We start from the raw sequence: 72,089 nt of genomic DNA on the forward strand, positions 1-72,089 counted from the left end.
CTATGGAAAACAGCCTTACCAAACTTTGTTTGAACCAAGTTTTCCAAATCTATTTGATCAGAACACCATGCCATCTCAAAGGACACAGTTTGAAAATGCTGATCTAGCCATTCATAGAATAGCTACATGTTACCTTCTTCATCAGAAATGTCATATAAACTATTGCTTTTATTAGAGTATAATGTTTCAAAAGATACATACACTATCAGTGAGAATCATCCCAAAAAACACAGCTAGTAATAATTAGATCTACCTTTTTTTTTTTATGAGTACTTCCTCATATACCTATAAAACTCTCCTGTAAAAGAAAGGGTTAACTATGACTTTCTTTATATAAAGATCATGAGAGAATTCAACATTTATCAAATGGGGGGAAAACCCACATGTTCCAAATTTCATTTTTATCTCTGATACTGAGATGATAACCAAACCCATTGCCGTCGAGTACGTTCTGACTCATGGGGACCCTATAGGACAGAGTAGAACTGCCCCGTAGGGTTTTCAAGGAGCATATGGCAGATTCAAACCGCCGACCTCTTTGTTAGCAGCCATAGTACTTAACCCCTACACCACCAGGGTTTCCACTGAGATGATAATAGAGGCATATTCTCAGTGATTTGCTGCAGAACCTGAGCAACTCATGGATGGTCTTTCCATCTCCCAGGAAAATGGGAGCCCTGACTTGGATAGTCTCTGAATACTCAGGCAACAAAATCCTCCCACATTGATGCTTTAACATACATCATCCTGTCACACAACCAACTTTCATAATCAAAAATATGATGTTGATTTTTTATTGTTTCCTTTAATTCTAATCATTTTCTCAATGTTAACAAAAGTCTATGGTAGATTTAAAAAAAAGGTTTTTTTTTTTTTTTTTAGAAGTGTGTCATAAGAGCTTTTGAGCCTCTAAATTGATTGCCTAGTTCTTATCTAATAGGCATGTGTCAATGGTCAATCCATTGTGGGCAGCTGTTTTTACTCATGTAGGAAAACTTTTTTATTTCTGGGCCAAATCACTGAGCATTTTTAGTTAGTTCCATTTTACTTTTCAGTTCTGGAAAAACTGTATTTATTCCATTACATCTTTATGAGTAGATTATATAATTTATTCCTAAATTAAATTATAAGTGGAACAGCTAATCAAGTTTGTGATACTAACCTGTTTTTCAGAAGACTCAGATAATATTAAATGACAAAAGATATGAAGTCTATGGAAATTCCAAAAACTGAGAATGTAGTGAAGACTTCAGAGACCAAGACAAAGTCTGAAGAAACACAGCACACAGAGTCAGCAGAGCAGAACTACAACTGGATGAGAGGAACAGATCTCCTTTGCACACTTGGACCAATGGCCAGTATGACAAACTCTTGCTTAGGCAAATTGAAGTAACAAGGATTCTTGAATGTTTACAGACTAGGAGTCTTAAAGGTGAAAAAGTTGGGTTAATGCATTTGAAGCCCATAAAAGTACATTACAGGCTTTTGCATTCCTATGAAGGCAAGATAGGTAAGCTCCCATATGGCCCCTTTTTTTGAAAGTTGGCACACTTGAGAGAAGGAATAAAATCTCGATTCTGGCCCATAAATCTAAAGAGACTTCTCAAGGTTTGAAAATCTTACTCTTTATGAATTACAACCCTGCCCTGCTTTGGCACTGGAAGGCATTCATGACTGTTATCAAGGTAAGAGAGAAATTGATGAATTGAGAGACCATGTTTCTGTAACCTGTGTCATTCAGGTTTGTTCAAGAGAACTGGGATTTATTATGTGCTCCTTAATTTTATGACTATGAGGCCACGGTTGTACGTTTTGTGTTAATAGGTCCCCTGATTCAATGATGAGATAATAGAGATGAGGAAATCTGTACAGCCTGGGTAACCCACCCCATAACTGAAATAATCTGAGTCCTACCAGAGCTCCCTTTAAAAAGTAGCGTTGTTTAAAAGTTTCAATTCTTCCATGCTTGCCATATTTGGAAATAATGTGGTTGTTCAGTCTCCAAAAAAAAAAAAAACATATATATATATATGTATATATCAGGGCATTGGCAATGTTATGGATTGAATTGTGTCCCCCAAAAATATAAGTTGGAATTCTAACCCCTATACCTGTGGGTACAACTCATTTTGGAAATAGGGTTTATTTGTTATGTTAATAACATAGTGTAGTACATGTCCTAAACCCAACCACTTCTAAGTTATAAAAATAGCAGATTAGACACAGATGCAAGCACGAACTGAGGAAGACTGATGCCATGTGAGAATCTCCAAAGAACCAAGGAATGCCCAAGACTACTGACAAGGAAGGAAATGACATAGCAGAGTCCCCGATTTGGATTCTTAACCTCCAGAATTGTGAGAGAATAAATTTCTATTCTTTAAAGCCACCCACTTGTGGTATTTGTGTTACAGCAACACTAGGCAACTAAGACAGGCAATTATGAAGAAAGATAAATATTTTAGGAATAAATCATAGTCTTTTGAAAAGAATTTGCCCTACAAGAAGTTTAAAAGGAAGCTATACCCACTTCGTGGAAGGAATCATCTGAGAGGTAAAAACCCAAATGAGAAAATCCATTAATGATTGGTCACAAGCCAAGAAAGGCAGTAAAGGGCTGCAGAAGAGGGCCGCAGAGCAAGTAGGAACCAGATGACTATAAGGGAGGGCATTTAGATAGGCTTCAGTAGCATTTTTTTTTTCAGTAGCATGGCTCCAGGACAAAGGTTTAATGGTCATGAAAACCTCTTGGTAAGTTTATCTTAGAGATTTGAGAGTTACAAATCATAAAGAAACAAATGTGATGAAACTACTAAAGCTAAAATGAGTTATCAAGCTCTGAAAGTCATGCAGTGGACTCCATAGCCTTATAAAATTGTGGCCCAAGGCCAATCTTCCAGCAATACCCAGAGAATCAGGTGTGTATTTTTAAATAGCCTGAATCTAAAAGAAGGAGTTAGAGACTATACAGAAAAAAAGGAGTCAGACAGGTCAAATGACATAGTTTATTATAGCGGTTCGCAATCTCAGCTGCAATTTGAATCTCCCATGGAATTTTCTGGAAACATTGGTGGCATAGTGGTTAAGTGCTATGGCTGCTAACCAAAAGGTCAGCAGTTAGAATCCACCAGACTCTCCTTGGAAACTCTATGGGGCGGTTCTACTCTGTCCTATAGGGTCGCTGAGTTGGAATCAACTCGACGGCAACGGGTTTGGTTTTGGTTTGGTATGGAGTTTTCCATGCATACTCAAGCCCCCACCCCCAGAGATTTGGATTTGGGAATCCTGTTTTTTAAATGCTTCCAAGTGATTCAAGTGCAGCCAGGGTTGAGAATTTCTGGGTTATAGCAAGAGGATTCTTTACATTGAAATACCATCATTTACATAAATTACAAACACATGGCAAAGTGTTTGTCCTAAATATTCAGAGTCAGAATCTAGTGCTAACATAACTCTCATCTTTTTTTTTTTTTTTTTGCCACCTTTCCCCCTCCAATAACCACACTTCCTACTATTCTCCAAATACACACAGTTTTGTCACAGGCCCACTCCTTCTTTCATAACAATTGCTCTTCCTCTGATACATTTTCCCTTTCCTGCTTCCACCTCTCTTGCCGGTGAATTGTACCTTCTTGAAAGATCCAGCCCAAATGTTACCGTTTCAGCAATGGTTTCTCAGGAGCTGTCTTTCACTCTCCATGATTCCATAGCAATTTAATCCAGATGCCTATCACAGACTATCGCATTATAGCTTATTTTATGGTTTACTGTACCCCCGTAACTATCTGCAATGCCTACAATTTCTGCCCATGGTGTAGTTCTTAAGCAGCCATGTTTTGAACACCTTAGGCTGCTTCCTCCAGCAATGATTGATTGGATCAGGGCAAGCACCTGACCCAAGAACAATCATTTCATAGGATAACCAAGTATCCATGAGTCAAGATTCAATGCAGATCCACCAATTCCAAAATTTGTGTTCTTTGTGCTGTGCTCCACTGCTAGTTTCTTCCTTTGTAATAATAACAGCTATAATGAAGATGGGATGAATCATTAAAAAATAACACAAGTTTATGTTTGTGTGTGCTGCATACGTATAGTAAAGCACATAGACAGCACAGTTACAGAGGCTTCCTAGACATAACCAAACCCTCCGCAGGATTGGTTCACTGTGTTTGAAGGCTTAGGACCATAGTCTCAGGGGCAATTGGCATAATATAGTTCAAAAAGATATTGTTCTACATCCTAGTTTGTTGAGTAGCACCTGGGATCTTAAAACCTTGAGAGGAGCCACCTAAGATATAACTATTGTTCTCTACACATCTGGAGCAAAAGAGAAAGAAAGAAACCAGAGACTCAAAGAAGAAACTACAGGACTAATAGCCCACCTGAACCATGGCCTCATGTATCCCGAGAACAGAAGAGCTGGATGGTGCCTGGCTACCACTAGCGACCGTGGTGACCAGAAACACAATAGATGTCCAGGGTACAATGAGAGAAGAATGAAGGACAAACCTCAAATTCCAAAAAAGGAAAAAAAGCTAGACTCACTTCTTACTCATTGAGACTAGACAATGCCCTGAGACTATTGCCCTGAGATAACCTTTAAACATGGAACTGAAGCCACTTCCAAAGGTCACCATTCAGCCAAATGATAGACTGGCTCATAAATTAAACAATATTACCTGTGAGTACTGTGCTCCTTTAAATAATCATCTAAATGAGACCAAACAGTCAATATTTATCCTAAAGCAAAAAAGAGAAGGTCGGGGAAGCTAGATTAATGGAAACAGAACAACCAGAATGGAAATGAGAATGCTGACACGTAGTGAAAAAATGTAACCAATGTCACTGAAAAATATGTATAAAAATTGTTAAATGGGAACTTAATTTGCTTTGTAAAATTTCACCAAAAAGACAATAAAATAAAAAATAGCACACATTTATTTTAGAAAATAAAAATTGGCAAAAAGAAAAAAATTGGGTTATCTATAATCCCATAACCCAAAGGCCATTAAATAGTTAAATTTTGGGATATGATACACAGAGTTTAGTTAGTTAGTTATGTAGTGGGGAAAGAAGATTTTACATACATATTAACCAAACCCATTACTGTCTACTCAAATTCTGACTCATAGTGATGTTACAGGACAGACTAGAACTGCTCCATAGGGTTTCCAAGGCTCTAAATCTTTACCAAAGCAGACTGCCACATTTTTCACCCAAAGAGCAGCTGGCAATTCAAACCACCAACCTTTTGGTTAGCAGGCAAGCATTTAACCACTGCATCACCAGGGATCCTTATACATACATACATACACATACATAGATATAGATATATGCACTATATATATTTAACACTTTTCAGAGAATAAAATATCCTTTTGCAAAAACTAATTCAAAATATTATATAATATTTTATATCATGAAGTGTCACTTTGAGAACTAAGGTGGCCTGATCCAAGCCATGGTATTTTTAATCACCTCACTTGCATGCAAAAGCTGCACAACGAGTAAGGAAGACCAAAGAAGAGTTGATGCCTTTCAATTATGGTGTTAGTAAAGAATATTGAACATACCATGGACTGCCAGAAGAATGAACAAATGTGTCTTGGAAGAAGTACAACCAGAGTGCTCCTCAAAAGCAAGGAAGGTGAAACTTGGTCTCATGTACATTGGACCAGTCCCTGGAGAAGGACATCATGCTTGGTAAGGTAGACTGTCAGTGAAAATGAGAAAGACGCTCAACAAGAAGGATTGACACAGTGGCTGCAACAATGGTCTCGACCATAGCAATGGTTATGAAGATGGGGCAGAGCCAGGCAGTGTTTCCTTCTATTGTATATAGGGTCGGAATCAACTTGAAGTCACCTAACGACAACAACAACATCATGAAGTGATCATGATTTATTGCTGAGCACTTAGACTGCATCTCATTTTTATAAGTAATACTGAAATAAATATTGTGGTTAAATCATTGTATTTACTCTTAGATCTTTTAAAAGATGTATTAATAGAGACACAGTTATGAATAAAGGATATACATACATTAAGATTTTTCTAGATTATTTAATTACTTACCACAAGGTTTGTGTGCTGATTTCCCTACCTTCTCTCTCGCACTTAGTATGCCAACTTTAAAAAAAAAAAAAATCTTCATAGGTGAAAATGACATCTTATTTAGTTTTAATTTCTTTGATTATTAATGACATTGAGCATTTGTTCTTCTTTTTCAGCTGTTTGTATTTCTTCACTATGAATTTCTTATTCCCTTAGTTCTTTTTCTTTTTGAATTGTTTTTTCTTATTGACTTATAAGAGTTCTTTGCAAAAAAAAATATAGTATTAACCCTTTCCTGCAAAATACATGAAAACTTTTTTAATATATATGTAACTTACTTTTTTATTTTATTTAGCATGTTTTTGGATCCATAGAAAAACTTGTTCCTTATGGAATTAAGCCTATCAATGTCTTCTGTGTTGTTTTTTGCTTTAAGGATCATACTTCAGGTTTTCCCTGCTGCAACATAATATAAATATTCACCCCATGTTCTCATATAATTTCAAGTTCTTGTTGTTAGCCTTTACAATTTTTTATCAACTGAATTGATTTTTATATATGCTGAAGAAGGAATTCAGCTCCATTTTTTCCCAGATGGCTCACAGTTTTCATAATATACTACCAGTAATTTCAAATTCCAACTTTATTATATATTAAAATTATATGAAAGTCTTATGTATATTAGGATCTGTTTCTGGGTTTTCAATCATGTTTCATTGATCTCCGTATATATTCCTGTACTGATCCACTATATGTTAATCCCTGTAGTCTTGCCAGATTATTAGGTGTCATTTGGAGAACTCCCCCTCATTAATACTTTTTAAAAAATTAACTACTAATACTTTCTTACTCCTGTGTACAAATTAAAATGTCCTAAAAATTCCTTTGAGGTTTTAATTAAAATTTAATTAAATTTAGAAATTAACTTGGGGTACAGCAGCATCCCATTTTTATTTTCATCACTGAGAACAGTACCCGAAATGTAGAAAATACTAAATGAGAAATATTTGCTTGATTTAAGCAGATCACACTCTTTTTGGTTTCAATTCATACAGTCCAGTGTGTTCTATATAGATACAAAGTGTATATCCATATTTACATACATTTCTTTTTATATCTATATCAATAGAAATACTGAGCTAAAATGACACGATTCTTTTGGGTCACTGGTATAAGAATTAAATAAAGATGTACACATTAAATGTTTTGATATGGATCATCAAGGAATAAGCCAGATTCTTTTGTTGTCAGTAGACTCTTCTTGTAGTTAAATTTTTTTTTAACTAGATCTCACTAGCTAATATTCGGACGAACCAAATTGTTAGTACCCAAACCCACTGCTGTCGAGTCGATTTCCAACTCACAGCGACCCTATAGGACAGAGTAGAACTGCCGCATAGAGTTTCCAAGGAGCGTCCTGTGTATTTGAAATGCCGACCCCTTTGTTATCAGCTGTAGCACTTAACCACCATGCCATCACGATTTCCTATTGTTGGTGAGGTAGGCAGAATTCTGAGAAAACTCCCAGGTTACCACCCACTTGTGTACTCACACCTTCTCCCAGTTTTTCACTCAAACTCTAAGCTATGTGCTTTTCTGAAAGACTTTTGAAATTGTAATTAAGTTCTCAAATCAGCTGATTCTAAGAAAGAGAGATTTTTCTGGGTTGTCCTGACCTAATCAGGTGAACTTGCAAAAGGGACAGGATTTTCCTGAAAAAAAAGGTTCAATGTGTTACAGGGATTTGACACCAGGGAGATTCTCCATTACTGGCTTGAAGATGGAGGGGGCAACATGGCAAGGAATGTAGGGGCTTCTAGAAGCTAAGAGCAGCTTCCAGCTTGCAGCAAGAAAATTAAATCTTCAGTCCTACAACCACAAGGAATTGAATTCTGCTACAACCCTTGAGCTTGGAAGAACACAGTCCACAAATACCTTGATTTATAGTCTTATGAGACCCTGAGCAGCCCCAGCCTTGTTATGCCATCCTTCTAACCTATGGATTTGTGAGCTAAAAAATGAGTGTCATTTTAAGCAAATATTTGTATGTTAATTTTTTATGCAGCAAGAAAAACTAATATACTTGGGATGCAACCTAGCCAGTACTTCATTTTTATCCCAAATCTGAAGGAATTAATGTATTGGTCAGATTTGGGTACCTCAAGAACCACTATCAAAGGCAATATAGAAAATCTGCAATAAAGGAATTTCACTAGGCTAGAAAAGGGACACGGCAATTACCATTACAATAATAGCACGTCAGTGGTATCCCTCGTATTCTATTGTCTTTAATAATGAAAGGTAACGTTTGAGTATTTTCATCCTTCACTTTAAAAAAGTTTCAGCAGCTAGCTAAGGACCAAAACTATTGGTAGATAAACATTTTTAAGTTATCTCTTATATACATACTGTTTTTTTTTATTATTATTATTCTGCCATGGTCTACCTCATTCTCTAATGCGATTTATAGAACAAACACTGGGGAACTACAAGTCACACTTTACATAAAAAGAGGTTTTAGAATAGTAATATCTCAGTGACCTTGTAGGCCCTTCCAAACATGTGATTGACAAATGTCACTATACAGGAAAGCTCTCAAGTGTACATTGCCCATTAGAAATGAAGAATGGCACGTGGAAACAGAGGACTTTCATTTCTATTCAGAGAATAAAAGTGTTTGTAAGGTTTTCACCTTGGTCAAATGATTTCAGTCTTCTTCTATGGGAAAATGCAAAAACAGATCTACTAAATCATAAGCTATCACAGAGAATGAGTGAGCAAAGCCGACCTGTTCTGTTGAATAGAGTAGTATCTCTTACACATAAACGCATGGAGTGCACACACACACGTGGCAGCTCAATAAAACCCAGGTGAAAAAGGAAATGACCACGGAAAACTTGGGCATATAAGGACATTATTTCCTTTACACAAAGCATGCTTCATTCTTTTGGGACTCCTCCAAAAAATTAAGCCATCTGTTTAATTGGCTTAGTTGTGTTTCAAACAAGGTTATTTTTTGTAGTGGCAAGTTCATGCTTTCTCCCTTGGTAGAGTAGTTCCGAAAATAAAAGAACTTTCTTTAGCCAACATCCCCTCTATCAGTAAAGAACAGTGTGGCTTCCAGTCAATGACCTTAACCTCTCTTCCTCATTTGTCGGCCTTTCATGGGGATTAGTGGCACTCCCAGTTGAGTCTCTATAATAGCTTATCACCTCTGACAATGGAAAATCAGGGCTCAGAAGCCTCTTTTGAAAGGATGAACACAAATATCATCTTTAGGTACAAGTTTAGGATACTAGTACAGCCTGATATGTGTAAGGTGTCTCTTAACCCTGTGTACCCCTTTTTGCAAGCTCCTGGGATAAAAAATGACTTTACTCTGTCTTTCAACCAAATTGAAACTACAGGAGCTAGCCTGATAACCACCACCAGAACAGCCTCAAGGAAATATCCTATTGCATGCAAACTAACCTTGTAGATATTTCAGCAATGTAGGTGAGAAAAGGAAGAAACAATCCCACCTCTACACACTAAATTATCTTTCTTTTGTCAAGGAATGGGATGGAGTGCTGCCCAAATCTCCTTCAAATGTCACTCAGTCTGCACTGAATCATGGCATTGCTGCAAACTCTTAGCTGAACCCCAGAACCCACCCAAAACATAACTTCTAAAAAAAAACATCGTGCAATAATAATGCCTTTGACTACATGTTTGAATAAATGAAAAAAGGGACTAAAACGGGACAAGGGCAGAAATTAATATTTATTTTTATCTCCTCAATACATTTTTCAATCTAAATTGAGCCTAAGCCATATAGCCACATTGACATGGGTTTTTAGTCCAAATGAAAATTTAAAAAACATTCTCCATATGAAAACTAGTTAATTTAAAAAAAGTAGAAAGAAGGTCTGGTTTTTGTCCTCTCCAAAATTCTTAATGGAAGAATGATTGGAGGGATGTGTAGCCAAGATAATGGGAGCGATAACAAAGGTATTATGGTGTTATTGGTTTGAAAATCTACCCCTGAGCATTGCAAACCTGAAGAGGCTGTGAGAGGCTCAAGGAGACACTCACAGGTATCCAGGAAGTTTTTTGGGATTCAAGTCTATTTCCTTTTTTTTTTTTTTTTAACATAATGGTAATGATGCCTGCTCTGTGCTCCTGGATATTTCCCTGAAAATCTGGGGAATGCTATGGTTCAGGCTGGAAATTGACTTTCAGTAACATTGCTTCCTGATGAAACTTAAAAGAATGCATCCATATCCCCTGAACAATCTAAGGCAATCTGAAGCAATGGACTGTATTCTGGAAAAAAGAGAGTCAGAAGTAAACTGGCAAGAGGAAAGTGATCCCTAAAGAACTTGGATATTTGCACTAAAAATGGAAAAATAATCATCTTTTTCTTACTAGACAGAGGTCAACCTCTTTAAACAGTAACCTTACTTAAGAGAACCCATACAAGAAAAAGGATCAAATATTTTTTTGTTCTGCTTATCTGTGCCAGGCCCTTGGTGTATATGGTCTCATGTAATTCTCACAATATCCCTGACAGGTCAATAGTATCATCCCCATTTTACAGAAAAGGAAACTGAGGCTCAGGGAAGTTAAATAACTTGTCCAAAGTCATGTGGATTGTAAATGGCAGGTGCAAAAGTTTAGCCTTTAATATTCTGCTCTTGATTTTTCAACATAAGAACTTGCAGAGGAGAAGTTTCCTGAAGTCTGGCCTAATATATGCACAAGAAGAACAGGCTATGCATCAGCCTTTCACAGGGCATCAGATCAGAGAATTAGAGGCATCCATCTTCTCTTAGGTCAGAATAGGAAGAGGTACCCAAAAGTGGAATGAAATATGCCAAGAAATGGTACTGATGAGTAAGGAATCAAAGAGACCAACTGAAAAAGATAAAGAACCTAGCATAAATATGGCATATATCTTAAATTCTTCTCCTCTTTTTCATATGCCCTACCATGTTACCTAGAAGTAGGATGAGCATATAATTTATCAAACTGAGGTACTTTTAGAAAGTGAAAGGCAGTCCCACTAAAAATTATCCTGTGGCAACACATATAAGCCAGGACCTTTAAACACTGTGACAGCAAAGGATGATAAGGGGTTTTATTTTATGGCAAGTAGTTGCTTTTGTAGTAGGGTTGATCATAAGCAAAACACAAATTTCTTTACGTTTATCTCTGTTGTTGTTAGTTGCCATCAAGCAAATTCTGTCTGACTCATGGTGACCCCATGTATGCAGAGTAGAACTGCTCCATAGTATTTTCAAGGCTGTGACCTTTTAGAAGCAAATCACCAGGCCTGTCTTCCAAGATAACTCTGAGTAGGTTCAAACCACCACTCTTTCAGCCAGTAGTCGAGCTCTTTAGCCATTTATGCCACCCAGGAATCTTGAAGCATATCTTTAGTACTACCAAACCTCCCTATAATTTCTGGTTTGTCCCCCTAACCCTGGCTTTCTATGCCTACTAAGATAAATCCTTTAGAGGAAAAAAATCTTATCAGGCATTAATGGCTGAAAATACTACCCTTCCAGGAGTGTTTGTGTTTTCACGCAAAACTATGTTAAAGCTAAAGGAATGAATCTCTAACTGTATAGTATGAGGCATCAACAACACAGGTATTTGGAAAGGCCAAAAGGGTCCTTCAGCACTTGTAAAAACATACCATCCGCCTGTAAGAAATGCCCTACTTATCAACTTTTCTCCAGCTATAAACACAACTAAGACTAAATCCAAAAGGAATAAATCTTTATGAAAAACCAAGGTAATTTGGAAACAGACATTAACTAACTCAACTGAAGTCGTAAAATATACACAAAGAAACATTGCAAGTCCCGGCTCTCAGTATTTTTTCTATTGACAACTTGAAAAGCTATCATCAGGAAAATGGTCACAGTGCATAATTATCTTTCTTACAAGCAGAAAACCTGAATGCTTTATTAAAATGAATCACTCAGTCTGGAAGAGGATTATTTCAAAGGAAGAATCTGAGACCAGGCTAAGCTTAGGCACATGTGAACAAGTGTTTACCTGGGAACCATATTTGGCATAGAGTAGACATAGATACATGTTTAATAAATTTACAAATTAACAAAGGATTCAGTGAGTAAGTGTACACAAGTGAACCTACTAACTAGAGGCTGTCAGGTCCCTATCCAGGTCATCTGACTCCAAGTTGCGTACTCTTTCTACTAAGACCCAAACTCGTGCTCTGGGAAGAGTAGTATTATAGAGAGAATAACAACTGTTGAAACAAAATGAAATCTGCTATCAATAAAATTCTTCGGTTCAACTAGAAAAAGGAAAGAAATGTATTTACAAAAAGAGACGGGAGGAAGAAGAAATTCAGATTTAGTTGTGGATGCATCCCTAAAATAGAAAGTAAAAATTAGAAAGATGAATAAAAAGATGAAATGATTGAAAAATGGGGTGAGAATGTAAAGATCAAGTAGAAAATAGAGGACAAAAAGAATGCCTTTTTTTTTTTTACTTCTATTTGGTAACTCTAAAAAATGCTTCTCTCAAAAATAATTTAATGTACTATGTAAGGAAGAAAGAGTTACAAACAGTAGGGATTGAAAAAAGAAAGAAAGAGAAACATCAATGCTAAGGAATAAAAATATATACAGAGTTATAGCACATAGAAATAAGAAAGGAAGAGGTAGAGCTTCAAAATATGTGAGGGCTGATAAAGTAGCACAGAATCAGCAAAGGAAATGTGACTTGAAGTAACAGATAAGCAACAGAATCTATGGAAGAGAAAATCCAAGAATGACATTTTAAAATTAAGCACAATTAGATGAAAGGAAAGCAAACATCAGCAGTGATGAAAGCAAGCACACAAGAACATGCACAAAAAGATAATGATAATAAAAGAACAAAGGGCAGAAGGGAGGAAAAAACAGGAAGAAGAAACAAAGACAACAGAGCAAATTTTTTAATTCAGAAAATTCTACCCTCAAACTCTCCATTTCCATACGCACACTCGGTAAAGAACCAGACACACAACTCTTTTCCCAGACACTGAGAATGTCTTTGCCCCCAGACGTAACCCCTAAGCCCCCCTTACAAAAATTCTCCTCAGTGTGCGACCATCTCCTGGGAAAAGCAACTGTTCAGGCAGCAGTGCCTGGGTTGGTCCTTCATTAGAATAGTTCCCACAGGCATGTGCCCTCGCTGGTAATACACAGGAATCCCATATGGCCCAATCTGGATCTCGCCGAGGTGAAATCTGCATAAAGTAGGACGAAGCCAGGGCCAGCACAAAAGCGGAGACATGCTTGTAGCAACTTTGGCTTCACGCCCTCTGACCCAGCTCTGCGCCTGTTCCCACACTTCGTACAAACCCAGGCAAGTGTATCCGAGGGACTGTAGGTAGCAGCACTCTGTCACAGATGAGGATGGAGCTGAAAGGAAGCCTAGAATTAGTCCCTCGACAGTGTACAGATCAGTTTTAAGGCAGTGCCCTGTCATCCAAAAAGAATACCTATGTGTGGCCGCAATTAACCCCGCTAGCATGTGTCCAGCACTGTTCTATTGCCAAGCAAATGACCCTGTACGGCAATGACCAGAGCATTACATCCCTCTGGTATCTGAGGATAACAGATTAACTCAGTCTGTGGCTAGTGACTAGAACTAATGGACCTAACTAGTAAAGAAAAGTCTTGTGTGTGTCTGTGTGTGCGTGTGTGTGTATGTTGGGAGGAGTGGTCTTTGTTGTTTGCCATTAATATTGTTTGTTTTGCCATTGTTGCTGTTGTCATCTTTTTAATTAAACCTCTCCCTGAAATACAGCTATCCTTATACCTGCAATTTCTGGGAAAATAGATTGCCAAGGGTTAAAAATTAGTTAAGTACACATTATGGTATTGTAAATTATTAGGTAAATATTCCTAAACATAAACATGTTAACTAACAAACGTCTCTTAATAGAACCCATATAAACATGCACATACACACACATCACTTCCCAGTTGCTCAGTTTAAGAAAGTGACGACAAAGCTATCCTCCCAACTCGGAAGTTAGATATCCAAATTGTTCCAGTGTTTGTGTGTTGCTTGGTGCTCTTTGAAAGAAGAGAACTATAAACAAAAAGTGTGAATTAACCAATTCTTGACACGAGCCATTTACTCCATAGTTGGCACGTTTATAACTACAATTCAAAAATACATGAAAAATTATATCCAAAGTTCATATTTAAACTCAGGGGTGGGTATTTTATTTTTTGAAACAAAAATGCCTCTTTAATTTTTCTGCATACGTTTTAAGGAGTTCAGTGTGAAGGGTTTAGCTCACACGAGTCCACAGGAATTACAATTTCAAACTTCTTTATTCAACTTTTTTTTTCTGTTTTGAAAAAATGTATAATTATTTCAGAACCTTCATTTTGATGAGACAAATTTTTAAACCTTCCCCAGCCAGGTTTTTTGATAGCCAGTGCATACTTGAAAAGGAATAAGGGCTCTGTGGAAGTGCACTGAATTATTCAGGGATAAGGAAAAACAGCAATCTCTTCTTGCCAGACACGCTGGGCTCCTAAGAAATGGCATGGAGAAGACCCCCAGCCCACATGCCCTCTCTATGCTCTGTATTCTCTTCTAACAGAGCATCATCTTTTTGAACACTTTTCGGTTTTGATTTGCTGTTTATTTTCACACTTGACACATAATCCAGGCAAACTGCCACACTTGAATTTTAAGACATCCCACTCACAAGTGACAAAAAAAAAGTTGCTATATAGGGCACAGAGACAACAGAATGTATTTGTTATGAAGCTCCAAGCATGGTTATCATAAATGTCCAATGTACATACCCCATGGTGGTAGCTTAGCAGGGCTGCCAAGCAATGGTGTCCTGTACCCTGTCCCACTCCTCCCCACCCTGTAGTCAGAGCTGCTTCTGTGTGAGCAGGAGCTGTATAATGCCATTCCAGTTTCACCAGAATATGCCTGACTGATTCCAACTCAGTGTCCACAGTAGAAAAAGAAAGGATGGGAGAAATGGATGAAAGAAAAATAACACTAATGTTTTTTAACATACTTAATATCTAATTTGAAATTGGAGTCCCTGAGTAGTGTAAATGGTTAAGGCACTATCCCACTAACCAAAAAACTGGAGGTTCAAGTCCGCTCAAAGGTTCCTCAAAACAAAGGCCTGGAAATGTACTTCCAAAAAATCAGCTATTGAAAACCCTATGGAGCACACTTCTATCTGGCACACATTGGGTCACCGTGAATTTGAACTGACTCAACGGCAACAACAAATTAGAAATCACAGAAGGGATTTTTTGTTTTGTTTGTTGGTTGGTTGTTTCCTGAGTTAAACCATTATCATATTATAAGCAAGACTATTGATGAAATATTATACTATTTTATGCATGATGTGTTAGCTTCTCATGTTTTTTAAAAATACTACATTGTCTTCTAGTCAGAGGAAAATAATATGACATATATATACCTATCACGGTCTTTATCAAGAGTTCCAGAAGGCGAGTTTACTGAAAATGGCTTCTAACCTAATATTACCTTCTTTTATCAAGTAACTTAAAATTAAAATATAACTACCTAATCTGTTGCTGTCCAGTCGATTCTAACTCATGGCAACTCTGTAAGACAGAGTAGAACTGCCCCATGGAATTTCCACCGAGTGCCTGGCGGATTCAAACTGCCGACCTTTTGGTTAGCAGCCATAGCACTTAACTGCTATGCCACCAGGGTTAGCAAAACATAACAAGCGAATTTGAATAGACAAAACTCTATATCTAGGACAATACATTTTTACTAAGTTAAATGTTCAGATCAAAAGTTTTAGGAACATTTACCTTTACAACTCCACTGAAAGATAGTGTGATTATGTTTCTAGGCCATTTATTGGCATAAAATAATTTGAGGGATACTGGGATTGTCTCCCATCAAAATAAATCTCCTTCACTACGGATGTCTGGAATTCCATTATTAATATTCTATTTCTTTGTGTTAAATGATACCGCTCCAAATGTCTGCTTTTAAGATATGGATACCCAACACAGAAGACGTTAGTCTCTAATACATTAATGTTAACAAGGGGCCTGACAGAACTGCTTGCCTGGAGTGAGAGAGATCAGTAGAGGAAGGAAGCAGGACCCAAACCTGAAAAGCATCAAGATTTACTAAGGGCAAACGATGTCCACCTCACCCCTGTACTTGAGACAAGCACTGTTCTCAGTATAAAACTGCATTATGGCCAGGACCACGCTCTATCCTGGGCTGATGGCAAGGGTGCTCAGTCATGGGAGAGGGTGGCACGTTCCCATACCTGCAACATCTTGTGGTAAGTCTATGAAGGCTATCGTTTGGTTTGTCTAGATAAAAAAAAAAAAGAGCCCTGGTAGTGCAATGGTTGAAAGCTTGGCTGCTAACCAAAAAGTTGGTGATTTTAACCCACCCAATGGCCCCGTGAGAGAATAATGTGGCAAACTGTTTCCGTAAAGATTACAGCCTAGGAAACACTATGGGGCAGTTCTACTCTCATATGGGGTCACTATGAGTCAGGATCTACTTGACGGCACCTAACAACTAGATATAAAAATGGTCACTCGGACCATTTTTTTGGTCAGAGGGATTTTTTTTTTTTTAACACCTTAGGCCTTATACAATACATAACTCATGACATTCAAATTTGATTTTAAAGCCACTTTATTTTTTTTATAAACAGATGTCCATTTCTCCACAGTTATTCTCAGATGAAAATAAGGGCCAGTGGTTTCCTCTGTGACACTGACGTTCCCAATCCCTGACACCCCTACAATGCACCAAAGCCATGAGCATTTCTGTCTTTTGTCCTTATAATCCTTCTTTGCTTCTTGACATGTTCTCATTGCATCAATGTCCTTTTAACAGGAAGCATTTCAGAATAAGGGAAAGAAGTTAGCTTACTTTGGAGCAACCCTTAAAGTCACACCCTTCTAAAATCCAACACCTGAAACAATTAACAGAATGACTCTCATGTTGGAATGGGACATCCTTTATGTGCCCCTGCCCTGAGGGTTCTTGCACATTCAGAAGGCAGCCATCTCTCCATCCTCCCATCCCATCACCTCAGCCCTCCAACGCACAGGTCCCTCCACTGCGGCTTTGACAAGAACACATTCCCCACGGGTGGTCTGGCTTTTACAAGTGTTTGGGCACAAATACATTAATATGGCCTTCTTTTAAGCAGCTGATTCTTCCATGCTTCCATGGAAAAAAATCATCACACCAGCCCTCTGCTTTCTAAAACACTGTTCTTAAAATCTAGCAAATTCAAATACTGCACAATCTCAGGTTATTCTTGACTCCCGGATTCCAATCGCCCTTCTGCCATCCAGTCGAAAGCTTATGCATTGTATTCATGTTTTCAGCTCTGCTGTGCTCAGAGCATCTCCATGCTTTGCTGCACTGCGATGATATTTAGTGTTCTGTCAGTTCCCCAGTGGCAAGGAGTGCAACCAAATGGTTTGCTACTTAATCGGCGCAAACTGCTAGCACTTAGCAACCAGACGTATGAAGGGCTGTTCCTGGCCACAATATCAAAATGCTTTCTAAATATGTAAAATTGCCCAGCCTATTGACAAGCAAAATGTGCTTTTAAATTTTTCTTCTAATTAAAAAAATACTAATAATAAAACAGTATTTCAGGAACCAGCTTTAGATGGGGATCTGCAAATGAGGTTAATTCGATGCAGATGAAACATCAGCACATTTTCACATACCAGGTTGGTGAGTCTCAGAAGGTATTAAAATGTTTTCTTCATGATTGGAGGGAAACGTTATTTGCAACAGCTGTAACCTGAAGGTGAAAATCCCTAATTCACTTGTAGATTATTAAAAAGCAGCAGGAAGTACTCAAAATGAAAGACCCTTAGTTCTTCAGATTGAGGTGACTAGTTAAGGAGTGAAACAGCGGGACTTTTTGAGGGTTCTTTTTGAGGTCTGAGTTCTAAGAAAGTTGCAAAGGCTTCTTAAAGTTCCGATGATTAAGGAAAGAAGCTACCGAATTAAATGGATTGCTTTTAAAGGGAGGGAAAGAAGAGAGAGTGAACGATGAATTATTCACAAGGCCCCATTAATGAAAGTGTGTGTGTGTGTGTGTTTAACTAAGTAGCTGACTGTCACAAAACACCAATAGGTGGGTCAACTCCAAAGGAAGCCAAAAGTGAAGGGTAAGTGGACATAAAAGCCCATTTTCGATACCTATCCACAAACTCTTGAACTTCCTGCTACCAGGGTAAGCCCGCCTCCTGTTTCATGATGTTACACGTGTTTCACACTCTGTCTCCTTGTTCCTTCTTTGTTCTGTCCAGTCTCTGTTTCACTCTTTCTTCTCTTCCCTGTAACCCTGGTCATTCTTCTGCAGACTCTTACTCTGCGCCATGACCTTGCTCATGTTCTTTCAGGTCAGAGCTCCTTGAACTTCTCCCTGACCCTGACTCCTGATCCACTGCTCACCAGAGAGCTTCCTGGCAGGCTTCTCTGAGAATTGGGGGCAGTGTCAGAATGGCTAAACAGCCTGATCAGTGCACATAAGCCCCTTACTGACAGTGTCTTCCCAGAGGTGGAAAGCGTGAGTCAATTTTGAACTTGAAAATTTTGCATGGTTTCTAAATGTCCTGAATGTATTCTCCTGTTTCATGTGATTATCACTTTGCAGCATGCTGCTGGCTACCTAAATCCCATGCAAATCGCTTGGAAGATGTAGGCTCAGTGAAAAACACTCTCCCTCATGTACAATTAGAACCAAGCATTATTCCCTACAAACCTAGCTCTAAGAAATGAAAAAGGGAGGTTATTATTATTTTTAATATTAATAGCAACTATTAACTGTTAATTTAGCCTAAATCATCTGCAAGGGAAATCTGTGCTGCTTGCTTGTTAGTTGAACGGAGTGCATGATAATATTCTGTTGTACGCTATGTGGCATACTCAGTTGCTAGGTTACCCACAGCATCAGAAATTCAGGGAACAATGTACTTATATCTTTTTCAATTTTGAAAAATAAAATAGGTATTGACATAAAATACAGTGTGGCACTGAAGTAATTTTGTACTGGAGAGATCAGAGGAAGGGGGCCTTTCATCTCGGTGACAGCAGTTTACTCCTCGTTGTGACTTACTGAGGGCAGAGGCAGGACAGCACAACAGGATGTCAGTCTCTGGCAGAATGCTTGTGGTCCCTGTACCCCAGCAACTGTTTTTTGAGTCAGGCTCCCCAAAGCCATCCAGCAGCTGCTGTTCTGAGCTGTGTCAACTGGTCCTACAGAAACCCATGACAGGTCCAGTGATGTATGGGCTTGCAAGGGAACAGCCAAGCCTTTCATGTTAAGAACAAATATGACAGATCTGGCTAAGGTCTTCAGCCGACTGGGGCCATGCCGGGAGCTTTTATTTTTTTATGATTATTATTATTATCACCTTCCTACTCAGAGATAATGTCATAATTTACAGTCAGGCATTGTGTGACCCAAATGATTGATGCCACTTGGACATGAATTGGTGGGGTTAATAATGGTCCTTCAGTGGGGCCCAGCATGGGAGGAAGCTCTCTCAGAAAGGCCTTCGCTTTGATATTCTGCTCAAGACAGAAAGGTGGGCTTCTGGGAGTCAACACTCCATCATGCTCCACTTCTGAAAGGATCCCCTGGGCTCTGGTGAAAACCAGGGATGAGGAGACCACAAAAGCTCCTTTCTCTTCTTTCCAGAAAGTACTTTTGATTTTGTTTAACCTTCAACAGTGAATGTCACTGCAGAAGCTCCATTAAGATGTGCAGCTTTAATTCTCTGACGAAACAAGAGGTAGCCTTGAAGGGTACATATCCAGACTCCAGACAAGGAATCAGCATCATTCCCTATAACATTATTGAGTAAGAACCCAAACTCGGGGGCGGGGGGGGCGGGAATTCAGTGTTCTTTAATCTATTCAAACATGGCATTATATGGAATGCCTACAATCAGACATTGTGCTAAGCACTGAGAGGTCAACAAAGATTATGGTAATGATCTTATTTTTAAGGTGTTTAAAACTGAGAATGCTTCAAGAAATTTAAAGAAACAAAAAGCAGGATAGGAGAGATTAACATTCATTTTTATATGAATGTGGTAAGTACTTCAATGCAATTTTGCAAAACTTGGGGAAAATAAAGCAAAGTGATGTTAAGCATCTTGCCCAAGGCCACGCAATGAGTAGAGAACCAGGATTCTAACCCAAATCTCTCTCACCCAGGATCTTTGCTCTTTCCTCTGCTCTACATCCTGATGTAGAGATAACAATATATGAGGTGAACAATTTTTCTAAACTAATACAAGGTACTACGAAAATTAAGGAAAAGAAAGATGTCTTCTGGATGTGGCCCGCAGACAAGTCTTTGAGAAAGGAACAGTGAAAATGTGGACCTTGAAGGATGAGTAAATTTCAATCGATGGAGAAGGAACATATCCAGTGCCATAAAAATCATGTTGTAAGCTGTTTTTCTGTTTGGAGAATCACTACACCTTTGTTTCCAGCACGGTCAAAAAGGAGAGATACTCTTTAAAATGATTAAACTCGGACAGCTTGCACTGTTATGTAGACACATTCATTTTTCTCCAACACTGCCATTCACCTGTCCCTCTGAAACACGTTGTTAAGCCATCATCATATAAGCATCATTCATCTCGAATTTCCTTTTTAACTTTATACCCACATCCAGTAATACTTTTCCTCCAAAGGCCCTAAAGCACTTTAAAAACAGACGATATTATTACTATTTTCTGGCAATGACACTGAATTGTATTCATGGTGTCTAACACTCTCTATGCCTGGAATTATCAACATGTACTGATAATAAAGATTATTTTTTAAGAACAGAAAATAACACAAGTGAGTCTTCCCAGGTAATGAAATGAGACAGAATTGATTTATAAATACACAGTAGGTGTCCAATAAATAATTAATAAAATCAACTCTAACAACACATCGACATTCTCAAAAGCTAGTGAATTGAGGGTTCTACCACTTTTGATTCTGAATCTATTACTCTTGTCAGCCTTCAACACCCCTCCATAGCCAATATAGCTAAATTCTTCAATCTGTCATCTGGAATCACTCCACAATATGAGCCTAAACTGGAACTACATTTCCCAAAATCTCTTCCATGTGCGAGTCTGGGTTAATTGGCCACAAGAGAAAGTTCCGTGGGATTTGGAAGCCAGAAGTGAAGCAGGAGCCATTACATTCTAAAGGTGGTTTGGTGTAGAGAGCCAGGTGCCACTGTACCTCACACACAATAATGCTGCTCTGCTGGCTCACCGTATTGTCCTTCTAAAAGGCACTCATGTCATCAAGGTTGGAGGTGGTGAGAAATGGATGTGGGTTCCAATTTGTCTTCATGGGTTCCCTTTTGGCTTCACTCTCTCCCTGTTTATATCAAGTTTCTCCTCCAAGCTGCTGGTCCTGCTGACCTTCAGGCCCACCTCCAGGAGCAGAGGCAATAGCTTTCTACAGACTCCTTCCCCAGCTCCTACAATTATGTGTGGTCTAGTTCCTGTAATAAATCCCTTATTGCCTACCACTCATACTATGCCTCCTTCCCAGATCAAATCCTGATGAATACACTAACCTATATAAACTAACCATCTTTATAGTCCGCACCTCCTTTTGCACAGCATGCCTCGAAGCAAGTTTATTGTCATTCCATTTCATTTTATTCTTTCCCCTTAGGAGACCATTCATTGCTTCCCTACTTTTGAGTTAATAATAATAGCCAACACTCACAAGGAACTTGGTGTGTACTAGAAATTGTTCTAAGTGTCTTACGTATTGACTTATTTAATTCTCACAGTGATTCTATGAGATAGATAGTATCGTTAAGTTGAGATGAGGAAGATGAGGCACAGAGAAGTTAATTAACTTGCAAAGGTCCCACAGCTAGCAAGTAGCAGCACCGGGATTTAAACACAGTCTGGAATACCTGTCTTCCATCTCCAGCCTATGTTGCCTCTTACATTCTATATAGAGTATATGTAAGGCATGCTATGTTAGCAAAAGAATCTCAAATCTCAGATGTTTAACCCAATAAACTTAATTTCTCACTCATGCAAAGTCAGATGTAGGTCAAGCACCCTCCTCACAATCTGGAATATGGCCCCTATTGTTACTGCTATAGAGACAGAAAGGGCCACAGGATTTTGCAAGATGATTTAAGGGGCAGGCGCATAAATACTTTACATCATTTTAACCCACATCCCACTGGCCACAACCCAAATTACATGGGATCAGTCTAACTGTGAGTCTGCAAAATACAGCACATGGATATTTGGCAATCACTGGCAGTCTCTGCCTCACTCATCCTTTAGAATTTATCTCCCTCTATGAAAACTGCCTTCTAGGCAGAATTAATCTCTCCTCCTCAATTTGCAAAACACTAGGTTTGCACACCTCTTTTGTAGCTTTTATCATCTTTTTGAGGTCCCTGCTCCACACTCTGCTACTAACCTAAAACTTTGCAGTTCAAACCCATAGAACAATGCCAAAGAAGAAAGTTCTGATGATCTGTTTCTGTAACAATTGTTATTAGTTGCCACTGAGTCAGTTATGACTCACAGTGACCTGACGTACAACAGAACAAACACTGCCCAGTCCTGCACCATCCTCACAGTCATTGATATATTTGAGCCCATTGTGGCAGCCACTGTGGCAATTCATCTCCTTTGAGGACCTTCCTGTTTTTCACTGACCCTTTACTTTATCAAGCATGATGTCCTTCTCCAGGGACTGGTCCCTCCTAATAACATGTCCTAAGTAAGTGATAGGAAGTCTCGCCATCCTCGCTTCTAAGGAACATTCTGGCTGTACTTCTTCCAGTACAGCTTTGTTCCTTCTTCTGGCAGTCCATGGTATATTCAACATTCTTCATCAACACCATAATTTAAAAGAACCAATTCTTCTTTGGTCTTCCTTATTCATTGTCCAGCTTTCACATGCATATGTGGCGATTGAAAATGCAATGGCTTAGATCAGGTGCACTTTAGTTCTCAAAATAACGTTTTTGCTTTTGAACAGTTTAAAAGAAGTCCTTTGCAGCAGGTTTTCCCAGAGCAATAAGTCGCTTGATTTCTTAACTGTTGCTTCCATGGAGGTTGATTGTGGATCTCAGTAAAATGAAATACTTAACAACTTCAATCTTTTCTTCATTTATCATGATGTTTCTTATTGGCCCAGTGTAAGAATTTTTGTTTCCCTTTGGTTGAGTTGTAATCCACACTGAAGACTGTAGTCTTTGATCTTTATCAGTAAGTTCTTCAAGTCCTCTTCACTTTCAGCAAACAGGGTTGTGTCGTCTGCATATTAGGGGTTGCTAATTAGTCTTCCTCCAATCTTGTTGCCTCATTTTTCTTCATATAGTCCAGTTTCTCAGATTATTTGCTTAGCATACAGACTGAATAAATATGGTGACAGGATACAACCCAGACGCACACATGTTCTGATTTTAAACCACACAGTACCGCCTTGTTCTGTTTGAAGGACTGCCTCTTGATCTATGTACAGGTTCCTCATGAGCACAATTAAATATTCTGGAACACTCTTCACAATGGTATGATCCACACAGTGGTTTTATTGACTTTGCATAGTCAATAAAAACACAGGTAAAAATCTTTCTGGTATTCTCTGCTCTCAGCCAAGTTTCATCTGACATCAGCAATAATACTCCTTTTTCCACATCCTCTTCTGAATCTGCCTTGAATTAAATGTATTGCTGCAAACTTTTTTTAATTATCTTCAGAAAACTTTATTTGTGTGTGATATTAATGATATTGATTGATAATTTTCACATTTTGTTGAGTCATCTTTCTTTGGAATGGGCACAAATATGGTTCACTTCCAGTTGGTTGGCAAAACAGCTGTCTTCCAAATTTTCTCAGCACAAATGGGCGAGCTCTTCCAGCATTGCATCCATTTGTTGAAACATCTCAATTGGTATTCCCTCCCTGGAGCCATGTTTTTCACCAATATCTTCACTGCAGTTTGTATTTCTTCCTTCAAGACCATCGATCCTTGATCATATGCCACCTCCTTAAATGGTTGAACATTGACCAATTCTTTTTGGTACAATGACTCTGTCTATTCTTTCCATCTTCTTTTGATGCTTCCTGAGTCCTTTAATATATTCCCCACAGAATCCTTCAGTATTGCAACTTGAGGCTTGAGTTTTTTCTTCAGTTCTTTCAGCTTGAGAAAAGCTGAGTGTATTCTTCCCTTTTGGTTTTCTAACTCCACATCTTTGCACATGTCATTATAATACTCTACTTTGTCTTCTCAAGCTACCCCTTTGAAATCTTCTGGTCAGCTGTTTTACTTATTTCTTCCATTTGCTTTAGCTACTCTATGTTCAAGAGCAAGTTTCAGAGTCTCTTCTAACATCCACTTTGGTCTTTTCTTTCTTGTCTTTTTAATGACCTTTCACTTTCTTCATGTATGGTGCCCTTGATGTCAGCTCACAGCTTGTCTGGTCTTTTGTGTTTATTACATCATCTCTAGATAGATTTGATGCATTGAACGCTAGTGACAAAAGGCCAGAGGAGTTGTGGAATGACATCAAGGACATCATCCATGAGGAAAGCAAGAGGTCACTGAAAAGACAGGAAAGAAAGAAAAGACCAAGATGGATGTCAGAGGAGACTCTGAAGCTTGCTCTTGAGTGTCGAGCAGCTAAAGCAAAAGGAAGAATTGATGAAGTCAAAGAACTGAGCAGAAGATTTCAAAGGGCATCTGGAGAAGACAAAGTAAATATTATAATGACATGTGCAAAGACCTGGAGATGGAAAACCAAAAGGGAAGAACACACTCAGTGTTTCTCAAGATGAAAGAACTGAAGAAAAAATTCAAGCCTCGAGTTGCAATAGTGAAAGATTCCATGGGGAAAATATTAAACGACACAGGAAGCATCAAAAGAAGATGGAAGGAATACACAGAGTCATTATACCAAAAAGAACTAGTTAATATTCAACCATTTCAAGAGGTGGCCTATGATCAGGAACTGATGGTACTGAAGGAAGAAGTCCAAGCTTCTCTGAAGGCATTGGTGAAAACAAGGCTCCAGGAATTGATGGAATATCAATTGAGATGTTTCAACAAACACATGCAACGCTGGAGGTGCTCACTCGTCTATGCCAAGAAATATGGAAGACAGCTTCCTGGCCAACTGACTGGAAGAGATCCATATTTATGTCTATTCCCAAGAAAGGTGATCCAACTGAATGTGGAAATTATAGAGCAATATCATTAATATCACACGCAAGGAAAATTTTGCTGAAGATCATTCAAAAACAGCTGCAGCAGTATATTGACAGGGAACTGCCAGAAACTCAGGACAGTTTCAGAAGGAGATGTGGAACCAGAGATGTCATTGCTGATGTCAGATGGATCCTGGCTGAAAGCAGAGAGTACCAGAAGGATGTTTACCTGTGTTTTATTGACTATGCAAAGGCATTCGACTGTGTGGATCATAAGAAACTATGGATAACACTGCAAAGAATGGGAATTCCAGAACACTTAATTGTGCTCGTCAGCAACCTTTACATAGATCAAGAGGCAGTTGTTTGGACAGAACAAGGGGATACTGATTGGTTTAAGGTCAGGAAAGGTGTGTGTCAGGGTTGTATTCTTTCACCATACCTATTCAATCTGTATGCTGGGCAAATAATCAGAGACGTTGGACTATATGAAGAAGAGCGGGGCATCAGGATTGGAGGAAGACTCATTAACAACCTGCGTTATGCAGATGACACAACCTTGCTTGCTGAAATTGAAGAGGACTTGAAGCATTTACTAATGAAGATCAAAGACCACAGCCTTCAGTATGGGCTGCACCTCAACATAAAGAAAACAAAAATCCTCACAACTGGACCGATGAGCAACATCATGATAAACGGAGAAAAGATTGAAGTTGTCAAGGATTTCATTTTACTTGGATCCACAATCAACAGCCACGGAAGCAGCAGTCAAGAAGTCAAAAGACGCATTGCATTGGGCAAATCTGCTGCAAAGGACCTCTTCAAAGTGTTAAAGAGCAAAGATGTCACCCTGAAGACTAAGGGGTGCCTGACCCAAGCCAAGGTATTTTCAGTCGCATCATATGCGTGTGAAAACTGGACTATGAATAAGGAAGACTGAAGAAGAGTTGACACCTTTGAATTGTGGTGTTGGCGAAGAATATTGAATACACCATGGACTGCCAAAAGAACAAACAAATCTGTCTTGGAAGAAGTGCAGCCAGAATGCTCCTTAGAGACAAGGGTGGCAAGACTGCATCTTACATACTTTGGACATGTTGTCAGAAGGGATCAGTCCCTGGAGAAGGACATCATCCTTGGCAGAGTACAGGATCAGCAGAAAAGAGGAAGACCCTCTACCGTGGCTGCAACAATGAGCTCAAGGAGAACCATAATTGTAAGGATGGGTCAGGACCAGGCAGTGTTTCATTCTATTGTGCATAGGATCCCTATGAGTCGGAACTGGCTCAAAGGCACCTAACAACAACAACACTATTCTTGAGATAGTCTCTAAGTTCAGGTGGGATATACTTAAGGTTGTATATTGGCTGTCTTGGATTTTTTTCAGTTTTCTTCAGCTTCAACTTGAACTTGCATGTGAACAATTGACGGTCTGCTCCACAGCCTTGTTCTTACTCATTGAGCTTCTCCATTGTCTGTTTCCACAGATATAGTCAATTTGATTCCTGCGTATGCCATCCAGCAAGGGTCACGTAGGTCTTAGGCTGGGTTCTCTAGAGAAGAAAAACCAGTGAAATAGGCACATATATATGAGAAAGAAATTTATCCCAAGGAAGTGTACTTAGGTCAGGTATGAGGCTGGAGACTTCTGACCCATGTAGCTGCAGGGACTGATTAACCCAAAATCGTCACATAACACAGCAAGCTGTTGGCTCAAAGGCTGTGGAAGCCAATGAATCTCAATATCGGCAGGTAAGATGATGATGTGCCAGGTGCAGGATCCAGAGCAAGCAAGCTTTGCCAGAACATCTATATTGGATGGAGGCCATACCCACAAGGAAACTCTTTTTTCAACTGATTGAACTATATGAAGAAGAATCCGGCATCAAGATTAGAGGAAGTCTCGTTAACAACCTTCAATATGCAGAGGACACAACCTTGCTAGCTGAAAGAGAAGAGGGCTTAAAGCACTTACTGATGAAGATTAAAGACCACAGCCTTCAGTATGGATTATACCTCAACCTAAAGAAAACAAAAATCCTCACAACTGGACCAATGAGCAACATCATGATAAACGGAGAAAAGACTGAAGTTGTCAAGGATATCATTTTACTTAGATCCACAATCAACAGCTATGGAAGCAGCAGTCAAGACATCAAATGATGTATTGCTTTGGGCAAATCTGCTGCAAAAGACCCCCTCAGAGTGTTAAAAAGAAAGATGTCACTTTGAGGACTAAGGTGCACCTGGCCCGAGCCATGGTATTTTCAATCACGAAATATGAATGCAAAAGCTGGACAATGAATAAGGCAGACTGAAAGAGAGTTGATCCCTTTGAATTATGGCGTTGGCAAAGAATATTGAAAGAATATTCATCATACCAAGGACTGCCAGAAAAACAAAGAAACCTGCCTTGAAAAAAGTATAGCCAGAATGCTCCTTGGAAGGGAGGATGGCCAGACTTCATCTTATGTACTTTGGATGGACTTATGTACTTATGTACTTTATTAGGGTGGACCAGTCCCTGGAGAAGGACATCATGCTTGATAAAGTAGAGGGTCAGTGAAAAAGAGGAAGGTTCTCAATGAGATGGATTGATAGATACAATGGCTGCAACAATGGGCTGAAAGGTAGCAATGTTTGTGAGAATGACGCATTTTGGGCAGCTTATCGTTCTGTTGTACGTAGAGTTGCTATGAGTGGGCACCAACTCAATGGCACCTAGCAATAACAGCAAAGATCAAATAACAAATGGAGGATGGATAACTATATCATTACATAACTGCCAAATTACATCATTGCGTAACTGCCAAGCTGCATCATAACTTTCAAATCACTGAGAATCATGGCCCAGCCAAGTTGACACACAACCTTCACCATCACAATCACCCCTTGTCAACTTGACACCTGTACACAGCTCCTTAAACCGTATATAATCTCTATATAACGACAAATATAAAGTCATACTTGAGACTAACATGATACAACTAACACACATACAACCTAAAACACACTAACACAGTTTACATACTATAATTTATAAGTAAAGAAAACAAAAGTATTTGATGCACACATACAAGGAAGAAATACTCATAACAATTACAATTTTCATTTCTGCAGTGGGTCACATGGTCATAGCTGATATTTAAAACTACCTTCTTCCACCACTCCTTTCATATTCTCTTTAATCTCAGAAAGTACCTCAACTGGTCACAGTCTTTGTCTGGTGGGGTGGTCCAAGCCTTCATTCCTGAAGGGTCTAGGCCATTAGTAGTCATGTTAGAATTGGGTTACTGTAGTTTTCCGTTGGCTTTAATCACAATGCATGGGAGTACTAAGAGACGCTCTAAGGGATCTTGATCTCCTGTATTCCAGACACTCTTCTTAACCTTCATTACATAATATCAATCTGACTTCCCCTTGGTACTCAGGATCAGTCACACTAGCCAAAATGGTAAGTTCCTTTTTTGCGTGTTGATTCAGAGGCATCAGGAGCCCAAAGTAGCCCCATGGCACTCTTAAGTTCCAGTTTAATGGAATCAGTGTTGCGTCTCCTGGTGGGATTATTCTTCGCTTTGGGACTAAGACCTCTAGACCTACAGAGCATAGGGTTGTGGGGACAGGAAGCAAAAATTTTGCCAGTGGGTAATAGTGAGTGGTGCCACTCCCATTTCCACCCCCTTAGTTCCAGGAGCCATGAACCCCGGCTATGGTAGAAACAGCACCATATATTGGATGTTGGTTTAGAGCATATACTGCCTCCTGAAGAACACTGCACCAACCCTGAAAAGTATTGCCACCTAACTGGCACTGTAATTGTGTCTTTAGAAGGCCAGTCTAACATTCTTTCAAGGTTGCTGGCTGATCTCCTCGAGGAACGGCGCCATGTTGGGGACTTAGTGTTGGTCTCTGCTGCTGGCAGATTGGGCAATCAGCAACAGCTCTAGATAAGTCTGCCTTGGTGACTAGAAGTACATGTTGCTGAACCTATGCATAAATTCCATCCCTGCTACCAAGGCCACATTGTACACGAGCCCATGGGGCAATGATGGGAGTGGCAGGGGAAAGAGGATGACTAATTTCCACAGAGCACATCATCCTTTCCACTTGATTGTTAAAATCCTCCTCTGCTGAGGTCATACATGGGTGATCATTCACATGAAACACAAGTATCTTTACTCCTTTGGTCCATTCAGAGAGCTCTATCCACACACCTCTTCCCCTTGCTTTCTTGTCACCAATTTTCCAATCATGTTCGTTCCAAGTGCCTGACTATCCAGCCAAATCACTGGTTGACACCCATGAATCAGTATACAGTCACGTATCTGGCCACTCCTTCTTCCAAGCAAAGTGAAAACCACGTGCACTGCTCAAAGTTCTGCCCTTTGGGAGTATTTCCCTTCACTACTGTCCTTCAGAGAGGTCTCAGATAGGGACTGCAATGCTGCTGCTGTCCACTTTTGAGTGGTGCCTGCATATCATTCAGAACCACCTGTAAACCAGGCACAAGTTTTCTCTTCTTTCGTCAACTGGTCCTAAGGAATTCCCCATGAGGCCATCGGTACGGAGTAGGAAAGGAAAGGTACTGTAACAGGAATGGAGACCGTGGCTTTTGGGCCACTTCATCATGTAACTTACTTGTGGCCTCAGGTCCTGCTCCAGCCTGATCTGGTATATACCACTTGCATTTAATGATGGAGTGCTGCTGTGCATGTCCAACTTTGAATCTGTGAGTTAGACAACACCCAGTTCATGATGGATTGCACCAGCCGCAGGGTGACTTGGTTGCTCATGGTTAAACATTCAGTCTCCATTAAGGCCCAGTAATAAAGCCAAAAGCTATTTCTTAAAAGGAGAGTAGTTGTCTGCAGAGGATTGCAAGGCTTTGCTCCAAAATCCTAAGGATCTGCACTGTGATTCACCAGTAGGGGCCTGCCGAAGACTCAAACAGCATGTCTATCCGCCACTGACACTTTAAGCACCATTGGATCAGCCAGATCATATGGCTCAAGTGACACAGTGGCTTGCATGTTGGACTAAACTTGTTGCAGAGCCTTGTCTTGTTCTGGGCTTCACTCAAAAGTAGCAGCTTATTGAGTCACTTTTTAAATAGGCTGGAGTAAAACAAAAAACCAAACCCAGTGCCGTCGAGTCGATTCTGACTCGTAGCAGCCCTATAGGACAGAGTAGAACTGCTCCACAGAGTTTCCAAGGAGCACCTGGCGGATTCAAACTGCCAACATTTGGTTAGCAGGAGAGATATTTTCCATCCAAAATCCAAAGAGACCCACCAGGTTTTGTTTCTCCTTTTTAGTTGTGGGATGGGCCATATGTAACAACTTATCCGTCACTTTAGAAGGAATACCTTGACATGCCCCGCACCACTGGACTCCTAGAAATTTCATTGAGGGGGAAGGCACTTGAATTTTTGTTTGGTTAATTTCCACACTATAGCATGCAAATGTCTTACCAGTAAGTCCAGAGTCATTGTTGTTTTTCCTTACTAGGTCCAATCAGCACAATATCATCAATGTAATGAACCACTGTGATATCTTGTGGAAGGGAATGGTGACCGAGCTCCTTGCACACTAAATTATGACATAGGGCTGGAGGGTTGATATACTCTGAGGTAGGACAGTGAATGTGTATTGCTGGTCTTGTGAGCTGAAGGCAAGCTGCTTCTTGTGATTCTTTGAAACCAGAATCGAGAAAAGGTTTGGGCAGATCAATAACTGCATACCAGCTACCAGGAAATATATTCATTTGCTCAAGCAATGAAACCACATCTGGAAGAGAAGCTGCAATTGGAGTTGCCACCTGGTTAAGTTTATAGTAATCCACTGCCATTCTCCAAGATACATCTGATTTTGCACAGGCCAAACAGGTGAGTTGAATGGGATGTAGAGGGAGTCACCACCCCCGCATCCTTCAAGTCCTTGATGATGGCACTAATCTCTGCAGTCCCTCCAGGAATACGGCATTGCTTTTAGTTTACTATTTTTCTAGGTAGAGGCTGTTCTAATGGCTCCCACTCAGCTTTTCCAACCATAATAGCCCTTACTCCCCATATTAGAGATCCATTAAGGGGGGTTCTGTCAGTTGCTGACTATGTCTATTCCAATTACACATTCTGGAAATGGGGAAATCATTACAGGACAGGTTTGAAGGCACACTGGACCCACTGTGAGATGGACCTGAGCTAAGATTCCATTAATAACCTGACCTCCATATGTGTTTATTCTGACTCATGGGCCACAGTGATGCTTTGGGTCTCCTGAAATTAGTGTCAGTTCAGAGCCACTGTCTTGTGATCACCAAAAAGTCTGATTATTTCTTTTTTCCCAGTGAACAGTCACTCTCAAAAAGGGCCAATGGTCCTTTTGGGAAAGGCTGGGAGAAAGATAAACAGTATAAATTTTTGTCAGTGTAGTGGTGTCAAGGGTTGAATTGTGTTCCCCAAAAATACATGTCAGTTTGGTTAGGTCGTGATTCCCAGTATTGTATGATTGTTCACCATTTTGTCATCTGATGTGATTTTCCTATGTTTTGTAAATCCTATCACTATGATGTTAATGAGATGGATTAGCCGCAGCCATGTTGATGAAATCTACAAGATTAGATTGTGTATTAAGGCAATCTCTTTTGAGATATAAAAGAGAGAAGTGAGCAGAGAGACGAGGGACCTCATACCGCCAAGAAAGCAGCGCCGGGAGCAAAGCATGTCCTTTGGGTCCGAGGTTCTTGCTCTGAGAAGCTCCTCAGACCAGAGGAAGATTGATGACAAGGACATTCCTCCAGTGTCAACAGGGAGAAAAAGCCTTTGCCTAGAGCTGATGCCCTGAATTTGACTTCTAACTTACTAGAGTGTGAGAGAATAAATTTCTCTTTGTTAAAGTCATTCACTTGTGGTATTTCTCTTATAACAGCACTAGATGACTAAGACAAGTGGGGCCCTTCCTCAAGTGGACCTGGCCTCCCCTTCATTCAAGAAATTGTGACTCTGTAAACTCACTCAAGTCTGGGAGTTGATTGAGTGGCTGTGACTCTCTATTCCAGTGATTCAAGTTAGACTGTCATTCACTTGACCTAGAATTTCTGCTTGTACAGATCAAGTAAATATTTAATAGATTTCTTATTTAATTCACTCCCAGGGATGCCATGGCTAAGTAACCAACACCATAAGCCCATATGAGTCACAATATTCTGATTACTGCTTTGACTGTGCTGTCTGTTATTGTAATCACACCCACCTAATCTTTGTGGATCAAGTGCCGCCACTTAGTCTCTACCACCACAGGGTCTGACCAGCCCCATTACAGTTAGGTGTTTTAATTCAGTTACAACAGTTCTCACAGTTACATAAAATAGTAGTCACAGCAGACTTCAAGGATTCTGGGGCTCCTTTCACACATTTGTTCCTCACCATTGTGCAAAAAGTTGTGTCCGTGGGCACTCCACAGGTGAGTATTTGGGTCCAACCTAATAAATCCACTCTTTTTTTTTTTTTTAACATGCCAATTTCCTGAAGCCTTTGGATACATTCTTCTACAATATACCGAGGCAGATCTGGTACTTCAACTTTGATTTAGTGTAGGCCACGGCTTAATCTATGCTTCAGTAAACCAACCAAATAAACGATTAAACTCTTTTTTAACCTTTCGAGCTGAAACACTGAGGGATCTGTGCTTAATGGTCACATATTAATCAACTTAGACTGATCCAACCTTATGTTTCTTGCATCATTATCCCACATCCTTAATAGCCATTTCCACACATATTCCCTAGGTTTCTCTTTGTATGTAATGGAAAAGTCAAGTAGTTCTTTTAGAGTGTTGTATACCTCCTCCTGGGTCACACTTTGTACTTCACCTTTTGGGCTCACTGGGACGTAAGTCTAGTTATAGGTCTAGAAGCAAAAATGGGTGGTGGTGTTGGGTCCTGGGGATATTTGGCTGTGTCTTGTAGGGCATCTGCCCCAGGCGATGCCCGAGGCAACTACTCAGACACAGCCCAAGGCAATATCTCAGACAAAGGCACTTCAGATACAGCTGGGTTAATCTCCGTCAGATGCAAGTGTAGGGGATAATTGTCGCTTAGCAAACAAGGATGGAGTAATTCTTCAGATGGAAGAAAGAGGGCTGGTTCTGTTGGCAAGAGTGATTCAACGGAATTTAGGAGCTCAATGTCCCCACCTTCCTGATTACCTGCCCATGTGGCCCCATCCCATGTTTCAGGATCCCATTTCTTCCCAATTAATGCCCTCGCTTTAACTTCAGAAACCATTCTATTCTGGAAATGCAATTGACATTGCAAGTAAGCCATTCTTATGATATGACACATAGTTTGGGTTTCAGCAATATCAGCTCTGCTACTACAAAAAATAAGACTTTCTTTCAGGGCATATGTGGCAACTTTCAGGTATTTTATGTGGTGCTTGAACTAGGACTCTGAAGCCCTGAGCTCATCTCTTTCTTTCACCACTTTTTCTAGCAGATGTAGGACCAACCAATCAGCTTCCTTATTTTTCTCATTCTGACAAAATTGTAGAAAAGTATCAAACGTGATCACCCAGAGCCTCGCTTCTATTTTATGTTAACATTGCCACCTCATGCTAAGGATTAGCAGCATCCTCTTTACTGCTGGAGGCAGAGTTATCTTATCGGCACCTTTAAGACTAGTTGGACTTGAGAACCAATTTAGAAAACTCATCACTACAATTTTGTTTCTCTAGAACCTCTCTTAGTACCAAATGTCTTAGGCTGGGCTCTCTAGAGTGGTAAAACCAGTGAAGCATGTGTGTATATACATATATATATATATATATATATACATATACATATACATATATATATATATATATACATATATATATATATATACACACACAGAGAGAGAGAGAGATTTATCTCAAAGAAATGGTACATGTGTTTGGTGAGTCCCAAGTCTGTGTGGGTCAGGAGTCAGGCTGGAGGCTTCTCATGACTTACCTATGTGCAGGGGCTGACGAACCCAAGAGTAGCAGGTCAGATGGCATGCTGCTGGCTCACAGGCTGTGGAGGCTGACAAAGAAGTTGGATGTCATTATAATCCTTAATGAATGTGATCTACTTTTCCTTTCCTGCAATTTTAGAACTTTTTTTATATCCCTGTTGTCCTACAATTTCCCAAAGAGGTTTCTTACTGTGAATCTTTTTTCAACCCTCAGGCTGAGCACTCAGTAGATTCTCTCAATGTGTTAATGTATGTATTTTAGTTCTGGAGAACGGTCTTATGTAATTTCTTTCTTTAGTTTTTTTTTCCATTCTCATTCTGGAAATTTTATGAGTCACATATTGGCCTTTCAGAATTAGTCTTTTAACTTTCTTATCTTTTCTCTTCTTTTGCCCATTTCTTTGTCTTTCACTTTCTAGGAAATGGCCTTAACTTTCAAACTTTTTAATTGTTTTATTATTATTATTATTTTGGCTAAGTTATGTTTAATTTCCATGAGCTGTTTTTTGTTGTTGTTGTTGTTTTCTGAGTATTCTTTTTTATGGCATATTGTTCTTGTGTCACAGATATGGTTCTTGTCTTCGCTCTCTAAGGATTTTATTAATGGCTTTGAGGTGTGTGGGAGGGGCTTTTCTGTTTCTTGCCTTGTTTACGTTTACTCCAAGTTCTTTCCGTTTTCTCTCTGATTTGGCCTCTTCCCTTTTTGTTGGAGGCTTCCTTCAGGTATCTAGTAAGTTGCCGCCCATTCACATTTAAGAGTGAAGGAATAAAAAGCTTTTTGGACACTGTGTATGGAGGTGGAATTTGTCAACTGGTGGGTTTCACTGCTGGATAGAGACATGGTCCTTCATATGAATGACCTCAGAGTGTCAGCCTCTGTAGTCAGACATAGACAGATACTCTATGATAGTTCAGTACCCCCAGAGAAAATTCTCTACTCTCCTGCCTGCAAGGTAGAACCCTGACTGCAAATATTCTTATACCCAAGCAACTCAAGGAGGTCATATTGTCTTATCATTCAGTATGAAGACTTCCATTTAGTCCTCCTGTTTTCAACATACACCCTCTCCTCACTTATCAACATGGTTAGGTTCCAAACTCCAGGTAGTTATGCAAAATTGGTGTTGTGCAAAGATGGAGGATGACCACATCAGATCACAAAATAGAGGATGATTACATCATTACATAACTGCCAAGCTACATGATTACATAACTGTAAAACTACTGAGAATCATGTCCCAGCAAAGTTGACACATAATCTTAACCATTAAAGCCAGCATTACTCTCACCTCGCATTTCAGTGTTCTTACTGCCAGACGTATGTCACTAATGCACAAAATAGTCACATGATAGATTTTTATTATAAATGCAAAATATTGGACAATGAGATAGTGGATAAGTGAGGAGAAGGTATAGTATCTTCTCTACCACCACTTGCTTTAGCTTCTCCAGTTCAATTTTTCACAAAATCAAACCTCTACTTCCTATGACCATTGGAGAGAGGAAGAATATAAAGGACTAGTTGTTTCTTATAGAAAGAAACAATTTCTTATAGAAATTTCCAACAAACCCCCTTGCTTTAGATTCCCTTCCTTAATCCTGTCTTGAGTGATAATAAATATTTTCCATTTCTGAGACTTCTGGGGTCTTGTATAAAAATTGTCTTGTTTATCATTGTCATTACTATCTGTAGGCACTTATAATCAGTTTTTCCAGATCTGCTAACTTTTCTGTCCATTTCTATCTTCTAAAAATGGCTACTCTATTGTATCCTCTCCCATTTTGGTCACGCTTATCAGTTCATATCTCTTTAATTCCTTTACTCTCACTTTAGTGGAATTTCAGGAAAGTACAAGGTAAACATGTGTATTCAATCCACTAAGTTTAACCAGCTACTGTTCTGTTCACGTGCACACCTTGTTTATGCTAATAGAGCGTAAACTCCTTAAAGGCAAGTAGCTTAACTTATTCTGCTTTCTATTTCCCATGTGGTCTTACCCATAACAGGCTCTCAATAAATCCCTATTTTATTGGAGAGTTGGAAAACTACATGAAATTCCATCCAGAGGTTTAACAAAACCTACTTATCTTCAAGGTAAATAAATAAATAGCCATCATTGCTGATTCCTAGAACTATGTAGACCAGGCTTTATAGCTCCTCATCTCATTGTTCACACTTACTCACAGGACTAGATAAATGTTTTTCACTCAATTCTACTTTTTGACCAAAAACAACCCAAAACAACATAATTTACAAGTGAAAAAAGAGGCAAAAGACCTCTGCTTATTTCAAAACATTAAAGACAATCTGGGGAACTTGGTTTGAGAGGACTTCTAAATCAATGGGCAAAACAATTCTATTATGAAAACACTCTGCATCCCACTTTGAATTGTGGCACCTGGGGTCCTAAATGCCAACAAGCAGCCATCTAAAATACATTAATTGGTCTCAACCCACCGGGAGCAAAGGCAAAGGAAGAACACCAAGGTCACACGACAACTAAGAACCCAAGAGACAGAAAGGGCCACTTGAACCAGAGACCTACAATATCCTGAGACCAGAAGAACTAGTTGGTGCCCAGCCACAATCGATGTCTGCCCTGTCAGGGAACACAAGAGACAACTCCTGAGGGAGCAGGAGACCAATGGGATGCAGACCCCAAATTCTCATTAAAAGACCACACCTAATGGTATGATTGCGACTAGAGGAATCCCAGAGACAATGCTCCCCAGAACTTCTGATGGCACAGGACAGGAACCATCCCCGAAGACAAATCATCAGGCATGAAAAGGACTGGTCATTGGGGGGGAGAGAGATACTGATGAAGAGTGAGCTAATTAAATCAGGTGGACACTGGAGAGTGTGTTGGCAACTCTTGACTGGAGGGGGGATGGGAAGATAGAGAGAGAGGGAAGAAGGTAAAATTGGCACGAAACGAGAGACTGTAAGGGCTGACTCAATAGGGGGAGAGCAAGTGGGAGAAGGGAGTAAGATGTATGTAAACCTACATGTGACAGACTGATTGGAATGGTAAATGTTCACTTGAAGCTTAATTAAAAAAAAAAAAAAAAAAAAAAAACATTAAAGACAAAGCCATTCCTTTTACTTGGATCCACAATCAACATTCATAGAAGCAGCAGTCAAGAAATCAAAAAGCGCATTGTGTTGGGCAAATCTGCTGCAAAAAAGACCCCTTTAAAGTGTTAAAAAGCAAAGATGTCACTTTAAGGACTAAGGTGCTCACTGGAAGCAAGAATGTCAAGACTTTGTCTCACATGTTTTGGACATGTTATCAGGAAGGACCAATCCCTGAAGAAGGACATCATGCTTGGTAAAGCAGAGAGTCAGCAAAAAAAAGAGGAAAACCCTTGACAAGATGGATTAACACAGTGGCTGCAACAATGGGCTCAAGCATAACAACAATTGTGAGGATAGCACAGGACCTGGCAGTGTTTTGTTCTTTTGTACACAGGGTCGCTATGAGTTAGAACTGACTTGACAGCACCTGACAACAACAACAAAGACAAAGTCAGCCAGAATTTCAGGGTAAGTAGAATTCTACACTGTGACAGAAAAATGCGGTTCTCTCCTTGAAGACTTTCACTCTCAACTTTTATACTTTTATTGGCACCCTTCTGTTGTGATTGGAATATTCCTACCATCAAAAATACTTAGAAGATAGAATTCCAGTCTCTCAGTGATGTTTTTAACAATGGTATGAATATTGACTGCTTACATATCTAGGAATGAGATAGTGCACACAAAATGAGAGAAGACAACTTAAAAGAGCAAAGCATAAATCCACATCTGTTTTTTTTTTTCTATGACACAAACAAACATTATTTTTAAATCATCAACATTTTCTTCTTCATAGTTTCTTCTGCGTGTGTCTGGTGCATCTTTTTAAATTGGCTTTCACCATTGGTGCATTATTTTAAGCTGAGATTTTTCAAATATGTTATTTTAACTGCTGCTGGTTTGTTTTATGTACTTGAATTGAAGTTTTAGTTTTGTGCTTGCACTCCGTGGAGTAATAACTACAAAGGATACAATTTTATTAATTGAAAAAATAAATTTGAAAACAATGCCCTAAATAAGTTAGACAACTAGGTTATAGATGGATTTCCAAAAAAATACATGGATAGAAGTGTGTTAGTGCCTGCATGTCCTTAAAAAAAAAATTCTGGATCCTTTTATATAATAGCAACCAATAGGATGGTAAAATAAGAAGTCTGAACCACTTTCACAAAAAGCGCTATACTCTTAAACTAGTTGAGTTATAAAGTGTTTCTAAAGGAAGAATTTTACTATAATGTCACTGTTCAAAATCTTTGAGTAACCACTGTATGCCAGAGACTATGATAGGCACTAGGAAAAAAAAGAAATTATAAAAATAAAATCATTTGCCTTCAAGGAATTTGCAATCAAAAGAAGACACATAACCAGTTGCAAAACAATGTGAAAACTGCTAAAGCATGACTAGACATGAGGTTCTACAAGAACAGAAAAGAGAACTCTTGAGTTGAGGCTTGCAAGATAGTTAGGCTATCTGAGAATGTGAAAGCTGTAGTGGGCATCCCAGAAGGAGAGAGCAAGTGTGTAGAGCCCAAAGCAAGTAACCATTCAGTATGGCTAGGGAGCAATGAGTCTAGTAAGCAAGTGGAGTGGGGGAAAGAGCTAGAAAGGTAGGCAGGAGCTAGACCATAAAGGGCTTTATACGCCATGCTAAGGAGCTTGGACAATTAACAAAAACAATTGCTATTGAGTCGACTCTGACTCAGTGGCAACCCCATCTGTGTCAGTATTGAACTGTGCTCCATAAGGTTTTCGATGGCTGATTTTTCAGAAGTAGATCACCAGACCTTTCTTCCATGGTGACTCTGGGTAGACTCAAACCTCCAATCTTTCAGTTTTCAACTGAGCTCTTCAATCATTTGCACCAGCGAGGGGCTCCACTTGGACATTAGGCAATGGTAAATACATAGAGGACTTCACATAATGGAGTAACAAAATCAGATGCATATTTTAGAAAAGTCATAGTGATATGGAGGGTGAACTACAAGAAGCCAAGAGTGGAAGTAGAGAGGTTATCGCACTCTCCAGGAGAGAAATAGCAAGGGCTCAAACTGAGGCAGTGGCAAAAGGGATGAGGACAAATTTAGGCAGTATTTAGAAAAGGGAATTTACAGAAACTGGTAACTGATTAGATGAAAGGCATAAAGAAAGAGTTGAAGATCAACATGACAGGTCTAGCTTGACTGTAGAGATAGTAGTTCCATTCACTGAGATAGGAAATAAAGACAGAAGGGAAGTTTGTGGATAAGAAGAAATGTAAAGAGTTTCATTTTAGATATGTTCTGTTTAATATGCTAATGTCATACCTATCTAGAGATTTCAGTAGATGGTTGGTTCTGCGTGATCTGACCTCTATCTGCCTCTTTGAGCTCATATCCTCCCATGTTACCTGTGCCCTTAGAAGTGTTAGGGAAGCCTCTTACTGTGAACAAAGGAATGTGTTTGCTCCTGTCTAAATTTCTTCTGCTAACGTTAATCTCTCATCAACAACGTGTTCAGTTTGTGTGGTGACATTGTATTCCTCCACCTAACTGTTAATTTAACTGTTTAGATTAGGGACTGTTATCATCCCCATGTGTATGTGATTGAGCCTTATAAACTAATACTGTACATCAATTTGTTTCACTTAAGAAGCTAATTATCTTTAACCAACTTTGATGTTTTAAACATTTTAATCCAGCTGAAACCAAACTACTTGTTATCGAGTCAATTCTAACTCATGACAACCCCATGTGTGCAGGATAGAACAGCACTCCCCAGGGTTTTCAAAGCTGTGACCTTTCTTCTGAGGCACCTCTGGGTGAGCTCAAACCATCAACCTCTTGGTTAGTAGTTGAGCACTTAACCATCTGTGCCACCCAGGAAATCCTAAGAGCTTCTCATAAATATTATAAAATAAATATGCCATTTTGTTAAAATTAGAAGTATCACTAGAGATAAAAATGACTGAACGGCTTGTCATTGATGACCATGATCATCCTGTGTGTGTGTGCAGCACATCGTCATGTTCAGAGTGTTCCATGGGAATGTTCCTGCTCTGCTCCTTTGGTTTCCATTAGGAAGTATTTTCCCTATGTACTCCCACTTTCTGGTTTATCAGGTAGAGAAATAACCTAATTTTTTTTATAAAGGGAGAGGTCTGAGAAATCTGTATTGCAGACCTTCCTTCTTGGGGGCAAGTCTACCACAGGAATCTGGCATTCTGCTCTGTTCCTCCAGGTTCTCAGTTGTTCAGGGGCAGGCTTCCATCTAAGCAGGACTGCTCCAACCCACTGCTGCCTGACGGATGGATAAGTAGGTTTAATTCTGCAGTATGAAAATAGGAATCCCATTGTTGCCCACATTCTCCAATATACATTTTACCAGTAATGAAGAGGACACTGTGGCCCTCCATCTGGCTATATTTTGTCTTATCTCTCGAACAATTCTATACTCAAGCTGAAATAAGGGTTTGAGTTCAAATCCTAGAAAGGTCATACCTGCTTTTGAACAAAATTTATTTCAGGAGAACAGAATTTAAAGCAGTTTGCCATGAGACAAAACTCTGCATAAACTATGGTCTTTGTTGATTCAGATATTAAATATATGGATGGAAATAAAAGAAATGAAATGTAGGTCTTAATTAACTAGCACAGAGTGAAACTGCTGAATTTGAGAATATATACAAAACATGACTCTTTTGGAGCGCTGGTGGCATAATTGTTAAAGGTTTCGCTGCTAACCAAAAGGTCGACAGTTCAAATCTACCAGCTGCTCCTTGGAAACCCTATGGGGCAGTTCTACTCTGTCCTATAGGGTCATTATGAGTCAGAATCCACTCAATGGCAATGGGCAACAGGTTACAGCTTTTTTGCATAGTTTTCTTTGAACTGCTTTGCAAATATGTTAAATCTGTCAGTGCTAGCATCCAAAACTTTTACATTAAAATTTACATAGTAAAAATTTTGAAAAACCAACCCATTGCCATCGAGTTGACTCCGGCTCACAAGACAGAATAGAACTGCCCCATAGGGTTTCCAAGGAGTAGCTGGTGGATTCAAACTGCCGGCCCTCTGGTTAACAGCTGAGCTCTTAACTACTGCACCTCCGGGGCTCCCATAATAAACATAAAAAAGAAAAAAGAATTTTTTTTTTGTAAATAAACATAGATGAAAAAAATCCTTACTTTTAAATATTAGTTTTACTCTCTTAGGGAAAAGGAAGAGAAAAAAAAATACAGTTCTCCGGTCATTCATTTCTCCAACATATTCACCCACTGAGCACTCATTAAGGGCAAAGCATTACCTATAAACACTATGTGTACGAACTGTCATAGTTTCTACTCTCGAGGAGCATACAATAATATGGGGAGATAGTACATGTGTACAAGCACTCCATTAAGGTAGTATTTGCTAAGTCCCGTAAAAGGTAACAAAAATCACGTTGATGTTTACAGAGATCTCTTTCAGAAGAGAAATGCCTGTGCAAAGTTGGTGGTATTTTGATTGGCAATTATAGAGGAAGGCTTAAAATGATGAACAAACACGTGGAGTTTGGAAAGCACAAGGCAAAGAACTTTTGGGGGAGAAGTGAGAGATAAAACTGGAAAGGTATTTTGGGGCCAGATCCGGAGCGGAGCTTGAATCTTAAAGAGAGTTAAAAATGTTTGGAAAAACTGCTGTGTGGGATGAGCAGTGAGTCAGCAAGAGATGAATAAAAGAAGTGCAGAACAGAAATGACGGCTCGGTTAAAGTGAACAAGCATGAATTTGTGGCCGACTCAATCAGTACAGCTTCCTTTTGCAGCACTCAGCAGCCCAGCAAGAAAGCAATTGGAAGTTCAAGGTCAGTGGAGAATTTAGGGATCAAGCAAAGCCACTGCTGATTTGGGTGACCATGGAAGGCAAGTTCGAGAGGGAAGAAATGAAGTCTGAAAGAAGCTACAAACAAGAGGAAAAAGAGCAAGGTCAGGGTCATGATGAGACTGAAGATCAGGGTCAACATGAGGAAGGGATGTAGATTGACATTGAAAAGATTATGCTAAGAGGCAAGAAACTCAGAATTGGAGATTGTGGAGATAGATGATGAGATCTAGGGTTATACTGGGGTGGGGGATCATTGACACCGAGGAGATAAGGAACTGTGGAGTCACTGACATGAGGATAAAAAAAAAAAAAAAAGAAGTGGTAAATAAATTAAATTCATTGAGTAAGGCAAAAAAGCACCGTGGGGCTTAGTATAACATAGCTAGGATAGAGGGATGATGACATGAGACAACTGGAAAGAGGAGGAAAGAATGCTGTATTTCAACAACCAGAACAGTAATCTGGAATTGGCAATGGAGAATAAAGGATGCTGACCCTTTTTCTTTGCCCTTCATGTTATGGGCAAAGGAAGGGAAAAGGAGAAGCCTGTACTGGGAAGAATTTCACCAGAAGTAATATCATTAATGAGAAAGCCGGATTCACTTACAGAACCAAAAACCAAACCCATTGTTGTCAACTCATTGTGACCCATGTGTTAGAGAGTAGAACTGCTGCATAGGATTTTCTTGGCTGTCATCTTTATGGAAGCAGATCACCAGGCCTTTCTTATATGATACTACTGTGTGGATTTGTACCGCCAATCTTTAGGTTAGTAACTGAACACAAACCATTGGTGCCACCTAGGAACCTTTGCTTGAAAAAGGGAGACATAAAGAAAACTTGTGAGAAGGAAATGAAGGATATAGAAAACTTTCATTAAAATGGGGGGAAAAATCAGAGAATAGCCACAGGACCTGGTGGCACAAGAAGGCAAAGGCAACTTCTAAGGATCCTCTGCTGCAGCATTATATTGACAGGGAACTGCCAGAAATGAAAGCCAGATTCAGGAAAGGATGCAGAACCAGGGATATCATTGCTGATGTCAGATGGATTCTGGCTAAAACCAGAGAATACCAGAAAGACATTTACCTGTGTTTTATTGACTATGCAAAGGCATTTGACTGTGTGGATCATAACAAATTATGGTTAACATTGCAAAGAATGAGAATTCCTAAACACTTAAGTGTGTTCATGAGGAACCTGTATATAGATCAAGAGGCAGTCGTTCAAACAGAACAAGGGGATACAGCATGGTTTACTTCAGGAAAGTTGTGCATCAGGGTTGTATCCTTTCATCATATCTATTCAATCTGTATGCTGAGCAAATAATCTGAGAAGCTGGACTATATGAAGAAGAACAGGGCATGAGGATTGGAGGAAGACTCATTAACAATCTGCGTTATGCAGATGACACAACCTTGCTTGCTGAAAATGAAGAGGACTTGAAGCACTTACTGATGAAGATCAAAGACCACAACCTTCAGTATGGATTATACCTCAGCATAAAGAAAACAAAAATCCTCACAACTAGACAAATAAGCAATATCATGATAAAAAAGGAAAAAGATTGAAGTTGTCAAGGATTTCATTTTACTTGGATCTACAATCCACAGCCATGGAAGCAGCAGTCAAGAAACCAAAAGATGCATTCCATTGGGCAAATCTGCTGCAAAGAACCTCTTTCAAGTGTTGAAAAGCAAAGATGTCACCTTGAAGACTAAGGTGGGCCTGACCCAGGTCATGATGTTTTCAATCGCCTCCTATGCATGTGAAAGCTGGACAATGAATAAAGAAGACCAAAGAAGAATTGACACCTTTGAATTGTGGCGTTGGCAAAGAGTATTGAATATACGATGGACTGCCAAAAGAACTAAGAAATTTGTCTTGGAAGAAGTACAACGAGAATGCTCCTTAGAAGCAAGGACGGTGAGACTATGTCTCACATACTTTGGACATGTTGTCAGGAGGGATCAGTCTCTGGAGAGGGATATCACGCTTGGTGAAGTAGAGGGTCAGCAAAAAAGGGTAAGACCCTCAACAAGATGGACTGACACAGTGGCTGCAACAGTGGGCTCAAGCATAACAATGATTGTGAGGATGGCGCAGGACCGGGCAGTGTTTTGTTCTGTTGTACATAGGTTGCTATGAGTTAGAACCAACTCAATGGACCTAACAACAACAACAAGGATCCATTAAGGTTGTTCACAAATATTCTGGTTCACAAGTCAAAGTAAGCATGGACTTGCTTTGGCCAATTAAATGTGATCAAGCAATATGTGTCACTTCCAGGTAGAACCTTTGCCCAATTCACCACATTCTCTTGCCCAAAGGCAATCTAAAAGCATGTGTCATCACAGAGATTTATGACTGAAGAGCAGAGCCTGCTTTCCAACTCATGGTACATATGTTGTTAAAAATAAACCTTTCCTATATTGATCCATGGAGGTTTGGAGGATGTTTGTTACTATGGCCTGACCTATTCTAACTGATATGCCACCCAAGTAACTAGAGCTGACAAATCTTATCAGAAAGTATTTTGAAATATGATTCTACTCATTTTACAATAATATTTTTAAAAATAAAAAAAAATTGTTTCATCAAGACAGAAGAACTATGAAAGTTTAGGCAAAAATAATGCAAGATTACGATGCTTAGTTCTCACTGAAGAAGCCCTGGTGGCACAGTGGTTAAGTGCTTGGTTGCTAACTGAGCACTTAGAACCCACCAGCAGCTCCATGGGAGAAAGAGGCAGCTCTCAGCTTCCATAAAGATTTACAGCCTTGGAAACCCCATGGGGCACTTCTGCTCTGTCCTTTACGGTTGCTGTGAGGTGGTATTGACTCGATGGCAATGTGAAGAGCTCACTGACAGTTTAGGACCGGCAGCAGCAGCAGCACCTGGGACCTACTCTCTCCTTCCCCAGCCCCCATCTCAGCCCCAATCTATTGGCATCTTTAAGCCTGTGGCGCAGACTCCAAGGAGAATGCTGGCGAAAGGGTGACTCTTAGGGAAAAACATGGTAACTAGAGATAGAGGAGAGAGCAGAAAGGAACAGTTTATGCTGGAGAATGTGCAAAGAACAGAGTAGAAGTTAGGAAGAAACTGTAACAGAAGCTCAATAGACATAAAATCTGGAGTTTCAGAGTGAGAAAGGTAACTAAAGGTCATCTAACCAATATTTGATATTCGGCGATCAGAAGGCCAAATTTAGTGACTAGGGCATTGAGAGAGCTGATAGGGTTAACCAACCCCAATATTGAATGAGTAATCTGCTGTTTGGTTTTCATTTTGGTTTTTATCTTTATTGGCTTTGCACAGGCTGGCAGATGTGGTGATCAGGCATCAGTGCGCTTGCGATGGTTTCCAGTGATACTTGTCAACACCTCTAGACATTTTCATCTGTTCACATTTTAATTTTTTAAAGAAGCCTGGAAGTGGCGACACTGAGGGAAGTATCCTGTCTCCTGAATCCAAGAAGCACAAAATGTATCTTCTTTTTTTCATTTTTAATCAGCTTTTTTAGCCCTGCCCTGATTTCTAGGTCCGTTGCTCATCTACCTGATTGGCATAGAAGTTTGGGGATGTGTCAGTTGGTGCCTGGTATAGGATGATTCCAGCAGGAAGTGGCAGACTCCCAAGCAGGGTCGTCTCTCTCAGAGCCTTCATTTATGGCTTATAATATATAGTACACTAATGACTTTGTGACACCGTTATTCCTTTCTTTAGCTTCTCAAAGGACACCTGGCTCAACTGATCAACTAGCTTATTTTGTCACACCGTAGGTCATCCTGACCCTTAGAAACAGAACTGAAGAAAGGAGGGAGCACCATGCAATTGTCGCACCGTTATTCCTAGCCCTTGAAACTCAATGATACAGAAGTTCAGGGACGCGAAAGAGACTGCTGGGAAGGTTGGCTGCTTTCTTAGATCTGACAAGGATAATTCCAGAGCCTACAGCTGTTAGCATTAAGGTTGCAAATCGTCAGCATTTCGACATGTACAGTGTATTTGACAGAGTTTTCCTTAGGTTACACTAAAGGCTCTCAGGAGTTAACATTATAGGCCACGGTCTAGAAGATAAAATGAGACTCATGCATACATTTTAATGAGGTGTGTATCAGTGAGGAAAAGAGGAGGTAGATAGAGAGGGAGGAAATTTTACATTTAAAGATTCTGAATAAACACCAAATGTCTGTTATTGTTATCATTAGACTATTTTCCATTTATTTAGCATTTTCAAAACTAAACACTATAAAAAATTTGTTGACTTTACATTTTCTCTATTTTATAAATGAGTGGGGTCTGCCACCTTAGTTACATAGAATGATATTTCTTCCCTGCTTTCATTTAAATTCTGTTTAAGCCAGGCATAAGGTACTACTGCTATTTAAACAAATTAGGTTAATGGAGTTTTGATAACTCAGCCACTTTTATTCAGAATAAACCTAAATCACACATATGTACTGCAAAGTCAGAGAGGAGTTTTATTTGGAAATTATGGCTCTGGGTAGATAAGATTTTTTTCCAACTCTCCCGTAATATCTCCTTTCGACTTACAATCTCTTGTTGTATGTACTTTTGTGGTATAAAACCTAGACTATGGTTAAGTTTTGCCCAGACAAGAACGTATAATGCACAAAAATTTGGCAGAGCTCTACCCACAATATGAAATCTTTTCTCTTTTACTATCTGTTCAAGGCACATACCAGGAGGGATTTGTGTTTGCAATCTAGGCTGTAATTCCAGCTCTGCCATAAAAATAAGGAGGAAAGGATACCCAAAAATTCCAGGACATAATTGTGTGGCAGGATATGAATGTTCTACCTGTTTTCATGTGGAAACACAACTGCTGTTGCTGCATTTGTTGTTGTTGTTGTTAGGTGCCATTGAGCTGGTTCCGACTCATAGCGACCCTATGCACAACAGAATGAAACACTGTCCGGCCCTGCACCATCCTCACAATTGTTGTTATGCTTGAGATCATTGTTGCAGCCACTGTGTCAATCCACCTCATTGAGGGTCTTCCTCTTTTCCGTTGACCCTGTACTCTGCCAAGCATGATGTCCCTCTCCAGGGACTGATCCCTCCTGATAATATGTCCAAAGTATGTAAGACGCAGTCTCGCCATCCTTGCTTCTAAGGAGCATTCTGGTTGTACTTCTTCTAAGACAGATTCGTTCGTTCTTTTGGCAGTCCATGGTATAGTCAATATTCTTCACCAACACCACAATTCAAAGGCGTCAATCCTTCTTCGGTCTTCCTTGTTCATTGTCCAGCTTTCACATGCATATGATGTGATTGAAAATACCATGGCTTGGGTCAGGCCCACCCTAGTCTTCAAGATGACATCTTTGCTTTTCAAAACTTTAAAGAGGTCCTTTGCAGCAGATTTGCCCAACGCAATGCATCTTTTGATTTCTTGAGTGCTGCTTCCATGGCTGTTGATTGTGGATCCAAGTAAAATGAAATCCTTGACAACTTCAATCTTTTCTCCGTTCATCATGACGTTGCTAATTGGTCCAGTTGTGAGGATTTTTGTTTTCCTTATGTTGAGGTGCAATCCAAACTGAAGGCTGTGGTCTTTGATCTTCATTAGTAAGTGCTTCAAGTCCTCTTCACTTTCAGCAAGCAAGGCTGTGTCATCTGCATAATAGAAAAAAAATAATGCAGGTTGTTAATTAGGATGGTGAAATATAAGCACTTCTATTCTTCTTCGAGGGATATTAGAAAATTAAACCCTCCCTGATTTAAGAAACTGAAGCCCTGGTAGTGTAGTGGTTAACAGCTTAGCTGCTAATCAAAAGATCAGCAGTTCAAATCTACCAGGTGTTCCTTGAAAACCCTATAGGGCAGTTCTACTCTGTCCTATAGGGTTGCTATGAGTCAGAATTGACTCAAAGGCAATGGGTTTGAGTTTGAAAAAGTAGTATAACCACTGCAGTAGATTCTAGTTCCAGGTTTTATGGGCCATCAAGGTCTATTGAAAAACAAAATAACTTCTTTTAAGAGTGAAGGAGTCAAATAACAATCAAAAAGGGGGGGAGGGGCCTCCAGATGCTGACACTAATTAGATATAACCATTCACTTCATGAGATTAGTTCTCTTGGTTTGGAAGCTTAAGGCCATGGTCTCATGGTACAATTTAGCCAATTGGCATAAAGCAGTTCTTAAAGTTAATGTTTTACCTCCCAGTATGGTGAGTGGTGTCTTGGATCTTAAAAGCTTACAAGTGGCCATCTAAGATACAACTATTGGTCTTTATTTGTCTGGAACAAAAAATAAAGAAGGAAATCCAAGAATCAGAGAAGGAAGTGGACTACAAGACTAATTGTCTACGTGAACCAGTGCCTCCTCCACCTTGAGCCCAGAAGAGCTAGATGATGCCCAGCTACTTCTCTGAATATTCTGCTCAGGAACACAATAGATGAACCCTGATAAAAAGGGAGAAAAATGTGGAATAGAACTTTAAATTCTTAAAGAATCTATGCTTACTGGATCTATTGAGGTTGAAGAAGTCCCCAATGCTATGGCCCTGAGTTGCTCTTCAAACCTTAAATTGAAACTATCCTGTGAAGTCACCTTTAAACTAAGTAACCGTTTAGCCCAAAGAGTAAAGATTTTCACCCTTGAGTATTGTGTTAAAAAAAAAAAAATTATATACTATCAAAGCATCAACAGCTATTTTAAAGCATAGATGAAAAGGTTGGGAGGCAGGGAGATTAAGTAAATGGAAGTGAAACAAAACAGAAAAGAGTGAAGGGATAGAGAGATAAAGACTAGCAAGTTTCACAGATGGGCTCCTGACACCTGGGGCCTGATCCTAGCAAAGTTCACCTTAGGAGAGGGCCTATTTTCCAAGAGGATCCATTGAGGAGAATTAGAGGGGAGTTTCTGCTTTCGGCTCTGTTGGAATGCCGGATTGTGTAAGAGAACATCACTCAACTGCCAACCAAATAGGCTCCACTCAAGCCAGAACCACTGTATTAGTTTCCTATGGCTGATATAACAAATTGCCACAAACTTAGTGGTCTAAAACAACACAAATTTATTCTCTTACAGGCCTGGAGGTTAGAAGCCTGAAGTAAGTCTTAAGGGGCTAAAATCTGGTGTTGACAAGACTAGACCCTTCTAGAGGCTTTCAGGATGATCTGTTCTCTTTCCTTTTCCAGCTTCTAGAGGCTGTTATTCTTTGGCTCATGGCCATGTCACATCACATTGCTTTTTCCCCACCTGCTTCCATTGTCACATTGCCTTCTTCCTCCATTGACTCTCTTGCCTCCTTTTTATAAGGACTCTTATGATCGTATTTATAGCCCACCCAGACAATCCAGGATAATCTCCCCATATCAAGATCCTTAACATAATCACATCTGCAAAGCCCCTTTTGCCAGAAAGTAACATAAAATGTTTTGGGAATTGTTGTTGTTGTTGTTAGTGTCGTCAAGTCGATTCTGACTCATAGTGAACCTATACGACAGACAAGAACTGCCCCATAGGGTTTCCAACGAGTGGTTGGTGGATTTGAACTACCGACCTTTTGGTTGGCAGCCGAGCTCTTAACCACTACACCACCAGGGCTCCAAAAGGATATGGATGGCTTTGGAGGGTCATTATTCAGTCTACCACACCACCCAAGTGGTTGCGACATCTACTGGTGCCTGAAAAAAATGCACTCTCTCTCTTATGCACTCACTACCTCACCCAGTGACAGCCTGACTAAAGTGATGTTTGCCTGTGTCAAAAGACTGGCTGGCACTTCAAGTATCCCCTATGGTCACCCATAAATACACACAATGCTCTAGGACTTTGTAATCCCAAAATGGGGGAAACTGGGACACACAAATAAGTGGTCGAAGGGAACACCCATCCTTTACTTGGCTGGGAGTAGGGAACACAGAACAGAACAAGTTTAAGAACCCAGAGCAGGGACAATGGTTAAGTCCCACTGATATAACTGTATTGACAACTTGTTGACTATGAAAGTAATTACAACCACTTTGACTTTCTGGAATAACATCCAATGATGAAGCCAACTTTAAGTGGTAGCGGAATTATAAGAGAAACATCTTGGCATGCAGTTCCAGGTTCGTTCTCGTCTATCTATTCTAGCTTGTGGTTGATTTAAATACCTGCAAATTGTTTAACCCTAATAATGCATGTCTTCCAGAGGGAAGAAAATAATTTGTTTCTATAGTTGGTCATAGAAAATCTAAGCGATTCCATGTGTACCCAAACCATTTTGTGCAGTCTAGTTCATGGCATCATTGCATATTAGGTTTGGTTGGCCCAGCAGCAGTGTAAAGCTATTCGCGGATTTCCGTGGTTCTCTAATCCCTCTCTAGCCAGGATAGCATCACCTTGGAGACGATGGAGGATACACTTGGAGAGGTGTAAATCTGAACCACAAGTGAGCTAACAATCCAATAATACCTGACCCTTTAAAAAGCTCAACACTTAAGAAAGATGTGGAAAAGGTTATGTTTGAAGACAATACACAGCACAGGCTTCTTACAGTAAATTTTATTAGGTTTTTAAAGAGAATTATAGATGATAATGGATCCGTAGAATAAATAGATAGTCCCGTAGGAGCTACAAAGCTGTGATGCACATGAAGGGCTGCACTAAAGCTGTAAACAGGAGAGTGTAGGCCCAGCAGTTTATGAATAGCCAATGTATTCAAAGAAGGAGTTCAGCTTCTTATTAAAGTCGCTATGATCTACTGGTAGCTATTTAATTCTTAGTAATGATTTTTATTGATTTCCATGTTTCAGTAATGCAAGCAAATAAACTGTACCTTTAAAAGCACAGAGACAATGTTATGGGAAAAAGCATTTTTTGTTTTTTGTTTTTTTATCTTATAACTAGTTTACTGTGATAACTTTTCACTCATTCATTCATTCAACAAACCTTTTTTGAGTGCCTACTTTCATGATAGATGTCATGGGGACTTAAATAACAGTAATCCATTAATCATCTACAGCTTTTGGAGTTTACAAGGTACTTTCCCAGGTATTATTCCATTTAGTAGCTCTAAATACCCTGTGAGATGGGTATTTTTACCACCACTACATAGATGGGAAAACAAAAGGCTCACACAGTCAAACACTTTATTCAAGTTCACACAGTCTCAGGCAACTGGCAGAACCACAAATTAGTCTCAGTTCTTCCCACTCCAGAGCCACCACACCACATTGTATGATTTGCTCCCCAACTTCCGAAGTATTACTGTTTTCAAGGGATCATTACATAAATAATTACAACACAAGCTGAAATGTAATCTAGACTAAAATCTCAAGAATGTGCAAGTATTTTCCCAGGCTCCTGGCTATCTCATAAATCACATTTTCTGGAGAATTACCCCTTTACTCTGCCTCTCCTCAAACTGTATACAGGTTAACCACCTTTTCAACTTTCATCAGAAGTTTTATCTCTCATTTAACAGCCATTTTTCACAAAGGAACAGGGCTTTTAATCAGTTCATAAAAGTTACCGCCTATGTTACAAGGAAAGAACAGCGAGGTCTCACTGAGGTCTTGCTCCCAGGCAGTAAGTGACTCACTCCCTGGTGAGAAAATTCACTCCCATTCACCAGCTTTGCAACTGACGAGATTCAGATTGCATCTCAGCAACATTGAAAATGCCTTGGAATTGGACTTTTGTGGGGTCTTGCTAGTCGTCAAAACTGAAATGTTAAATCCTTGAGTGGTCAGGTTCTACAGTGTACAGAAAGTGCTGCAGAAGTTGAGAGAAAAACAAAATTGTGTCTGATAGAGGGAAATTGGGAAGACTTCATGGAGAAGATGGCCTTAGAGCTGAGCATCGAGTTCTCAGTTGGTATTCAGTGGGGAATTGTGGAGAAGAGATTCCTGGAGGAGGAAATGTCATGAGCAAGGGTATAAGCATAGGAATAAACTAGGCCTGCTCTGGAGTCGCTAAATAGCCCATGAACAAGTAAAGTGGAAGGTAAACTAAAGAGGAAAAAAAGTTGGATTGAACTGTATTTGCCAACAGTTGAAAGTTACTGAAAGTTCAAGACCAGGGTGATGACATTTTTTTCAGAAATATATTGAAAGAAACACGTCTGGCAGGAATGCAGAATGGATTTAAACAACTATCTGAGAGCTAGCCTCAGTCTTCCTCTTCCTCACTAACAAATGTAGAGTCTAACGGTACCAGATACTATCCTGCCTACACCTGCACTGAGGGCACAGGAAAGTGAGATGGTTCTGACTAATGAGATGTAAAGGGAAGTCTTTTGAGAGTTACCTGGGAAAAATTTCTCCCTTGATAAGAAAGATGCATGCAATTCTCCCATTCCTTTCCTGCTCTTAAATGCTATTGTATGATGACCTGATGCATGGAGCTGCCATATTGTGATCATGAGGGGAAGGTCAAGGGAGTCACAGAAAGCCAATCCAGAGCCCTGACACTGCTGAACTGTTGAAGCGACTCTGGAACCTCCTATTTAGGATCTTCTTGATATGGGAGGGAAAATCATTTAAGCCACTTGAATTTGTTTTTCTATTAGTTTCAACCAAAAGCACTCTTATTCCAAAGGGCACTGCAATGATTCTGGTAAAAGGCAATGATTTCCAGGGTGGTGCCAGCGGATCTGGAAGTAATGTGATACATGCAAGAGAAATTCATGACGTAGGATAAATAGGATGAATAGTCCCAAGGACTGGTTGCCAACGTTTATACATATGTTCCCTCATAGGAAAACTAGCAAACATCAGCCTATAACAGATGAGTTTTGTTTTTAATCTCTGCAAGTAAAATAAGTGGATGCATAAGTGTGGCTAAAGAGACCTAAGAACAACCAAGCCTCACCCAGGCGACTAAGGTGGTGGGCCTGGAATAGGATCATTACAAATAAAGTTGTAATTCAATACATTGCATTGTGCCTATCTGAATTTAAAAGTTGTTCCCAAATTGGGGTGCATGGTCAGAAGTTTGCATGGGAAAGCCAAACAAGGAATCAGTGTCTATCTAGCACTGTCTGAGGAGAGGGTCCTGGACCAGAGATTTGGGCAGGACTAGGGCCAGTCATGGAAGATGCTAATAAGAAGCAGGTGCTATCTGTTATGGATTAAATTGTGTCCCCAAAAAATATGTATCAGTTGGCTAGGCCGGGATTCCCAGTATGGTGTGGTTATCCATCATTTTGTGATTTGATTTGATTACTGCATGTGTTGTAACCTAGCCTCTATGATGTTAACGAGGCAGAATCAGAGGAATTTCTGTTAATGAGGCAGGACTCAATCTACAGGATTAGATTGTATTTTGAGTCAATCTGTTTTGAGATATAAAAGAGAGAAGGGAGCAGAGAGGAGAGGGACCTCGTGCCACCAAGAATGAAGAACCAGAAGAGGAGCACATCCTTTAGACCCAGGTTCCCTGTGCTAAGAAGCTTCAAGACCAGGGAAACATGGATGACAAGGACCTTCCCCCAGAACTGACAGAAAGAAAAAGCTTTCCCCTGGAGCTGGCACCCTGAATTCTGACTTCCAGCCTTATAGACTGCGCGAGAATAAGTTTCTCTTTCCTAAAGCCATCCACTTGTATTTCTGTGGTAGCAGCACTAGATAACTGAGACATCATCCTTTAGACATTGTTTGGGGGTAGAGGACACAGTTAACATTCTTCTCTGGTATCTCTAAATCCGTTCTCCCAAATGTCAACAAATTAAATACAAAGACTAAGAGAAAGAAAGTGAGTAAAACTCAGCTAGGGATCTTAGGACTGGTTACTACAGAATGGTGATTTCAGTAACAAACAGGGAATTCTAGAGAGGGGAAAAAATGTGTTGTTTGGGCCATATTAAATTTTGTTTAGGCCACATCAAGTTTTAGGGGCAATGGAGGATACAACTTTGTAGATCTCCAGCAAGTGAATAGAAACACAGATCTGGAACTCATGGGGAAATATCAATTACAGACAGGCCTAGTTTATGTGAGGCTGTGAAATCTGATCAGATTGCCAAGGGAACAAGACAGTAAACCAAGGTAAGGAAGAAAGCTCACATTTGTTGAATACTGGCCATGTGGTGGGCACACAATTACAAATTAAGTATATTATCAAATTTAACCTCACAACAATACTATGAGGAAATAACTACAAATTCCATTTATATGAGAGCAAACAGGGGCTCAGAGAAATTACCCATCATTCTCATGGTATGAGGGGATAGCACAGCTAGGATTAAAGTGTCAGTCAAAAACCAGAAGCCTTCGTAATTTAACCTTTCAAGTACACATGTTAAAACAGCTCAGTTATAAGACTGCTAAAATATTTGCTCTTAATTTTTATCATATAAATTATTCTTACAGAACTCAAAGCACAAATATAAACTTTGTATCAGTAGCACAAAAAAGGCATTATTCTCCCAATTTTACATTTAGGAAAATATACAAAAGCACTCAGTAAATCATGAACTCAATACCAAGTCTGAAAAACGAAAGCTGCTAAAAACACAGGCATTCTCAACAAATTTACAATCTAATTGAAGAGATGATACATATATACATGCAAAAACTAATGATACCTGATAGTATATGATAAACTATTAGAGTTAAATATTTACATTTTTTGAATAATTAAATTTCCAACAAATCACTCTGCCTTTAAGATTATTTTGCATAATTAAGGCCCTGAAGACAAAGATGTTTAATGATAAACTTTAAACAAGTATATTCAAAAGTATATTATTTTCTCATGCAGTATTTTCAAAATTAAAATCTAATATATGTACCACATTTTGTTTATCCATTCATCTGTTACAGACATTTCCACTTTTTGGCTATTACGAATAGTGCTGCAATAAACATTGGTATCAAAGTATCAATTCGTGTTCTGGTTTCAATTCTTTTGGGTGTATACCTAGGAGTGGAATTACTGCATCGCATGGTAATTTTATGTTAAAATGAAGTATTACTCAGCCATAAATAGAAATGAAGCCCTAATACATGCTACAACATGGATGAACCTTGAAAATATTATGCTGAGTGAAATAAGTCAGTCACGAAATGACCAATATTGTATGATACCACTTATTTGAAATATCTGGAATAATCAAGTGTATAGAGACCAAAGTTTATTAGTGATTACTAGAGGTGGGTGAGAAGGAGGGGAAAAAAAAGAAAGACTCAATGCTTAGGGGACACTGAGGTTTTGGTTAACCTTATGGTTAAGGATGATGATGGCTAAGAATTTGGGAACTAATAAGAGTGATGGCTGAGCAACATGATGAACATAATTAGTGTCACTGAACTGTACATGTGAAGATCATTGAAATGTCAAGTGTTTTGTTACATATATATTTACCGCAATAAAAGAAAATCTAATACATGGATAAAATCAAATATTCTTCTCCAACACCACAATTCAAAGTCATCAATTCTTTGGTCTTCCTTATTTCTTATCCAGTTTTCACATGCATATGTTCTGGTTGAAAATACCACGGCTTGGGTCAGGCACACCTTAGTCTTCAAAGTGACATCTTTGCTCTTCAACATTTTAAAGAGGTCCTTTGCAGCCGATTTGCCCAATGCAATGCATCTTTTGATTTCTTGAGTGCTGCTGCCATGGCTGTTGATTGTGGATCCAAGTAAAATGAAATCCTTGACAACTTCAATCTTTTCTCCGTTTATCATGATGTTGCTCATTGGTCCAGTTGTGAGGATTTTTGTTTTCTCTATGCTGAGGTGTAATGCATACTGAAGGCTGTGGTCTTTGATCTTCATTAGTAAGTGCTTCAAGTCCTCTTCAATTTCAGCAAGCAAGGCTATGTCATCTGCATAACGCAGGTTGTTAATGAGCCTTCCCCCAATCCTGATGCCCCGTTCTTCTTCATATAGTCCAGCTTCTCTGAGTATTTGCTCAGCATACAGATTGAATAGGTATGGGGAAAGAATACAACCCGGACACACACCTTTCCTGACTTTAATCAGTATCCCCTTGTTCTGTCCGAACAACTGCCTCTTGATCTATGTAAAGGTTCCTCATGAGCACAATTAAGTGTTGTGGAATTCCCATTCTTTGCAATGTTATCCACACAGTCGAATGCCTTTGCATAGTCAATAAAACACAGGTAAACATCCTTCTGGTATTCTCTGCTTTCAGCCAGGATCCATCTGACATCAGCAACGATATCCCTGGTTCCAAGTCCTCTTCTGAGTCTGGCCTGAATTTCTGGCAGTTCCCTGTCAATATACTGCTGCAGCCGTTTTTGAATGCTCTTCAGCAAAATTTTGCTTGCGTGTGATGTTAATGATATTGTTCTATAATTTCCACATTCGGTTGGGTCACCTTTCTTGGGAATACGCATGAATATGGATCTCTTCGAGTCAGTTGGCCAGGAAACTGTCTCCCATATTTCTTGGCATAGACAAGTGAACACCTCCGGCGCTGCATCTGTTTGTTGAAACATCTCAATTGATATTCCATCAATTCCTGAAGGCCAACGCCTTCAGAGCAGCTTGGACTTCTTCTTTCAGTACCAACAGTTCCTGATCATATGTCACCTCTTGAAATGGTTGAACACCGACCAATTCTTTCTGGTATAATGACTCTGTGTATTCCTTCCATCTTCATTTGATGCTTCCTGCGTCGTTTAGTATTTCCCCACAGAATTCTTCACTATTGCAACTCGAGGCTTGAATTTTTTCTTCAGCTCTTTCAGCTTGAGAAACACTGAGCGTGTTCTTCCCTTTTGGTTTTCCATCTCCAGCTCTTTGCATATGTCATTATAATACTTTGTCTTCTCTAGACGCCCTTTGAAATCTTCTGTTCAGTTCTTTAACTTGTTCAATTCTTCTTTTTGTTTTAGCAGCTCGACATTCAAGAGCAAGTTTCAGAGTCTCTTCTGACATCCGTTTTGTTCTTTCCTGTCTTTTCAGTGACTTCTTGCTTTCTTCATGTATGATGTCCTTGATGTCATTCCACAACTTGTCTGGTCTTCAGTCACTAGTGTTCAATGCATCAAATCTATTCTTCAGATGGTTTCTAGATTCAGGTGGGATGTACTCAAGGTCATATTTTGGCTCTCGTGGACTTGCTCTGATTTTCTTCAGTTTCAGCTTGAACTTGCATATGAGCAATTGATGGTCTGTTCCACAGTCAGCCCCTGGCCTTGTTCTAACTCATGATATTGAGCTTTCCCATTGTCTCTTTCCACAGATGTAGTCAATTTGATTTCTGTGCATTCCATCTGGTGAGGTCCATGTGTATAGTCGCCGTTTATGTTGGTGAAAGAAGGTCTTTGCAATGAAGAAGTCGTAGGTCTTGCAAAATTCTATCATTCGATCTCCAGCATTGTTTCTATCACCAAGGCCATATTTTCTAACTACTGATCCTTCTTTGTTTCCAACTTTCACATTCCAATCGCCAGTAATTATCAATGCATCTTGATTACATGTTTGATCAATTTCAGACTGCAGCAGCTGATGAAAATCTTCTATTTTTTCATCTTTGGCCCCAGTGGTTGGTGCGTAAATTTGAATAATAGTCATAGTAACTGGTCTTCCTTGTAGGCGTATGGATATTATCCTATCACTGACAGCATTGTACTTCAGGATAGATCTTGAAGTGTTCTTTTTGACGATGAATGCAACACCATTCCTCTTCAAGTTGTCATTCCCAGCATAGTAGTCTATATGATTGTCTGATTCAAAATAGCCAACACCAGTCCATTTCAGCTCACTAATGCCTACGATATTGATGTTTATGCATTCTATTTCATTTTTGATGATTTCCAATTTTCCTAGATTCATACTTCATACATTCCAGGTTCCGATTATTAATGGATATTTGCAGCTGTTTCTTCTCATTGTGAGTCATGCCACATAAGCAAATGGAGGTCCTGAAAGCTTTACTGCATCCATGTCATACTCTACTTTGAGGAGGCAGCTCTTCCCCAGTCATCTTCTGAGTGCATTCCAACCTGGGGGGCTCACCTTTCAGCACTATATCAATGTTCCACTGTTATTCATAAGGTTTTCACTGGCTAATACTTCCAAAGGTAGAGTGCTGGGTCTGTCTTAGTCTGGAATTTCAGCTGAAACCTGTCCTCCATGGGTGACCCTGCTGGTATCTGAACACTGGTGGCATAGCTTCCAGCATCACAGCAACATGCAAGCCCCCACAGTACGACAAACTGACAGACACGTGGAGGGTTTTTCTTGTAGGTATATGGATATTATCCTATCACTGACAGCATTGTACTTCAGGATAGATCTTGAAGTGTTCTTTTTAGGATGAATACAATGCCATTCCTCTTCAAATTGTCATTCCCAGCATAGTAGACCATGTGATTGTCCAATTCAAAATGATGAATACCAGTCCATTTCAGCTCACTAATGCCTAGGATATTGATCTTTATGCTGGTATTTGAATACCAGTGACATAGCTTCCAGTACCACAGCAACAAACAGCTCTCACAGTACGACAAACTGACAGATGTGTGGGGGGTATAAAAGTATAGTCCCTAAAATTTGAGGGAAGACAACCACTCTTTACAATATTTTGAGTGCAGACCCATAAATCTATTCAAAAGTAACTGAATGCCTGGAGGGATTGCAGAGATTACTGCCACCATTAATGACATGAAGGATGTAGTGGTAGTAATTCCCACTGCTTTCCCATTCAACTTGCTTATTGGGCCTGTGTAAAAAACAGACTGATCTTGGAGAATGACAATGGATTACCATAAACTTAACCAAGTGGTGACTCCAATTGCAGCTTCTGTTCCAAATGCGATGTCATTGCTTGAGCAAATTAATACATCCTGGCACCTGGTATGCTATTGATTTAGCTAATGCCTTTTTCCCCATACCTGTTCTGAAGGATCACTAGAAGCAATTTGTCTTCAGCTGGCAAAGCCAGCATTACACATTCACTGTCCTACCTCAGAGGTATATCAACTCTCCAGTCCTGTGTCATAATTCAGTCTGCTGGCACTTTGATCACCTTTCCCTTCCACAAGACATCATACTGGTCCATTACATTGATGACATTATGATGATTGGACCTAGTAAGGAAGAAGTATCAATAACTCTGGACTTATTGGTAGGACAGTTACATGCTAGAGGGTGGAAAATTAATCCCACAAATATTCACGTGCCTCCCATCCCAGTGAAATTTCTAGGGGCCCAGTGGCATGAAGCATATTGACATAGTCCTTCTAAAGTGAAGGTTTAGTTATTACATCTGGCCTGTCCCACAACTGAAAAGTAGGTACAAAACCTTGTGGGCCTCTTTGGATTTTGAAGGCAATATATCCCCCATTTGGGCATGCTACTTCATCCTAATTAAGTGACTCTATAAGCTGCTACTTTTCAGTGGGGCCCAGAACAAGACAAGGCTCTGCAACACGTTTATGCTGCCATGCAAGCAGCTCTGCCACCTAGGCCATATGATCCAGCTCATCCAAACATAGTTGAAGTGTCAGTGGCAGGTAGAGATGCTGTTTGGAGTTATTGGCAGAGCCCTATTGGTGAACCACAGCACAGACCCTTAGGATTTTGGAGCAAAGCCACGCCATTCTCTGCAGGTAACTACTCACCTTTTGATAAATAGGTTTGGCTTCACACTCGGCCTTGCTAGAGACTGCTTAACCATGGGCCACCAAGTCACATGTGGCCTGAGCTGCTGGTTATGAATTGGGTGTGGTCTGACCCACAGAGTCATAAAGTTGGACATGCACAGCAGCACTCCATCATTAAATGGAAGTGATATATATGAGATTGGGCCCAAGCAGGACCTGAAGGTACAAGTAAGTTGCATGAGGAAGTGGCCCGTGTAAGCTGGGTTCTCTAGAGAAGCAGAACTATTAAAGCATGTGAATATATACACAGAGAGATTTACATAAAGGAAATGGCTCACACTATTGTAGAGGCTGGAACATCCAAAATCCATGGGTCAGGATAGAGCCCTCTTCCAATTCACATAGCCACAGGGGCTGGAGAACCCAAGATCAGCAGGTCAGACAGCAGGGCTCTTGCTCACAGGCTGTGAAGGTCAGTGAATCCCAAGACCAGCAGGCAAAAGAGCAGGTAAGCTGCTTGCTCAAGTCCCAAGAACCGGAGGTCAAACAAACAGAAGCCATCTGCAGGAGCCAAAAGCCCACGAGCCTTGCCAGAAAGTCCACTTATATTCAATCCAAACCACACCCCAAAGGAAACTCTCTTTCAACTGATTGACTACTCACAGCAGATCCCATCATGGAGGTGATCACGTTACATCAAATCTCATCATGAAAGTGATCACACCATCACGGGACTGCTGTTTCTCTCATAGCCAAGATTCATGAGTCCAGGATTCAAGAGGTGGAAATGAGAATGGCATAACTCACTAGTACCCCTAGCGACCCACTCACAAAATGTTTGCTTCCTGTACCCATGACCCTATGCTGTGTGGATACAAAGGTCTTAGTTCCAGAAGGAGGGATGCTCCCACCTGGAGACACAACATGAATCCCGTTGAACTAGAGGTTAAGAATGCCACCTGGCCACTTTGGGCTCCTGATGCCTTTGAATCAACAGGCAAAGAAGGGAGTTGCCATATTGGCTGGTGTGACTGATCTTCATATTGTGATGGTTAAGACCGTGTGTCAACTTGCCTGGGCCATGATTCTCAGTGGTTTAGCAGTTATGACGTAGTTTGGCAGCTATGTAATGATGTAATCACCTCCATAATGAGATCTGATATAATGTAAATACCTCCATGATGAGGTCTGCTATGAGCAGCCAATCAATTGAAAGGGAATTTCGTTGGTGGTGTGGCCTGCATCTAATATGTATGGACTTTCTGGCAAAGTTTGTGGGCTTTTGCTCACTATAGATCCTGCATCCGCCTCCTATTTGTCTGACCTCTGGCTCTTGGGATTTGGGCTGGCAGCTTACCTGCCAGTCTTGAGATTTGTCAGACTCTGCAGCCCGTGAGCCAACAGCCTACCAGTTTACATGCTGTTCTTGGGATTCGCCAGCCCCTGCAGCTATGGGAGCCAGGAGAAGCCTTCAGCCTGACTCACAGACTTGGCACTTTCTAGCCTCTGCAACTGCATGAGCCATTTCCTTGATATATATACATATACACACACATACATATACACACACACACACACACTTCACTGGTTTTACTTCTCTAGAGAACTCAGCCAAAGATATCTGGTACCAGGAGACTGGGGTACTGCTCTTACGGATACCTAAAATGTGGAAACTGTTTTGAAACTGTGTATAGGTAGAGACGGGAAGAGTTTTAAGGTAACTATTAGTAAAAACCTAGATTGTCTTGAAGAGAGTGTTGGTGAAATTATGCACATCAAAGACAATTCTGGTGAGAGCTCAGAAGAAGGTAAGGAGAGCTCAACATTAGAGATGGCACAGACATCAAGAGGCAGCAGCAGCAGCAGAGAAACAGCAGCAGCAGAACCAGGTGACTGGCACGAAACAGCACAGGAGCCAACCCATGGAGCCACAGAGCTGAGTGCCTTTGTGAAGAAGGCTTCCTCACAGAGTGGAGTGCCTCTGGGCACTTACTGGGAAGCTAGGTTTGCCAAACCACAGAGCAAGAGAGCTGAGTACCTTCCAGCCGAAGTTTGCTGGTAGAGTGGGGTGCCTCCAGGCACTTGTTGGTATATCTAAAGAGCTTTGGTACATTTTCCCAATTAGGGCAGACACCAGGTCACCCCAAGGGCCTGAGGGGCTGGGAGGCCAGGGAACCAGGAAGCGGAAGCTGGAGAGACAAGGGAGACAGGAAACAGAGCTGTCTTGGTCTCAAAGATTAGGGTCATGACCTCTGGAGTTTCAAAGGGTGGGGCTATAGCCTCCAAAAACTAGGTTTCAAAGAGTCAGATCTCCACCCACTCAGTTTTGGAGTGTGGAGTTGCCCTTCACAAATGCCAGCAAGACAGAGCTGGATCCGTTGCTCAAAGCTGAAGGGGAGGGGCTGCCATGCCCAAAGGGCAGTAGAACGAGCCCTTCTGGGGCTGAAAGGATGGAGTTGCCACTCAGATGAACTAGGAGAATGGGGCCACCCAAAGCCAACGGAGCAGAGTTGCCTTTCCAGTGGCCCTGGGAGGCAGAGCTGAAGCCCAGGAGTAAGGGGTCTCCAACCAGAATCTAGAGAGAGTAGCTAACACCAAGAGCCTGGAGGGCACGGCCATTGCCTAAATGGTCTTGAGAGCTAATGTAATGTGTTCTGCTGACTTGCTGGGTACCTGTTATCCCTTCTTTCCCTACAATTTCTCCCATTTGTAGTGGAAATGCCTACCTTGTGCCTGTTCCACCACTGTAGTTTGGAAGAAGATAACTTGTATTCTAGATTTCACAGATGAAGAGGAATTTGCCCCAGGAAGAAATTTGCACTTGGAGTTAAGACTTTTGTGATGATATGATGAGGTGAATGTGTTTTACATGTGGCGTGGACATGAGTTAGGGGGGAGAGGGGCAAAAAAGATGGAATGTTATGGATTGAATTGTGTCCCCCAAATATATGTGTCAACCAACTTGACTAGGCCATGATTCCCAGTATTGTGTGGTTGTCCACATTTTGTCATCTGATGTGCTTATCTTATGTGTTGTAAATCCTAACCTCTATGATTTAATGAGGCAGGATTTGAGGCAATTAATGAGACAGAGTTCAATCTACAGGACTGAGTTGTATCTTGAGTTATTCTCTTAAGACATAAAAGAAAGAATTGAGCAAAGAGGAAAGGGACCTTATGCCACCAAGAGAGAAGCACCAGGAGCAGAGCTCATTCTTTGGACCTGGGGCCTCTGCTCCTAGACCAGGGGCAGATTGATGACTAGGACCTTCCCCCAGAGCTGAAAGAGAGAGAAAGTCTTCCTCGGGACCTGGCACCCTGACTTCAGACTTCTAGCCTCCTAGACTATGAGAGAATTAGTTTCTCTTTGTTAAAGCCATCCACGTGTGGTATTTCTGTTATAGCAGCGTTTAGAAAACCAAGACAACTACCAAAGGGAAATCAGATTGATATTATATAATGGAGGTTAAGAAGAGTATGTCTGGAATGCAGGAAATTCATTAGAGAATCTTTAAGTATTACCATGTCCTGTGATTAAAGTCAATGGAAAACTTGTTGTTGTTGTTAAGTGCCATCGAGTAGCTTCTGACTCATAGTGACCCTATTTACAAGAGAACAAAACACTGCTTGGCCTGCACCATCCTCACAATCCTTGTTATGGTTGAGCCCATTGTTGCAGCCACTGTGTCAGTCCATCTCATTGAGGGTTTTCCTCTTTTTTGCTGACCCTCTACTTTACCAAGTTTGATGTCCTTCTCCAGGGACTGATTCCTCCTGATGACATGTCCAATGTATGTGAGATGTAGTCTCACCATCCTTGCTTCTAAGGAGCATTTTGTCTATATTTTTTCCAAGACAGATTTTTCACTCTTCTGGCAGTTTGTTCTTCTGGCTTGCCTCCAGAAGATAAGTGGATATTCCAGCAAGGCTGTTGCTCTGGCTCCTGCATCTGGCTCTTCTCCATCTGACCTCCAGTTCTTGGGACTTGAGCTAACAGTTTACTCGGTGATCTTGGGATTCACTGGCCTCTGCAGCCTGTGAGCCAGCGACCTGCTGGCTGACCCACTGATCTTGAGTTAATCAACCCCTGCAGCTATGTGGTTCAGGAGAAGCCTCCAGCCTGACATCTGACCAGCAGATTTAGGACTTGCCAGCCTCTAAAACCGTGTGAGCCATTTCCTTCAGATAAATCTCTCTTGTTCTCTCTCTCTCTTTCTCTGTGTATATATTTATTCGCTTCAGTGGTATTGCTTCTCTAAAGAACCCAGCCTAAAACAGTTAATCTTTTATATTTGTTTCAGTAATTTTCGTTAAGTGGAGTTTTTAATCACAAAGTTATATGAGGATCAAACTCTACCCAAACATAAAAAAAAATAAGTGACTCATCAACCTTTCCCCCAAATCTATTATTATCTGGCACAATTCTCATAACCATTTTGATATAACACTGCCTAGGACATTGATCCTACCGGTGTGTAGGAGGTGCCTACACTTAGGGTGTCATATTAGCCACATTAGCCCTGCAGGTGGGGAGAAGATCAAAAGAAAAACAGAACCCAGATACCTGAATAAAATGTATAGTCGAAATTTTTCCCCAAACCATCCAAATCTCAGAGAGTAATTTTTAAAAAACTATTTTCTAACTTAAAAAAAAAATGGTACATTTCCATTTTCCTTGATAGTATCACAGTAATTAATGCCATGACAAGGAAAAAGCTGAAAGGAATAAATAAAAAGGGAAGTCAATGTTATGTTTCTCTCTAAAACTAAATTATTTTCAATAATCTTTTAGATCTTTTATTTACCTTAAAAAGAAAACCTCAATTCAGTTCCAACTATCTTTAATTCCTGGTAATTTCCATCAAGTTAACAGCTTTAAAAATCTCTGGGAACAGGGAACAGGAGTCTCCTTTCTGCCCTGTAGAAGGTGGATCTAACTTTCACCCCCAGGAAAAATCAGAGGAAGGGGCTACATTGTCTCTCAGGCTGGGTAGCCCTCTACTGGTGGTCTACAAATGGGCAAATTGGTACTCATTCCAGAACCCTTTCACCAGACTGTTACAAATTAGAGTCTTATAAATATTTCACCATTCTTTTATCACAGGATCAACCGATGTCCCAAAGCAGCCCAGGTCATTAGAGATCATTAAGGTCTTCATTTATCTAAGACCTAAGAGACTCAACGTCTCCCTGTTTAGGCCTTTGGAGGGTGTTCCCCTGTGTTTATTCTCTCTCTCCATACTCCCCCCTTCTCCCAATCTTCTTTGGTTTCCCTCCAGCAGTATTCTCATTAGGCTTTCCCAGACACACTACTATTCCCCTCAGACATCTGAGTTCCTCACCTGGTCTCATCTTCTGTTTTGCAAAGTCTGTCACCTCAGACTTCATTAGTAATGCAGAGAGATCTGTCTCCACTTAATAAGGAGTGCTGGTGGTGCAGTGGTTAAAGCATTTGGCAATTAACTGAAACTTCAAAGGTTCAAACTCATCATCCACTCTGTCAGAGACTCGTAAAGATTTACAGACTTAGAACCCTATGGGGCAGCTCTACTCTATCCTGTGGGGATGCTATGAGTTGGAATCCACTCTGAGGCAATGAGTTTTTTATGTTGTTGTTGTTCTTTAAGTCTCTGCTTAAGTTTCCTCTAAGTCAGGGGTCCAGGGAAACAGTGAGTGTTTCAAAGTCAGCTAGGATATTCTTCATTAACATGATTACAATACACTTCCCTCCTCAATACTTGAAGAGAGATTCAGTTTTTGTATACACTCCATGGTCTACTTCCTTGAACAAGGCCTTTTCTGATTTCCATGAGGAACGTATGTATCAAATATTAACATAACTTTGACCCTACTCTTTGTGAGACAATACCTCTAGCCTTATGATACTAAAAGCTCATGGCTTTTCTGGGCCGGGCTTTATTGCACAGGTTCTCCACATTAACTGAAAATGATCCTGCTTGAGCCATTTAAGATGAATTTTGGCAGGCTAAGAGAATGTCCGTCTGACACCCTAGTTTCTCCCGTGACAGCAGATGTGACACTTATCTGATGCAGGTCCAGTTGAGCTCTGGAAATCAAACCCAAGAACATTCTATTTAGGAATAGCCACAAAAAAAAAAAAAAAAGAAGAAGAAGAAGAAGCCAGGAGTGGGTTTATGCGGCTGTCCCAGGGATATCTTCCATATCAATATCTCTTTTTATCATGAAAACTCTGATATCATCCCCCATGTGTCTTTCAGTTTGTTGTACTGTGGTGGCTTGTGTGTTGCCATGATGTTGGAGGCTATGCCACTGGTATTCAAATATCAGCAGGGTTACCCATGGCAGACAGGTTTCAGCTGAGTTTCCAGACTAAGACTGACTAGGAAGAAGGACCCTGCAGTCTACTTCTGAAAAGACTTAGCCAGTGAAAACTTTATGAATAGCAGCAGAACACTGTTTGTTATAGTGCCAGAAGATGAGCCCCTCAGGTTGGAAGGTACTCAAAAGACAACTAGGGAAGAGCTGCTTTCTCAAAGTAGAGTTAATGCCATGGATGGAGTCAAGCTTTTGGGAACTTCATTTGCTGATGTGGCACAATTCAAAGAGAAGAAACAGCTGTAAACATCCATTAATAATTAGAACGTGGAATGTACGAAGTATGAATCTCGAAAAATTGGAAGTTGTCAAAAATGAAACAGAATACATAAACATTGATATCCTAGGCACTGGTGAGCTGAAACGGACTGGTGTTGGCCATTTTGAGTCAGACAATCATATGGTCTACTATGCCAGGAATGACAGCTTGAAGAGGGATGGTGTTGCATTCATCATCAAAAAGAACATTTCAAGATCTATCCTGAGGTACAACTTTGTCAGTGATAGGGTAATAACCAACACCTACAAGGAAGGCCGGTTAAGACTACTATTATTCAAGTTTACGTACCAACCACTAAGCCCAAAGACGAAGAAAATGAAGATTTTTACCAACTTCTGCAGTCTGAAATTGATCAAACATGCAGTCAGGGTGCATTGATAATTACTGCTGATTGGAATGCAAAAGTTGGAAACTAAGAAGGATTGGTTGTTGGAAAATATGGGCTTGGTGGTAAAAATGATGCCAGGGATCACATGATAGAATTTTGAAAGACCAATGACTTCTTCATTGCAAATACTTTTTTTCACCAACATAAATGGCAACTATACACATGGACCTCGCCAGACGGAACACACAGGAATCAAATTGACCACATCTGTAGAAAGAGATGATGGAAAAGCTCAATATCATCAGTCAGAACAAGGCTAGGGGCCAACTGTGGAATAGACCATCAATTGCTCCTGTGGAATTTCAAGTTGCAACTGAAGAAAAATAGAACAAGTTGACGAGAGCCAAAGTATAACCATCTTCTTTTGATGCTTCCTGAGTCATTTAGTATTTTCCCCATAGAATTCTTCAATATTGCAACTCGAGGCTTGAATTTTTTCTTCAGTTCTTTCAGCTTGAGAAATGCAGAGCATGTTCTTCCCTTTTGGTTTTCCATCTCCAGGTCTTTGCACATGTCATTATAATACTTTACTTTGTCTTCTGAAGTGGCCCTTTGAAATCTACTGTTCAACTCTTTTACTTCATCATTTTTTCCTTTTGCTTTGGCTACTTGACGTTCAAGAGCAAGTTTCAGGGTCTTTTCTGACATCCATTTTCGTCTTTTCTTTCTTTCCTGTCTTTTTAATGACCTCTTCCTTTCTTCATGTATGATGTTGTTCCACAATTAGGATGTAAAAGAGTTGAACTCAGGAAGCATCAAAAGAAGATGGAAGGAATACACAGAGTCACTATACAGAAAGAATTGGTTGACGTTCAACCATTTTAGGAGGTAACGTATGAGCAGGAACCAATGGTACTGAAGGCAGAAGTCCAAGATGCACTGAAGGAATTGGCAAAAAACAAGGCTCCAAGAATTGACGGAATACCATTTGAGATGTTTCAACAAAAGATGACAAGAAATTTGGAAGACAGCTACCTGGTCAACCAACTGGAAGAGGTCCATATTTATGCCTGTTCCTAAGAAGGGTGATCCAGCGGAATGAAGAAATTATTGAACAATATCATTAATATCACACACAAGTAAAATTTTACTGATAACCATTCAAAAGCAGCTACAGCAGTAAATCCACAGGGAACTTCCAGAAATTCAAGTCAGATTCAGAAGAGGACATGGAACCAGGGATATCATTGCTAATGTCAGATGAATCCTAGCTGAAAGCAGAGAATACCAGAGAGATGTTTACCTGTGTTTTATTGACCATGCAAAGGCATTCAACTGTGTGGACTATAACAAATTATGGATAACATTGCGAAGAATGGGAACTCCAGAACACTTAATTCTGCTCGTGAGGAACCTATACATAGAACAAGAGCAGTCACTCGAGCAGAACAAGGGGATACTGCAAGGCTTAAAGTCAGGAAAGGTGTGCGTCAGGGTTGTATCTTTTCACCATACCTGTTCAATCAGTATGCTGAGCAAATAGTCCAAGAAGCTGGACTATGTGGAGAAGAATGGGGCATCAGTATTGGAGGAAGACTCGTTAACAATCTGCATTATATGGATGACACAACTTCGCTTGCTGAAAGTGAAGAGGACTTGAAGCACTTACTGATGAAGATCAAAGACCACAGCCTTCAATAGAGATTGCACTTCAACATAAAGAAAACAAAAATTCTCACAACTTGACAAATAAGCAACATCATGACAAACAGAGACTGAAGTTGTCAAGGATTTCATTCTACTTAGATTCATTGATTTGAGCAAATATACTGCAAAAGACCTCTTTCAAGTGTTGAAAAGCAAAGACATCTCCTTGAAGACTAAGGTGTGCATGACCCAAGCCATGGTGTTTTCAAACACCTTCTATGCATGTGAAATCTGGACAATGAATAAGGAAAACCAAAGAAGTACTGACGCCTTTGAAATTGTGGTGTTGGTGAAGAATATTGACTATACCAAGGACTGCCAAAAGTACGAACAAATCTGTCTTGGAAGAAGTACAACCAGAACACTCCTTAGAAACAAGGATGGTAAGACTATGTCTTACATACTTTGGAAATGTTTTCAAGAGGAATCAGTCCCTGGAGAAGAACATCATGCTTGGTAAAGTAGAGCATCTGCGAAAAAAAGGAAGACACTCAGTGAGATGGATTGACACAGCAGCTACAACAATGGGCTTAAGGATGACAATGATTATGAGGATGGTGCAGGACTGGGCAGTGTTTTGTTGTATTATACATAGGGTCGCTATGAGTTGGAACTGACTCAATAGCACTTAATTACAAAAAAAAAAAATGATATCATATTTACTTACTCTTACTCACTCTTACCAAGTATCTAAAAGAAAGCATGTTTATTAATCCATAAGATTATTAATCTAGATCGGGGGGTGTCTTAGTTATCTAGTGCTGTTATAACAGAAATACCACAAGTGGATGTCTTTAACAAAGACTCATAGTGACCCTATAAGACAGAGTAGGGTTTCCAAGACTGTAAATCTTTATGGAAGCAGACTGTCATATCTTTCTCTGATGGGTTCAAACCCATCACCTTTTTGTTAGCAGCCTATCACTCAACCACTGTACCACCAGTGCTCCTCCCAAAAGCATCCATAAACCAAGAAAAACCAAACCCACTGCCATCCAGTCGATTTTGACTCCTAACAACCCTATAAGACAAGATAGAACTGGCCCATAGGGTTTCCAAGGAGTGCTTGGTGGATTTGAACTGCTGACCTTTTTGTTTAGCAGATGTAGCTCTTAACCACTATGCCACCAGGGTTTCCATAGCATCCATAGCGTCCATAGATGATACATAAATAAGTGTGGCTATGCTAAAAAAAAAAAAAAAAAAACTGTATTTACAAAACCTGGTAGTGGGCTACATATGGCCCATAGATAGTAGTTGTCTTAGGTTGGGTTCTCTAGAGAAGCAAAACCAGTAAAGCGTATAAATATATATACATATACATACATATATAAAACACTGCCATTGAGTCGATTCTGACTCATAGCGACCCTACAGGACAGAGTAAAACTGCCTCATAGAGTGTCCAAGGAGCACCTGGAGCATTCAAACTGTCGACTTCTTGATTACCAGCTGTAGCACTTAACCCCTACACCACCAGGGTTTCCATAAATATATGTAGAGAGAGATTTATATCCAAGAAACAGCTCATACAATTGTAGAGGCTGAAATGTCCCAGGTCCATGGATTAGGATAGAGGCTTTTCTCAATTCACTTAGCCACAGGGGCTGGCGAACCAAAGATCAGCAGGTCAGGAAGTGGGACTCTTGCTCACAGGCTGTGAAGATCGAGGAATCCCAAGAGCAGCAGACAAGCAGATAGTTCAAGTCCAGAGAACCAGAGGTCATGAGACAGATAGGGTTAACTGTGCTGGCGGAACAAAACCCAGTGCCATCAAGTCAATTCTGACTCATAGCGACCCTATAGGACTGAGAACTCCTGGCGGAACAAAAGAGCTGTTAAAAGATTACCAACTAGAAGTTGGGTAAATGGGAACCACACCCTGTCAACATGAGATAAGGTTGAAACATCCTGTGAATTACAATCTCCTTTTTAGTGTTTTTCTATACCCTTCGCCCTTTATAGGGTCCCTCATGCACAGAAGAACAAAGCATGACCTTCCTTAGCCCTCCGAAGATAGTGATGTAGTGCCAGAGATCAGTGCGTTTGCGCTATAGCCCACTATAAGTGATGCAAAGGCCTGCCAAGAGGACTCCATCTTGAATATCAGCAGGTTTCATCTGGGATTCCAGATGCACGTGCAACCGAATTAACATGCACCACCTTTCTGAGAAGTATCCGCCCCTTGAAAGAAGCCCATTAAATATTCATTACTCTATTGTCTCCACCAAACCCATATAAGCCCTTGCCTTTCTTCCCTTTTCCGGTCAGTGCTTTGGAGAGGCTTAGTCTCCCACTGGCTCCTTTTGCTTGACTCAAGCAAAAAAACCTTGCTGAAGATAAAGTTTGTTTTTCGCGTGTATTCTTACTCAGAAAAAGACAAGGACCCTTTGTGTCAGATTGGCGATTGGTAACAGTCAGACAAACAGGAGGCAGCCACAGGATCCAAAGAGAGTAAAAAGCCAGAATGTCTGCTAATATTTAGATGCAGGCCACACCCCCAAGGAAACTCCCTTTCAACTGATTGGATACTCACAGCAGATTCCATCATGGGAGTGATCACATATAAACACTGAGAATCAAGGCCCAGTCAAGTTGACACATCATCTTAAACATCCCAGTACTTTGTCAACTCTCAATCCAGGTTATTAGTTTAGATCCTAGATTTTTAAAAATACTTTAGATCCATGTCATGGATTGAATTGTATCCCCCCAAAAAATATGTCAACTTGGTTAGGCCATGTTTCCCAGTATAGCGCAGTTGCCCTCCATTTTGCGATTGTAATTTTATGTTAAGAGGATTAAGGTGAGATTGTAACAACACCCTTACTCAGGTCACCTCTCTGATCCAATGTAATGGGAAGTTCCCTGGGATGTGGCCTGTACCACCTTTTATCTCTCAAGAGATAAAAGGATAGGGAAGAAAACAGAGAGTTGGGGACATCATACCAACAAGAAAGCAGCACCAGGAGCAGAGTGCACCCTTTAGACTCAGGGTCCCTGTGCCTGAGAAGCTCCTCTACCAGGGAAAGACTGATGAGAAGGCCAATAGACAGAGAAATCTTTCCTCTGGAACTGACACCTGAATTTGGACTTTTAGCCTACTTTACTGTAAGAAAATGAACTTCTCTTTGTTAAAGCCATCGATTTGTGGTATTTCTGTTATAGCAGTACTGGATGACTAAGACAGTTCACATTTATTCAAAAAAAATTATAAAAGGCATATGAAGGTACCCATCAGAACAGTTCTATTTAATTACAAAACAAAGAAAATTACCACAGCCTTTCAAAACTTCAATAAACTTATGAGAACATGTAGTTCAGGTATTTTACTTCGCAAATCAGAAAAATTTGAAAAACGTGTTCGTAAAGAACCAGGTCCACAAAATTCCAATCCAAAATTATCAAAATCCACAAAAAAAATTTCACAAAATTGAGACAGAAAAACATAATTTGCAAGTCAGTAACTCTAGGGCTATAAACTCTATTAGCTGTATTGTAAAAGGTCCCTGGTCTACAAATATCTATGGAGTTAGTTGGAATTCTCAGCTACTTATCCAGTACTACTCAGTCAAAAGGGGCCTTCAAATATGAGAGATGATTTGAACCTAAAGAAAATTACAACCCTCCACCCTAAAGACACACATCGCACACATACATATGTACACAA

The sequence above is a fragment of the Loxodonta africana genome, chromosome 2 (assembly GCF_030014295.1).
Source record: "Loxodonta africana isolate mLoxAfr1 chromosome 2, mLoxAfr1.hap2, whole genome shotgun sequence".
In the NCBI taxonomy this organism is placed as follows: Eukaryota; Metazoa; Chordata; class Mammalia; order Proboscidea; family Elephantidae; genus Loxodonta; species Loxodonta africana.